Raw genomic sequence first — 72,089 nt, 5'->3', positions numbered from 1 at the left:
AAGCCCAGAAGTGAAACTTACGTTCAAATTAACATCTGTTTCCTTTGCCAAGATACCAACTTAGCCTATAGAAATGGCTAATTAATAAAGAACATGATTTTTAATATGTCAAAATAGAGGATGCATTCTGAAGTATTTCCACTGCTTACAGAAAGGAAGTCTCTTGGAAAGAGACACACCTAATTCAGTCTAAAAATAACACAGCTAAATTCCTGAGAAAGAACCTAAGAATTTGGAGGATAAACTATTCAGAAAAAATAATTGGTTTTCTTTTTCTATAGACATCACAGGCTTCCTGAATGCTTGTGTCAGCTTGTTTGTGATAAAGAAGGCTGAGGAAGATACTATTACGGTTTAAAAAGTACAGCAAGAGGTGGAATTGGTTTCTAAGGGGGAGAGTGGAAAAGCATAAAGAGAAGATTGTGGTAAGAAGGATGCCATCTCCCCGCTTCGATGCTGTGCCCTGGGGATGAGTCAGCTCTGGGCGATAGGGTTGATAGGGCTGCATCTCTCTGGCCAAATGTTAGGGTTCTCAGCATTGGGAAATCAAAGCAATGAAGAAGTGCTCTTGAACTGCAGGCCTGAAGCGAAATTGTGAGGCACAGACTGTGCAACTTGGTCGGCAGTGTGTGACAAGCAGTCAGAGGTAGTTATAGAGAGGATACCAGTATATGTCATGCATTATTTATTCATGCAATTCTGTTATAAAACATGTTATGAGCCATCCATGTGCTATAAAGTTTTCATTCATCCATCCATTCTGGGAAGATATTTATTGAGCCAGATACTGGACGTACAAAAATGGAAAAGCGTATGGTCCTTGTTTTCTAGGAATTTACAGGCTAAGACACAGAGATAGAAAATGGTATTGACTATACTGGAAACCATCATGAAGCGTGGCTTTTTCTCCATCAGGTTCTGAGTCCGTTTAGAGGCCCAGGGTGGAGACACTTGGACAGCAACATGGCAGCACTGTTTGTGATGAAAACTAGGTTGAAAGATGCTGTGCCAGATCTCTCACCCAGAGGCCTCACTGACAATCCTTCAGACTAGAATTGAACTTACTCCCCACCCCCTAATTTTTGCTGTAATGAGACAGCAAAGCCTCCACCATAGAAAGAAGCTCTTACAGACCATCTGGTGGAGAGCAGAGCAGAATGCACATGTTCTGCAGACAGCAAAGCCTCACGAGGAAGAGGAACAGAGAGGGAGACAACAAATGGAGGTCAAGATAAATCTCCTCAGCCCCTTCTCCCAAACCCAGGAATCAGATACTTCACTCTTCCTTCTGTCTTCCTTCCTTCACTCTTCACTCTGTGAGATGGAATAAGTGAGGAATGGAGAGAGAGAAACCAGCTGTCTTTCTCTCCTGGTGGCATCTTCTTGGGAAGAAAGGAGCCAGAAATAGATGAAGGTTCTTCCCTAAGACTGTGGGGTAACAGAAAAAAACTGCAGTAACCTCAGCTGGACCTGAGGATCAAAGAAAGTTGTTAGAGGAGCTGACCCATTTTTATGACTTAAGAAGAGTTGTGTAGGTGAGAAGACAGGGTGTTACTGGGTTTCAAGAAAGACAGCCATTAAGAACGATCCACAAAGACGTAGTATCTGAAATAAACCCTGGTGGACAGATTGAGAAGTTCAGGTTGGTAGGTACCAAACAGTCACGGGGATGTAAAGTACAGCATAAGGAATATAGACACTAGTATTGCAATAGCTATGTACCAGGAGGGTACCAGTGCCAGGCGGGCACTGGGAATACTGGAGAGAACACTCTGTAAAGTATGATTGTCTAACCACTATGCTATACAACTGAGACCAATACAAAACAATGGAAAGTAAACTGTATTTGGAAAAAAATGAAAATAAAAATGCAAAATAATAAAAATTTAAAAAATGGACCTCAGTTAGTCAGTATATTGCAATAAGTAGAGTGATTTTCTTAAATTAGATTTTATTTAATTTTAGAGAAAGGGAGGGAGAAAGAGGGAGAGAAACATCCACGTGTGTTTGCCTCTCATGTGCCCTCAACTGGGGCCCTGGCCTGCAACCCAGGCATGTGCCCTGACTGGGAATTGAAGTGGCGACCCTTTGGTTTGCAGGCTGGCCCTCAGTCCACTGAGCCACACCAGCCAGGGCTAAGTAGATTTTTAAGACAGAAGAAAAGTTAGCTGCCATACTGTGATAGGAAGACCCATGTTCAAGGAGGATGAGCTGCCAACTTCAGCAGGTCTACGGCAAATGTGTAGGAGTGCAGAGGATAAAACTAGAGCTGTGGGGCCAAGTACGGAAGCATCTAGGATACAAGCGTCCTAAGATGGGACATGAGCCCATTTCCTTCACACTCTCTTACACACTTACCTGACCTCATAGCAGGACTCCAGAGAGCTAACGAGGTCCTGCAACTCTATGTCTAGGAAATAGGAACTATTTAGTAAATATTATGAAAAATGAATTTTCCCTTCTGCCATTTAGCGTATCCACATAGTAATCAAGGGTCCTTGCAAAGAATGAAAGGATTGACATTTGGTTTGTGGTCATCTCCTCGCTGTGTCTCCATTCCCATCTGTCAGAATCTTTTTCTGGGTCTTTTCCAGCCAACTTTAAATTGGAAGAAAGAATCCCCATCTCATTTAGGCTAATAAGTGGCAGATAAAGATGTAATATGTCATGTTTCTTGCAGACAATGTTTCCTTAAATGATTCCAATCCTTGGCCTGGGAATAGCATTCCTGACCCATGGGAACAGTTGGAAGAAAGATCTTAGGTTGACTCTTCAAATTATACACCAATGGCATTGGGTTATTCTGTTCAGGTGAGTGTCCCCACTTCATTAGTAAGCATTGCCTGTTACGCAGAGATTTTCATGGGGGGGGGCACAGAAAACACTTTGTAATCACCAAAGAGAAAAAGAAAATCTAGTCTGAGGGTTTTAAATTTCCACTCTAAATGAGTGTCTTAGTTTTTCCCTTTCTTTAAGTCCAGTTCCTTTGCTTCTTCTTTGTGAATGAAATATCTTACAGGGTTTCTGAAGGTTATCTATAGCTTTGTCTAAAATGGTTATAATTGGAGAAATGAGATAGTGCTAACTGCAAAGCCTGAATAACATTATAACATTATGCAAAATGAAGGCACTTTAGAAGAAGAAAGGAATGATGACAATGCAAATCAGAGCCAGTGAAGGTCAGAAGTTTTGCATAAAGTGCCTTGCAATCTAATTCATGGGAACTTAGCCTGAGGAGAGAACAGTGACTTATGAAAGCACAATGCTTTTTCAAAGAGTATTACTGCGGAGCTCTGGATCTGCGTACAAGTCCCACAGGCAGCTGCAAGGATTGGGTGAGGAGCTGGGGACAGGCACAGCTGAGCTGAAATGATAGAACCTTTATTGAGAAATAAAATATCTCAACCCCTGATTACACTCCAGCTGGCTTTCTTAACCCTTTGATGGCTGAACTGGATGGGTTTTGCTTGGGGAGCAAGACCAGGTAGTTGTTCACTGGTATTGTATTTACAGGCTACCATTTTTATTATGTCCTTTTATTCTCCACCATTTGAAGCAGAATGTTTTCCTTTATTCTTCTTATAACTGAGGCTAGTGAGGCTCAGAGAGTTAAAGGCATTAGCTTATGGGACTCCTACTTACAAGTGGTGGGGCTGACATGTCAATGCTGTTAGACTCTGAGGCCCAAGATTAATCCGCTGTATCACATTGCCTAAAAAACAAGTGTTGACTGTGCCTTGAGAAGATCAAGTCCTTGCCCTAAGAGTGAGGTCTTACACACCGTATGATGAGTCTTTAGCTTGACTTCATAACACCACATGTCCCCTGACACCTAATGGCTGCCTTTGTTTCTTCTTCTGTATCAGATTACCTTGCTCTAAGACCCAGGTACCGACCAATCCTGGCCTCTAACAGTCCATCCTCTTTCCTGGCTCAGTCGAGAGGGTAATACTTACCTCAGGATGTCATTGAGAGCATATAATGTGATCTGAGTAGGAAGCACTGTGTACAGCTGGAGACCAGGTCTCAGACTCCCTGGATTGGACCTCCGGTTCCACCATTCACTAATTGTGTGACCTTAGGGAATTTTCCTATAAAACGGCATAATACAAATACCTAGCTAGGTCAAAGGGTAGTGCACAGAAGATAATCAGCCATTTCAGGTTCCTAGCATAGTGACTTGTATTGTAGTAGAGGGTCTAAATGTTAGCTTTGTTATGTTTTACTAAAGCACTTGACCCCAGGCTGCACACTCAAGCCTAGGACTAGAGTAAAGTCTCCATCATAACCAGAGCCAAGAAGGAGTTTCCATTTTACCTCAAAAAGGTCATATATGTGGCCAGTGTTGCATAGATGAACCTGATCATCAGAACCTGTTGAAACAAGCTAGGTGAGTGTATAGTCTTAGGCCCATCTTTGAGCTGTAATCTGGGCTGCACATTTAAACTGAAGGAGATTTTAAAAATACTAATGTCTAGGCTCTACCTAGGTCCCATTTCATGCCAGCTAAACCAGCCGGGATTGAGAACCAGTGCACCATAATTTTAACAAACATACCTTCTTCCTCGATGAGGTGTGGACACCCCAGTGAAGTCTTCACTGAGAAGCTTTCCTTTAGGCCCTGCACATAAAACCATACAAAGAAACCTCACTTGGTTAGTTAGACATGGTTGGGGATGAATGACTAGGGCAACTAGAAGACCTTCCAGACCCTAGGAAGTAGAACTCATTTTGTATAGTTTACACAAGTAGATAATTCATGGAATAACACAGCAGAGAACAGGGGCTTTGGCAGAACTCTATGAGTTCCATAGGAATTCAGTAGTGAGAAAGAGCGCATGTCAAAGGGGAAAGAGAGAAAGTCTTTGGCTCCAGACAGAGTTGGAAACAGATCAACACCCCCCTGAATACCGGTCACGGTGACTCGGGAAAAGTTGCTATATGGTGAGGGATGGCAACTATTGGACAGGCTTGCTGTGAGAATTATCCGTTGTGTTTCAAATATACATGTATCTTATGTATAGGAAACATTCAGTCAAGGGTAGCTATGATTTCTGTGGGATAAAGTCTTCCAGGATGGCTGCTTGGAGGAGACCATTCAGGGAGGCTTGAGCCAAACCTTAGAGAATGAGAAGATTTATCTTCTGTTGGGGTTAAAGGCAGAGGAGGCAAGGAGACTAAGTACAAGGCACTGAAGATGAAGAGTGGTCATCTGATGGGACAGAGGAGTTAATTCTGTGCTTAATATCCACTTCCATGTTCCCCCGTGATAACAACCACCTCTGTGGAGTGCATAGTTCTAGGCAGCACCGTGCCTGGTTGGATTCAGTCAGGAGCACTTTCTTCCCTTGGCAAAGGCAATTTTGCCTCCCTCTGATAAGCAACGTGATGTAATCTGGCTTGGATCAAAGGGAAGTCTGCTGGTAGGCCGAGGCATCTTCTTTCCAGATAAAAGGGAAAGATACCTTTTCCCTCTTTCTTCCTGACTGTATCGCAGTAGTGTTTGTTGGAGCTGTGGGTTCCATTTTGTAACCATTAGGCAATAGCAATGAGGATCAATGACCAATTTACTAAGGGTAGTAAAGTTAAAAGATAGAAGGAACGGGTGTTCCTTAAAGGTATACTTGAGCTGCCACATTACTTTAGGACTCTATCTACAAATTTCTTGATATATGATGGAGAAAAAAGCCCAATATTTTTTAAGCCACTGTTAGAGCATTTTTTTCTTATTTGTACCTCAAAGCATTCCTAACTTTTATATATATATAAATATATATGTAAATATATAAATATACACACACACATATACAAATAGTCCTTAGCACTTAGGAATACAGCACTTAGAAATAGCCCTTATTTTTTTCTTCTCTAAAAAAATGACCTAGTTGATCTTCTTCATATAAGTATACTCACATGTCTAAGGGAAGAAAGACCCAGAAGGAGCCCTGTTTGGTGGAGAGATAGATAAGAAGGATACCTAGGTCACCTAGGGGTTTTTTTCTTCCAGGAACTATTCTTCAAATGTTCCTATTTGTAGCCCACATTTTTTTCTGCATCTTCTAGGAAAGGCCACCCAGAGCCCAGCCAAGTTGGAATGGCTATTACCTGCTTGAGACAAATGATTCATCTTGTTTCTGGAAATCACAACCACACCACCCAAAAGAAGGGAGCCAGTCCACTGTTTCCACACGGTGTGGCGCATTCCCAACAGTTTGCTCAGTGTCCTCCAGCAGAGCCCAGGAGTCCAATTCCTCCTGCTTAAACCCAGGTGAGCCTGAGCCCTCCGAGCACATGGAGGGTCATGCGTTCTAGAAGCAGATGGTTCCTTTGTCCCTTCGGGGATAAGCTGCTGTACGTGAGCACTGCTGTGCATGGCTATTAGTGAAAAACTGGCCTCTGTCGTGTTTCGGAGAAGAGGAGGGTGTGAACCATACCAAAATTGCATATTTTTATGAGACCACCATGTGTTTGGTGTGACACACTGCCCACTGTTGCTGAATAGGAAAAACACATGACACCAAGCCATTTATCACAAGTCCCTGCTTCATTTAACCAAGGATATGCAGCAAAAGAGAGGCAAGCAGGACAGGACCCCCATGCAGCTGACCTTGTCACAGATGTCATCTGGAGCCTCGGATATTTGCTGGGGCTAAACTCCTGGTGGCACTCTCTTCCCAGAATGGGCTCTTCCATGTCGAGAAACCAGTGTCCGGAATGCAGGCTGTAGGGGAAAGGACTCTACAACATTACAACCATGGGGGAAGCAGGCAGTAGGTTGAAACCTGGGCAGTAGGTTGAAAGGAGTGTTTGTAAACTTCAGGTTCCACTGGATGATGAACTGAATTCAGCACTGAGAAGGCCATACTCTCCTCATGTGGAGAAGGCAAAGTGAGCATCTAGGTGTCTTTCCAAAAATAATATACCTGCACCCAGCTTTCCAGTGATTCAGAAAGCGTCTTTTCTCTCATTCTTCCTCTGTCCCCTACTCCACCTCACTACTCTGCTTTCATTAATTTTTTACTGGATGATTTCAGCTTTGAGTTTGGCCCAAGAACACAAATCTGTTTTTCTACTCTTACACTGAATTGTTAACGGTAGAGGGAGAATGGGGGCAGGGGGTATTGGGGGTAGGTGACAGTGGGATGTTACTGCAGTGAGTAAAAAAAGATATTCATGTATTAGTTTCCTATGTACACTTTTATGTAAATAAAATAAATTTTTGTTTTCTTTATCATAGTATCTATCTATGGGGTTTGAGCTTTGGCTGGTCAAACAGAGTAACAAGAGGCGATGTTTCATAGCTTGTATTCTAATTCTAACAGTAAATTTATCTCTTTTTAAAAGTGTTCAGTATGTAACTTTTTACCTACAGGAAAGTAGACAGAATATTCTAATGGATACTCACAACACTTGCTAACATTTGCTGCATTTGCTTTATCCTTTTTTTAAAAAAATTGCTTAGTATTTCAAAGTAGTTTATATTTTAAAGCAAATTACAGATGCCTTGGCATTTTACTCCCAAATATTTTAGAATGCATTTCTAAAAAGTGAGACTATTGTCTTACATAACAATAATACAATTATCTTACCCATCCAAATTAATCACAATTTTCTAGGGCCATGTATGCCCAGTCCAAATTCAGATGTCCTCAACTGCCCCAGACGTTTCTTTCTTAGCTCATCTGCTCAGACCACACACAGCACCACTGCACTGGGGCATCTTCTGTGGCTTTTTGGAAAGCATCTGAAGAGCATCAGAATTGGAGAGAGGCAGAGATAGAGAAGGGCCTCGCTTTCCTTGGGTGATGGCTTTGCCTGACAGAGGCCAAGTCATGCAGCATTCTTGCTTAATGACCGAGAACCAGAGCAGCAACAATCCTGTGCTTACTCATTGACAGGAGTTCAAGACTGGTGACCAGTATGGAAATCACATGCAAATCTAAGCAAACTTGCTTACTTCCCACAATGGGGTCAATGAGAAGTGACAAGCACGAGGATTAGTACATCTATTAGGAAAGAGAATATGTTCTTGAGTTTGTTGAATTGAGGCCTTGTTGGTTTATAACAGTTTTAACTCTATTTTCCCTCTCCAAAGAAGGGATTTTAGCCACTTATCCACATCTTTCTGCTTAAATGTTAAAACTGAAATTACTTGTTTTGAGCAGCCAGTCTCCTTAGCTAATCAGTGTATATGCTGCCCTGCAATTGTCCCAGAAGTCTTAAGTTCAAATCCTAATTTTGCCAATAAGACCTTCAAAAAAAATCATGCATGTATACTGGAAGATGGCGGGGCTTGATCCACTATTCCTTACAGTGATTTCTCGTTCAGAGGTCCCAGGTGGCCATGAAAAACTCTGACATTGTTAATCCCCAACTTCTTTCTCTGGCATTTGGTGGGAATTGAGGTCATACATGTTCCTTTAGTGTGCACTGCTAAGGAAAAAAATCCCACTAATTTCATTAGCTGTCTTTTTATATTGTGAGTTTATTGCTCATTTTTATTTTTTACCATATTTTATCATTTTTTCATATTTTTCATTTATTTATAAGAGAGATTATCAGTAGGGTATCTTCATCCAAATTGTAATTTTGCTTCCTCTGAATAATCATAAACAAATTTACACATTTTTACAAAGTCTTATGGGTGCCCTGTGATAGACTTTGATTGCTTGATATTGGTTAAGATACCAGAAAAATTAAATGCCTTCAAAGATGGAGGGGACCTGGGTGTTTGGAGACTGGGTTCGGTTTCCCTGCATGGATGCCATTTTCTAACTTTGATCACTGAAACAGGAAGGAAGAGAACATCCCTTGAACCCCTCCCCTGGGCCAGGCACTATACATGAGTGGCTTTATTTAATCTTCACCAAAACTATAAGAAGCATTACTATTCCCATTTTCCAGATAAGAAAACCAAGGTTTAGAAAACAGGGTTAGCCCTGGCAGGTGTGGCTTAGTGGATTGAGTACCAGCCTGTGAACTAAAGGGTCGCCGGTTCAATTCCCAGTCAGGACACATGCCTAGGTTACAGGTCAGGTTCCCACTAGGGGACGCACAAGAGACAACCACATATTGATGTTTCTCTCCTTTTCTTTCTCCCTCCTTTCCTCTCTCTCTAAAAATAAATAAATACAATCTTAAAAATATATAAATAAACAAACTTATTTTTTAAAACACGAAAAGAAAACAGGTTTAGCCCTGGCTGGTGTGGCCCAATGGATTGAACGCTGGCCTGTGAACCAACAGATTACAGGTTTGATTCCCAGTCAGGGCACATGTCTGGGTTGTGGGCCAGGTCCCCAGTTGGGCACATGCAAGAGGCAACTGATCAATGTATCTCTTGAACATTGCTGTTTCTTCTCACTCTCTTTCTTCCTCCCTTCCCCTCTCTCTAAAAGTAAATAAATAAAATATTAAAAAAAAAAAGAAAACAGGTTTAAATAATCTTCTCAAGGTCACACCAAAAGGAGAACTCAGCGAATCACCACAGCCAGACTTGATGCCAAAACCTTCACTTACCTCCTTCTCATTGCCAGCTCACTTGCCCTTCATTGTTAGCTTTTAAAATACAGATGTTAACACTGGCCACGACTGAAAACTTGGAATGTGGATATGGCAGAAGTAACAGTCAAGAGACTTGATTTGTGAGTATCTGTGTTGGTTTGTTTATTTCTGAGCTGCAGTCTTCTTCAGGAAGCAAGCACTACCCTGTCACCTACTATTAAATTTTCCACCCAAGCTCTTGGTGAATTCCAGGTCTTCACTTCTCTCCTTGCCCTGCTGGGATGACTCTCCCCTTTCTTTACCTGGGTTCTCATCTCCTCCTCAGAGAGCCTTCTCTGCCTCCTCAGACCAGTTCAGGGCTTCCTGGGATATACTCTCCTAGCTTTTTGGCCATCTCCTTTATGAGCATGTATTTATATGTACTTAGTTGCTGCAATTGGTGAGACAGGTTAGCCTAGCATTTAAGTAAATGGACTCTGGACCCAACCTGTCTGGGTTCATAACCTAAGTTCTCTAACTTACTAGCAGTATAGCTCTTGGCCAGGTCACATAACCTCTACATGCCTCAGTTTCCTTATTTGTAAAATGGGCTAATGATAGTAGCTAGTATCCATTGGATAGCGGTAATGATTAAATCAATTAATCCATGGACAGTCCTTAGAACAGAATGTAGCAAGCACTCAGTCATTGCTAGCTGTCATTACTTTGTCTTAATTTCTCAATGGACAGTATTTCTACTGGTGCAGACACTGTATCTGTCCCATTTACTCTGTATTCCCAGCGTCAACCCACACTGTCGATACTCAAGGAGTGTTTGTTGTTTGCTCTAATTACTCCCGTTCTAAATGACACAGCCCTGCAATCTATTGAATACCTGCTGTGTGCTGGGAATTGTCATTATATAATGTCTCATGGCTCTTGTAAGTTAGTTATTATTGACATAATTGTTTTACCGATGAGTAGAGTAGAGTTTGGAGAGGTAAACTGCTTTGCGTTGGGCCACACAGCTATTACATACATAGTTGAGGAAGTGATGGAACCCAGCGCTTGCAGACTCTGGGCCCACTTCTGCTCTTTTCTCTTCCCTAGGCTGCCTCTTGGTGCCACAAAAGAACAATGAACCTCATATAAATCCTGTGTAAATAGGAGCTTCTGGTTTCATGAAACCGAAGCCAAAGCAAAATAAGCAGGAATTAACAAAAGAGTCACAGTCATCTGATATTTTTTTGAAAGACATCTCCTCCTTCTTTCCTAGATACGAAATGAATGTTAATTCCTGAGTGGAGATGGGAAATCATTAAGGCCTTTCCCATGGAGGTCACAGATATCTGTAGAGAGAACTGAAGAACCCCTGGCTAATGCTGATTTATAACTGACCATTATGGTCCTCCTGGGCCAGTGTGAACTGTAGTAACTCCCAGAGTGGGACTACTGAGCTGGGAGACTTCAGGGGAACGGTGGCTATTTGTACTAAATTAAGGACAGTGTGTGCTGGGGCTTCTCAAACTTTAATGCAGACATACATCACCTGGGGGCCTTATCAAAGGCAGATGTGTAGGTCTGGGGAGGGGCCTGAGATTCTGTATCCCTAACCAGCTTCCAGTGGACACTGGTGGGTCACGGACCACCATTTTCAAGCAAGGTTTATGGGACTCCCTTGGGCTATATTCTAGCCAAGCACAGTGACCCTATTAAAGGATGGCTTTTGCGATCATAAGCGCAGGCATCTGATTGGGAGCCACCTGTATTCAACTCCAGCTCTGCTCCTTAGTGGGAATGGACCCATAGGCCAAAATTCTCTTAAGATGAGGGTATCCTCACATATACATGGGTGTGCTGAGGATTGGGAAGAAACAGTGGGTTGATGCAAATTCTCTCTAGGGCCCTGTTCAGATTGCATGACTACCTGACTCTTTGTAATACCAGCAGTGAAGTTGAAACTTTTTAAAGAAGGGAGTCAGGGGTGGGGCTTGGAATCTTGCAAAAGAGACTTCCAAGCAGTAGCCTTGGGAGCCAGCCAATGCCACAGAGGCCCCCGTCCATGTTGCCCCTCGGTCGCCTCTTTCTGCTCGTCTGTGGTCAGTGACCACTTCAGCAGGTGGCTATTTTATCACCGTGATTCACTGACTGGTATTTGGTCTTAACATTTCCTGACCGTGAAGGCAACCTTGGAAAAATGACAGTGACCTTTAGCTAGAGCAGTGTGGTTAAGGGCCTTTAGAGCAGGAATGAAGCTTGGATGCCACAGAGCCAAAAGTCCGTATTTCAGAGAAAGCAGGAGACTTATCCAGGGACAAACCATCAGCTGGAAAGAGATCTGGGCCCAGGGTTGGCCTGCTGCCAGCCCTGTGTTTTCCCAGCAGTTAAACGAATGCCACGTGCAGGTTTTAATAATGCACCCGGGATGTCCTGAGGCAACTGTCATAAAATAAAATAATACTCCAATGGGAGAAACACTATCTGTATTTTCCAGTTGCTCTTAAAGTTTTTATTTTATTTATTTATTCAGGCCGTCCAGTTTAAAAATAAACTTCCTAATACCTATCTCAGGGTAGCAGGGTTGGCGTAATTGAAGACTCTGGCTCTGAGAGCTGCCTTCCTCCTCCAATCGTCTGTGGGGAGAACTGGGCCTGTTTTCCAGGGGCCAATGCTGCCTTTTGCTCCAAGAACGCTGAGCATGGAGATGTGCTGTTGTGTGAGAGAGCCAGGGGAGATCGAGAGAGATGGGAAAGAGGACAAAAACACAGAGAGAAAGCCTCTAACGCTGTCCATGACATCCTGGAAACTATAAAATACACTCACCATCTTTCATGCTTCCTATCTTCCTGGGCCCCATACTTTCCGTGGAATTTGCATTCTCTGGCAGATCCAGAGCTTTTAGAATGTTGTTATGAACAATAAGAAAGAGAAGAAAGGAGGGAGGGAGGAAGAAAGAAAAGCTTATTGTTCATCTGTGTTTGTTAACCTAAAACTTCATGAAACGTGCATTTTTATAGACCATTATTGGTATCGGCTTTCTTCCCATGAAATATTAGGACTTTTATGAAAAGAAAGATGTGCCTTCACATCTAGAGTCCACATCTCATGGTGAGATTATTGCCTTGACCACTGTCATTGGCTTCTTCGGATAGGTCATAGGTCAACATATATTCAGAGCTGATTTGGTATCAGGGGGCACAGAGGGTATCACAGGAGTTAGGGATACACATCCTATATGGAACCATGGCTCCTAGCATGGTCCCTTCCCATGACAGAACTGCCAGAACTAAAAAATATCAGGCATATCCCTACCTTGTCACGATGCATCAGGCCTTTCTTGCTCCCGTCCCTGCCACAATGCACAGTGCCAGCCTGGACCTCATACCCCTTGCTCCTTACACAGCATCCCGCCCTTCATCTGATCTTCCTAGCTCCTTACCCTGCTCTTTGCTGCCATTTGTCTTAGTGCTGAGGGTGAAGTTCAGGCTCTTCTCGTCTTTCTCCTTGACTTGTCAGGTCACTTTCTCCTTCTGCCTGCGCTACTCCAAGTCATCTGAATAAACTCTATAAATCAACACTGTCCCTAGAAGCTCTTGTATTATATAACCTCATGGGCCAGTGTATTCGTTTCCTACCACTGCTGGAACAAATTACCACAGGCTCTGTGGCTTAAAGCACAAATTAATTACCTTACAGCATGGAGATCCGAAGTCCAAAATGTATCTTACTGGGCTGCAATCAAGGTGTCAACAGGACGGCGTTGGTTTTGCAGGCTCTAGGGGAGATTTTGTTTTCTTGTGTTTTCCAGCTTCTCGAGGCTGCCTGGGTTCCTTGGCCCACTGCTCCCTTTTTCCACTTCCAAAGCCAGCAATAAAGAGCCAGTGAGTTTTTCTCATAAATCCATTTTTCTGGTTCTCATCCATCTGCCTCCCACTTCCCCACATAAAGATCCTGTGATTACATTGGGCCACCAGGTATTCCAGGATAACCTCTCCATCGTAAACACAGCCGATCAGCAACCTTTATTTGCTGCAGCCTTCAGGTCTGCACCCTTAACTTCCCCTTGCCATGTAATATACCATATTCTGGGTCCAATTTGTTCCTTGGACCTGTGGACCAGAGGTGGACAGGAAGCATCTTCTGCAGGAAATTGGTTAGAGACGATATGAGGTAAACGAGGCTTAAGAAACATTCTTGCCACAAAACTACACAGTTTGCTTTCACTGACATCACAATTTTGCCAAGAATCATTATATCTTGCTGAAAAACGTATTAATCACTCTGAGACCACAACTGAAATTTATATGTAGCTAGTGCTATCAAAAAGTCAAAACAAACATGCATTAAATATTTAAATTACAACATAAGGAACATGTTATTAAATGCAACATGTTATCAATACAATAAACAATAATAAATCATTTTGAATATTTTGAAGACAACTGTGTCGATTGATCACTGAGTGCTTCCTATGCCAACTATCTCTTCTATTTTCTACAACAGTTCTGGGAGGGAGGTGTTCCTGATAGTCACATTTCCAAGAAGGAAATATAAGGCTTAAAGAGGCTTGTATATTCCAAAAGATCACACTGATAGTATTCTGAGTGCAGGGGTTTGAACCTGGGCTGGATTCCATTGTCCAAACACAACTGCTAAGGTACTGTATTTTGCTGTTTTAATGCACACTTTTTTTTTTTGCCCAGATTTTTGAGGGAGAGACATAGATGCACATTATACACAGATATTATGAGTGTAATATTCCTGTGTACAATGCGCACAAAACGTGGTGCGCATTATATACGGCAAAATACGGTACATCTCCACTTCAGGAGTTCAGAGGAGGGGACTATTGGAGTGAGGCGTGAAGTAGCTAAGAGATGCTTCGTAAAAGTGATGATATGTGAACGCACACTGGAAAGACTGCTCAATGGAAATCCCTTAAAAATTAAGCTACCAAAACACATTTCACCCCCAGAGCTTGCCTGGGCGCTAACGCCAGTGTGCATTTGTGAACCATGCTCCCTTTATTTCAACTTCCCACTCCCACCTTGGCCAGGCAGTAAAAAGAGAAGTCGCTCCCCGTTGTTTTCTTTGGGTCTTAGATTGGCCTCTTCCCGGCAGCCCTTGGGGGAACATTTCCTGGTGTGGCAGACAGAGGGTGTGCTCCCACTGTGCTTTGGAGGCCTTTGTAGGGAGCATGAGCCGATACAGTAGTCCCCCTTATCCACTCTTTTGCTTTCTGGAGTTTCAGTTGCCCTACCTCAAACAAGTTCCAAAACTATAACATGAAAAAATTTGGAAGTAAACAGTTCACAAGTTTTAAATTGTGCTCCGTTCTGGGCAGCATGATGAAATCTCTGAGCTGTTTCACCTCCTCCCGCCGGGAGAGTGAACCAGCCCTTCACCCAGCGTCTCCGCGCTGAGGACGCTGCCTGCCCATCAGTCAGCAGCCGTCTGGGCTGTGGGATGGACTGTCTTGTGTTCAAGTCACCCTTATTTTACTTAATAATGACCCCGAAGTGCAGGGCAGTGATGCTGGTGATTCAGACACATCAAAGAGAAGCCGGGAGGTGCTCCCTTTGAGTGAGAAGGTGAGTACAGTACAATTAGATATTTTGAGAGAGACCATGTTCACATAATTTTTATAAGAGAATATTGTTATAATTGTTTATTAGTTATTATTATTATTCTCTTACTGTACCTAATTTAGAAGTTAAATTTTATCATAGGTATGTGTATATTGGAAAAAATAGTGTATATCTAGGTTTGGGTCCACCTGTGCTTTCAGGCATCTGCTGGGGGTCTTGGAACATACCCGCCGTGGATAAGAGGGGCAACTGTAAGGTGGAAACTACTTGTATCCCATTACAGACTTTGCAGGCCACATGAGTCAATTACGCATTCGTTTCTTACCAAATATTTATTTTTGTGGGAGATAGGTATGTAGAAATGAGCAAGGGGTGGCCCTTTCTTTTAAAAATCTAAGAATCCATAGGAGAAAATATATAAAAATCATTCTCCATGAACAAATAAGTTCAGACTCAGATGCAGTAAATAGATATAAAGCACAAAATGCCAGGAGTCTATATACAGTATATATAGCACTATGTTCTAATGTATTTGTGTACATATTGTAACTTCTACTAGGATGAGATCTCACTGAAGATAAAGATGGCTTGGGCCACCTTTGTTTGTTTGGAAAGCACCACGTAAATTCCTACCCGTAGCAAAGCCTAATGATGAGGCGGTGGGAGCAAATGTACCGAGGAGACCCTGTGGAGATGGCTTTGCTCTGATGTCATAATTCTGAGACAGAAAAGGCCATAGTGTTGCTCCTTGGAGTGGTTTTGGAAGGGCCCTAGGATTTCGGGGGGAGCTTGGTTCCTAGGCATCTCAGCTCCTGGGTGTGTGAAGCAGGACAGTGTGATGCTTGAGATCCTGAGCTCCTGCGGGAGAGAGAGATCTACCTGGCTCTTGAATTTGCTTCTGCCGCTTTTCCTTTCTGGGAGACCATGGTTCATAGATTAAAATATATCCATCCTAAGAATGATGATGTTTATGATGATAATGACAGAAATTTACATTCATGGAGTCCCTACTATGGCCAGATACTAGTTCTAGAACTTACATGTGTGAAATCATTCAATTCTCACACCAACTCTCAATGGTAGGTAATATTCTCATTTGTTAGATAAAAAGACCGAGGCACAGAGAGGTTGATTTTCTGAAGGTCAGCCAGCTAGGAAGTGGCAGAATGAGATTCAAATCAGATAAGCAGGCTGCAGAACCTGCACTTTACTGTTAAAATTTCTGTGATATTTGTGACTTCCCCAGGGGGTTTGTATGAAGAATTGTAATTTCAATGGAACGAGGATGGAAGTTGCTCAAAGATGAGTTGGAACCCATGGTGGCTTTTTCTTTTATGTTTCCCTCTAAAATTATGAACACTATAAAAGCAGAGACCACTTTATCTGTTTATGAATTTCTTTTTGATTTTTTTTTTAAATTGAGCAAGTGGCTGGTGTTGCTAGGAAGTGGAATTCCTCACCACACCTTCTCATTCCCCTGTGAGCAGATGAGTCTCCCGCTGTGTGATGTGAGATTGAGCTAGAGCCTGAGAGGGATTAAGGGGAACAGCTGTGCATTCAAGCAGTAGTAGCCATTGTGGTGAGAATGTTTGAGGCAGTGGTTAAACGCAGGTGGTTAGTCTGCAGAAGAGAAGACCAAGGCCCAGGGTTATGGCCCTCAACCACCTGACAGAAGGATGATCCATGAGGCCGCTGAGCATCACGGCTGTCATCCTGATGCGTGGTGTACTGTCGAGTGAGGATGTCCTGTGTCTCACACCCAGCGCCACACTGCTGAGCTGTGCATCAAGGAAGCTACTTAGAAAGCCTCACTTTCTTTATAGGCAAAGTGGAAATAGTGATACAAATCCAAAATGCCTCATCTGCGTTTCTAAAATAGAAAAAAAAAAACCACAGAAAACATTTATCAGCTAAACCTGACTTGAACTGGCATGAAGCTTGTTATGGTTGTCTTTACCCCACTCTGGGTGAATGTGCATGAGAGTCATCACAAAATATTAAAGTGTTTGATTAAACCACATTATCCCAGGCCCTGCTGATGCTATCGGATTAAATACAGGACATACACCATGTCACCTTTCTAAAATAATAAAAATAGTTATGAATTTTAAAACATATCTTGCCTCAAGAGTTTTGGATGAGAGGTAGTATAGCTGTACTAACTACCTCATTAGGTTTCTAGGTGGATTAAGTGGAATAAAATAGGAAAGGATTTAGCAAAGTTACTAGCGCATCATAAATCAACAACAGATATTTCATTTCCTAAATAGTTATTGCACTCGATGTATTAGGCAAAGTAGTTGTATTATGCCATCAATTTTATTCTGTTTATAGGAACATTGTAATACAACATTTTCTTAAGAGTATCCCCCTGTATCTCCAGGATTTTTTTCAAGATGCCTTCTGAACGTTTTTTATGCCAGGGCTTTTGTGATTTCCAGAAAGTTTTCACTGTTAAGATTTTTTAGGTTGTAAAAAGAATTTATGTTCCTCATTTCTAAGGCACCTAAAAGGTTCAATGACTGAAATGTTGAGAGGTTACCTTTTCCACCACACCACCAGGAGCAGCCAAATTCACACAAGCACAAGCAACAACTACATCTCATCCCCTGCAGGTAAAGTGCAGTCATGAGATGTCTTCAATGGTGAAGGGCCATGCCAAGTTCAGAGATAAAATGGTAACAAATAGGCATCTTAGAATTGAAGAATGGCACTATTATCTGACAAAGAATTTAGACGGAGTTTGGGGAGGCCACTTTTAGTGTGCTCCCAGACAGATTTGTTAAAGATGGGGTGGGCTGCCTTCGGTGTTAATAGACTTCAGTTCTCTGGCGGTGGGGGGAGCTGAGCCTGGACAGATACTTTCTGGGAATGGTGTAGCAGGACTTCAAAGTCCTCCAGGTGCTTTGCATTAAATGACCACGGAGAACCCCACCTTCCTGACTGTGAGATTCAGAGAGACTCTCTGAGGACAGAGGAGACAGCCTGGGCTCTGCTGGGAGAGAAGACCAGGAGATTCTCTCGACCTCCCAGGTTTTGCTTGACTCTTGGAATATTATTCCCTTTCAAATGGCTGGTTTTGACGGCCCAGTTAAGTTCTCATCACTCACATGTTCTGCTCTGCTTCTGTCCAAAGAGCAAAGTATAGGGGGGAAAATTGTTGAGTTTTGAGACAGCTTTCAGGTGTGATGAAGAAAAGCATTTACATTTCCCATGAAATTGTGGATCAACTTGACATTTGCAGAAACCACGAGGAAGCTACTCTCAGTCCCTGCATCAGCTGCTGCTAATGCATGTTGACGTTTTCTGAGGGAAAGGGTGCACGCAGCACGCCCCCTTTCCCAGTCAGAGCTCTGAATCAGCGAGAGACCCAAGGGACTGACGATGGAGGCCACCATGCAAGCCTTGTTGCTAACAGAATGCCGGGGATAGAGGCAACAATGAGCTTTCTAAAACTGTTCCCCGGAATTAGGCTGCCTTTTATACTCAGCCTCTGACAGTGCCAGGGGAAAAAAAAAAAAGTTTTTCTTTTTGGGCTAGGGCCTTATTCTACATGGCAGGAAAACACAACTTCCCTCTATCAGCAGGTGTGGGCTGGTTAAGGGAAGCAGAGAGATGCACTGTATTAGCCCCATGCTCTGTCCCAAACTGTCCCTTGTGATGACTTTGAGGCTCTCTGTGTGTGGGGGGTGGGGACAATAGGCAGAACAACAGGAGAGTTTAGGAAAATTTTTCTTCAGGGGGACCTGTGGAGTGAGAAATAAATATTCCTACCTCATTAGCCTTTCCTTGTTTGAAGCCTGTTTCTCGGGTGGGGGAAGGTGGGGGAGGGTGAACTTATATCATTTTGGAAGCATCACACACTCCTGCATTAAATATTATATTTGCAACCTTTCACATAATAAAAAAATGTAAATAATCCTGACCTTGTTGTTTGGGAAAAAAAAAGTGGTGTATCCCATCAAAAGGAGACCTCGATTTTATTGCATAATTGATGATGAAACAATCCTAGAAATGTTTTCTTTAGATACATCTGTGGAGAGTGAACTAGCCGTGTGCACTCGGCCCAGTCCTGTTGCCTCTCTGGGTCCCTTTGCCGTCAGGGGTTAACCCGGTTCTCTGTCCTGTTGGACGCCTGCCCAAATCCCTTCCTTCCCTCCCAGTCCCTCAGACTCTGCTCTCCCAGTTCCAAGAACAATAATTACCGCAGAAAGTATCATCTTTCCCTAGATTGTGATCTTCATAACTTCACCTGTGTGAACAGACAAACATCGGGAGCAGCTGAAGCAGAACACAGGATCTAAGGTGATGTCAAGGGGCGCTTCCTTGAAACCTGCACTTGAGATAAACTTTCAAACAAACAGCATTTGTGTGTCAGAAGGGAGGCGGGCGAGGGTGGCGCAGTATGAAGCAGAGTCTTTATTCAAGGTATAAGCTCCCATTTCCTGGGACGGGGAGAACTTTGTCTTTTTTGGAGAGCCTGCGTGAAGTGCTTGCCTGTGCTGTCACTTGAGGACCGGGAAGAAGAATGGGATGGGTGTGTACCAGCTGCTTCCTTCCTAAACCCCTCAATCCCTCTCTTCAACCCACTTCTGCAGCCCCCACGGCTTCTGGCTGGGCTCCTCTGCAGGAGGGTCGAGCCAGCTTGCACATATCTGTGCATATGCACACAAATGCATGCACACACAAGAGTAATCACACGTCTTTCTACCACTGAGCTGCGTGAGGACAAAGTGCCCCGTGAGGAAGGGACCATGGGCTCTATCACCCTCACACAGTGTCTACTTTGCCCGATGATCACATCCTTGCCTCACCGGGGGATGTACCTGATTGTCTCTTAAAGTAACCACAGCACAACACATGTGTCTCCACTACACTCTTTTTGCCCTAGTGGGGCACTTATTTTGTCTTCCCATATGCCTGCCCCTTCTAGAAGATGAGCTCTTGGAATGGGAGGACTGAAACTGGTTTATTTTTGATTCCCTAGTCCTCAGCCCTGGCTTATAAACAGCAATCAGCTCAAGCATTTGGGGTTAAGGAACATAGTAAACACCACGGGGTCTCTGCCCAACTCACAACCCCCAGCAATTCCTGAGAACAGCCACTGCTCACTAATAGGGCGGACCCCCGGCAGCATATGTATACATTTCTAAACTACCTGAGACCCGTCCCCTGGCAACTGTGGAAGAAACCTTGACTCCGTTTGAGTTGATCGGATTCCCTCCAGCAGGTTTACAGGTGGGCTCAGCCTTCCCTGAGGCAGGAGCTGAGATGTGAGGGGGTGCTCTTCCGCCAGGTGTCCAAACTTGCCGTTTTATTTCACTGGGGGAAGGACGAACTTGGTTTTCTTTTAATGGGGCAGAGACAATTGATTTCACATTTGGATGAAACTGAAGTTAGCCAACCTTATATGAAGTATAAAAATAAATTCATTTGGGCTAAATATAAACATAAAAATAAAATTATGAACTTATTATTAAAAATAATATTAAATATAGGTTCACAATTTAAGGTTGAGGAGGACTTCCTGAGTAAAATAGGAATCCCAGAAGCTATAAAGGAAAAACAAAGTTAGTGATCTTGGTTTTATAAAAATCAATATTACGCCTTGGCTGGTGTGGCTCAGTGGATTGAGCGCTGGCCTGCAAACCAAAATGGTTGCTGGTTCAATTCCCAGTCAGGGCACATGCCTGGGTTGCAGACCAGGTCCCCAGTGGGGGAACACAAGGGGCAAGCATACATTGATGTTTCTCTCTCTCCCTCCCTTCCCCTCTGTCTAAATAAGTAAATAAAATCTTTTTTAAAAATCAGTATTACCGATTTTTAAAAATTTAATCATTTTTTATTGTTATTCTATTACAGTTGTCCCAATTTTTTCCCCATTTGCCTTCCTCTGCCTGTGCCACACCCCACTCCGAGAGTCAATCCCCACACTAGGTTTCTGTCCATGGGTCTCATACATGTTCTTTGTCTGGTCCCTTGACCTTCTTTCCATTATTATCCCCTCCCCCTTCCCCTCTGGTCACTTTCAGTCTGCTCTATGTTTCCATGCCTCTGGTTCTACTTTGTATGTTAGTTAATTTTGTTCATTAGATTCCTCTTACAGGTGAGATCATGTAGCATTTGTCTTTCACCAACTGGCTTATTTTCACTTAGCGTATTTTCCAGTTCCATCCATGCTGTCACGAAGGGTAGGTGTCCCTTCTTTGTTTCTGCTGCTTCTTCCATTGTGTAAATGTACCACAGTTTTTTGATCCATTCATCTGCTAATGGGCACTTAGGCTGTTTCCAGCACTTAGCTATTGTAAATAGTGCCGATGGGAACATTGGGGTGCATAAGTTCTTTTGAATTGGTGACTTGGGATTCTTAGGGTATATTCCCAGCAGCAGAATCACTGGGTCAAAAGGCAGTTCCATTTTTAGTTTTTTAAGGAAATTTCATACTGTTTTCCACAGTGGCTGCACCAGTCTGCATTCCTACCAATAGTGCACTAGGGTTCCCTTTTCTCTGCATCCTTGACACCAGTTGTTTGTTAATTTATTGATGATGGCCATTATAACTGGTGTGAGGTGGTTTTAATTTGCATCTCTCTGATGGCTAGTGATGTTGAGCATCTTTTTATGTCTGTGGGCCCTCTGTATGTCCTCCTTGGAGAAGAGTCTGTTCAGATCCTTTGCCCATATTTTAATTGGATTGTTTGTTTCCCTGGCATTGAGTCGTATGAGTTCTTTATATATTTTGGTCAAACATGTCCGATGTATCATTGACAAATATGTTCTCCTATACAGTCAGTTTCCTTTTCATTTTGATGATGGTTTCTTTAGCATGCAGAGCTTTTTAGTTTGATGTAGTCCCATTTGTTTATTTTTTCCTTTATTCCCTTTGCCCTAAGAGATATATCAGCAAAAATATTGCTACACGGGATATATTAAATTTTCCTGCCTATAATTCCCTCTAGGGTTTTTATGGTGTCATAATTTATAGTTAAGTCTTTTATCCATTTTGAGTTTATTCTGGTGAATGGTGTAAGATGGTGATCTAGTTTTATTTTTTTTTGCATGTACCTGTCCAATTCTCCCAACACTATTTATTGAAGAGGCTGTCTTTACACCATTGTATGCTCATGCCCCCTTTGGCAAATATTTACTGACCCTAGAGACTGGGGTTTACATCTGGATTCTGTATTCTCTTCCATTCATCTCTGTGTCTGTTGTTATGCCAGTACCAGACTGTTTTGATTACAGTGTCCTTGTTGTATAGTTTGTTATCAGGTATTGTGATTCCTTCTACTTTGTTCTTTCTCAAGATTGCTGAGGCTATTTGGGGTCTTTTTTGGTTCCATATACATTTTTGAATATACATATTTTTTCTAGGTCTGTGAAATATGCCATTGGTATTTTAATAGGAATTGCACTGAATCTATAGATTGCTTTGGGAAGTATAGAAATTTTAATGATGTTAATTCTTCCAATCCATGAACATGGTATATGCTTCCATTTATTTGTATCTTTAATTTCTTTCTTCAGTGTTGTGTAGTTTCCCAAGTATAGGTCTTTTACCTCCTTGGTTAAATTTATTCCTAGGTATTTTATTTTTCTTGTTGCTATAATAAATGGAATTTTTTCCTAGTTTCTCTTTCTGATGTTTCATTGTTGGTATAAAAAATTCCATTGATTTCTGAATATTGAATTGTATCCCACTATTTTGCCAAATTCTTTTTTAGGTCAAGTAGATTTTTGGTGGAGACAATAAGGTTTTCTATGTATCATCGTCTGTGAATAATGACAGTTTTACTTCCTCCTTTTCAAATTGGATGCCTTTTCTTTCTGTCTTTCGTCTGATCGCTGTGGCTGGAACTGTTAGTATTATGTTGAATAAGAGTGGTGAAAGTAGACACTCTTGTCTTGTTCCTGATCTTAGTGGGGAAGATTTTAGTTTTCGCCCCCTGAGTATGATGTTAGCTGTAGGTCTCTCATATATGGCCTTTATTATGTTGAGGTATGCTCAGTCTTTTCCCACTTTGCTGAGTGTTTTTATCATAAATGGGTGCTGGATTTTATCAAGTGCTTTTTTTAGCATATATTGATATGATCACGTGATTTCTGTCCTTCATTTTGTATATGTTTATTGATTTGTGAATATTGTACCATCCTTGCATCACAGGGATGAATCCCACTTGATCATGGTTTATGATCTTTTTAATGTAATTCTGAATCCGGATTGCCAGTATTTTGTTGAGGATTTTAGCATCTATGTTCATCAAACATATTGCCATTCAGTTTTCTTTCTTTGGAAAGAAATCTTTACCTGGCTTTGGAATTAAGATGATACTGGCCTTGTAAAAAAGAGTTTGGGAGTCTTCCCTCTTCTTGAATTTTTTTGGAATAGTTTGAGAAGGATAGGAGTTAGTTCTTCTATAAATGTTGGGTAAAATTACACTGTGAAGACTCCAGGGCTTTTATGTGCCATTAGTTTTTTGATTCCTGCTTCAATTTCACTTGTTGTTATCAGTCTGTTCAGGCCTTCTGCTTCTACTTGATTCAATTTTGGCAGATTGTATGTTTCTAGAAATTTGTCCATTTCACCCAGATTGTCTAATTTCTTGACATATAGTCTGTAGTAATTTCTTAAAATCCTTTGTATTTCTGTGGTATTGGTTATAACTTCTCTTTTATTTCTGATTTTATTTATTTGTGTGTCCTGTCTCCTCTCTCTCTCTCTCCATGAGTCTGGTTAAAGGCTTATCAATTTTGTTTATCTTTTAAAAGAACCAATTCCTGGATTTATTGATTCTTTGAATTGTTTTTTTAGTCTCTATGTCATTTAATTCTGCCCTGATCTTGATTATTTCCTTCCTTCTACTCACTTTGGGCATTGTTTGTTGTTGTTCCTCCGGTTCTTTTAGATGTAGGGTTAGGTTGTTTATTTGAGAATTTTTCTGTCTTCTTTAGAACTTCCCTCTCAGTACTGCCTTCGCTGTGTCCCATAGGTTTTGGGTTGTTCTGTGTTCATTTTCATTTGTTTCCAGATACTTTTTGATTTCTTCCTGGATCTCATTGTTGACCCATTCATTATGTGATAACATGTTATTCAGTGTCCATGTATTTGAATGTTTTTGATTTTTTTTCCTTGATGTTGGTTTCTAGTTTCAATCCATTGTGATCTGAGCACATGCTTGATATGATTTCAATTTTCTTGAGTTTGTTGAGGCTTCTTTTGTGCCCTACCATGTGATCTAGTTTTGAAAATGTTCCAAATGCATTTGAAAAGAATGCATATTTTGCTTCTTTGGGGCGAAAGGTTCTGTATATAGCAATTAAGTTCATTTGATCTAGAGTGTCGTTCAGTGACACAATATCCTTGCTGATTCTTTGTTTGGAAGATCTATCCATTGTTGACCGTGGGTGTTAAAATCCCCTACGATGACTGTTTTGTTGTCAGTGTCTTTCTTGAAGTCCTCCAAGATTTTATTTGTATATTTATGTGCTCCTATGGTGTGTGCATATATGTTTACAAGGCTTATATCCTACTGTTGGATTATTCCCTTAAGTATTATGTAGTGATGTTCTTTGTCCCTTTTTATGGCTTTTGTTTTGAACTCTATTTTGTCTGATATAAATATTAGCCCAGCTTTCCTTTTGTGTATGTTTGTTTGGAATATTTTTTTCCAGCCCTTCACTTTCAACCTGTGTAGATATTTTGTTCTGATGTGGGTCTTTTATAGACAACATATATGCAGGTCATGTTTTCTTATCCATTCATCTACCCTATGTCTTTTGATTGGCACATTTAATCCATTTACATTTAAGGTTATTATTAACAGGTACTTATTCATTGCCAGTTTTTCCATACCTATGTTTCTCTCTCCTTCCCTTTTTATCTCTGTCTCTATTTCTCTCTGTTTCTCTCCTTCTCTCTCTCTGTCTCTCTCTCTCTGTCTGTCCTCTTCTTTTTTTTTTTTTTCAGTCCCTTTAGCATCTCTTACAGTGCTGGCTCCATGGAGATATACTCTTTTAGCCTTCTTTTGTCTGGGTAGCTTTTTATTTCACCTTCCATTTTAAATGAGAGCCTTGCTGGATAGAGTAGTCTTCGTTGTAGGTCCTTGCTTTTCATTACCTGGAATATTTCATGGCATTCCTTTCTGGCTTGTAGTATTCCTGTTGAGAGATCGGCTTATGGCCTTATTGAAGCTCCTTGTATGTTACTAGCTGTTTCTCCCTTTCTGCCTTTAAGATCTGTCTTTGTCTTTAAAATTTGCCATTTTAATTATGCTGTGTCTTGGAGTGGGCCTCTTTGGGTTCCTCTTGATTGTGATCCTCTGTGCTTCCTGAACTTCCATGACCTTTACCCTCACCAAGTTAGGGAAGTTTCCTGTCATTATGTTTTTAAACAGGTTTTCTATCCCTTGCTCCTTTCCTTCTCCTTCTGGTGTTCCTATGATGCAAATGTTGTTACATGTCATGTTGTCCTGAAGCTCCCTTAAACTATCCTCATTCTTTTTGAGTCTTTTTTCCTTTTGTTGCTCTGACTGGGTATTTCTTTCTACCTCATCTTCCAGCTCACTGATTCAGTCCTCTGCTTCATCTAGCCTGTTTTAACTCCTTCTAGTGTACTTTTCATTTCAGATGTTGTATTCTACATTTCTACCTGGTTCTTGCTCATAGTTTCTATGTCCTTTTTCATGCTGCTGTAGTTCCCACTCACCTCCTTGTAGTTCTGAGTTCCTTGAGCATCCTTAGAACCATTATTTTGAATTCTGTGTCTGACAGATTGCTTGCCTCAATTTCATTTAGCTCTTTTTCTGGGGATTCCTCCATTTCTTTCCATTGGGAGTTCTTTCTTTGTCTCCTCATTTTAGGTGACTCTTTTTGTTTAAAAAATATGGGGCACTTCATGAATTTCATGTCATCCTTGCACAGGGGCCATGCTAATCTCTGTATTGTTCCAATTTTAGTCTATGTGCTGCCAAAGCGAGCACTAATTTAAAAATTTTTCAATGTTAAACTCCATAAAGGAAGGAGGCCAATCACTGATGATGAGAAAGTATTGGCAACTAATACAACACATGAAAGGATAAGAACTCCAGGATACAAGCAGCACCTACAAATTAAGAATTAGAAGACAAATAATCTAACAAAAAAAAGGATAATGACATAGTCTGAAGGTCTTTTTGTTTGTTTGTTTGTTTGTTTTTTGAAAATACTGATTTTTATTCAAAGCAATCAGGAAGCACAAGTCCCAAATATGAAGCCTATGAAATTCTGTGGCGATCAGTTTTTCTTAAACAGAAGCTGCACAAGTTTGACATTGAATTCACCTAACCTATTTTAACAACAGAGTCATCAAGAACGTGTTGAATAACCATTCAAATTCATTCCTACCTACTTGTCAGTAACACGTCCTCCTACACAGGTGAAGGTGAGAACTGAAGGTGACAATACTATACAGGTAAAATCCCGAACCCAGGAAGGGAACACAAACAGTGGAACTTAATTATTTGCATCCCACTTTTCCTCTTTTTCACTAGACTACTTAAAAGCACGAATTGTCTCCAATGGATTTTTGTATCTCGGTGTTTGTCACAGTGTAAGAAAGGAGGAAGGAACGAAGGGAATAAGGAAGGGAGAGGAGGAAGAAAGAAGGAGGCAGGGAGGGAAGGAGAGTGGGCAGAAAAGACAAACGGGCAGATTCCGTTCCTGCTGCAGTTCCGCCTCCAGCCACATGATGGCGGCATGAGCATTGCTGCGCTCCAGCGCTAGCAAGTCTGTCACTTTAAATCCCAATTCTTTGAAGCCAGGGGCGCCTGGGTGTGTTGTGTTTGTGCCTGTGAGTCAAAGCTTCGCCCAGCGTCAGCACTGTCAGCTGAGTTGTAATGCAGGTGAACACGGGAATCTTCAAGGGTTTCGCGGTCTTTCTTTCTGGAAAAATCCCAGCACGAGTTTGATAGTAAAAAGGACTTTGCAGTTATTTTCAAATGGGGAGAATTTGCCTTAAATACATACCATCTGCTCCCCAGGGTCTGCAGTGTGTGGGTAGGTCTTGCTGCTAATGAGTCACGGGCTTGCTGCTCCCAGGGCCAGGCTGGAGCAGTCAGCTGGTGGAATGCTGGGAACTGCGATCAGCAGCTCTGCACCAACATGCCCCAAATGAAAGTGTGATTTGTGACACAGCAGCCTGGGAAGAGTAACGAAAACATAATTGCTGCAGGCAGGTTGTTCTCTTTCTTTCAATTGCAAAGCTGCCTCACCTCATGCACAGGAGAGGAACTGTGGTTCTTAGCCTTTGTTCCTCTAGGACAAGCAGAGGCACACCCTGCAACTGTCCTCCTGCCCCTAGTGGCTTAGATGTTTCTTTGAACCCCAGAGAAAGGCTGTCCCCAAACCAGGAAGAACCTTGTGGCAGCCTGTCTGTTCAAGCAGAACCGCCCCAGTCATGGATGTGGCTTTGAAACCTGTTCTTCCCATCCTCTGCTACTGCAGACGTGCTGTTAGTGGTTGTTTCGTTTAGTTTTTGCCTTTTGAAAGAAAATGAATTCCTTGCACATGCACTTTTCTTTATAGTCTATACACAGTTCTCATTTTGTCTTCATCACAGCTCAGAAAGGAGGCAGAGGCTATTGCTATGATGTTACAAACAAGGACACCAAACATCAGAAAGATAAAATGACATATCAGAATCTCCATGGCCCAGCTCAGTGGTAAAACAGCAGAGGACTCGGAGGTGGACAGTCCGGTCTGAATATTCAGCCACTGTAAGTCACCTGACATGCCCAAGGCCCAGCTTCCTTACCTATCAAATGAAGAGAAGGATGCCAGCCTCTTGGGGATTGGGGAGGACTGAATGAGATATGCCAGGACATCTGCTGTGCCAGGGACTCAGTGGGAAAGTTGTGTATCAAGCACCTTTTCACACAGTGTCTGATCCTCCTGCACACGGTTCCATGCAGTTTCAGCTGCTTTTGTGCACAGGTGATCTTCCTGCCTGGGGCTTCTCTAGCACACTATAGAACTCTGTTCAGCTTTTAAAGATGGATTATCTGAGAAGTTCATGCTGGACAGTCACTCCTGTTCAAAAGGGGACTGGGACTGCTGGGGAAAGGCTTCTCCTTTTCATTCCCGCACATGAGTTGTTCTGAGACGTGTTACAAATGGGGGAGAGACTGAGCCGTGATCACTCATGCCTAAATAGTTAGCATCTATTTACGTTCCTGTTCTTCCTCCTTGTTTCACTCATGGTCCTTGAGATCTCCCCTCAAGTATACTACCTGGGTACAAGCCCTAACTCAGGTGCTTCACAGGGAACCCAGGCAAGGACAAGATGGGAGAGAAGCCAGGACTCCGACTGCGAGGTCAGGATGCACACATGCACAATCACACACACACGTGCACCCACATGCGTGCACATGCACATGCTTTGGTCCATGTCTATATCAAGCAGGTGGAGCTCCAGAGTGTTTCCAGAGCATTTCATCAATTGCTGGGGGCCCCAAAAGAGCCGAAAGTGTGTATTTTCCCAGACCTCGAACGGGCATGGGTTCCTTTGAATTGATGGGCACTAGTATGCATCCCCAGATGCTGTGACAGCAGCAATCAACTTAGACCTGGGCTGGCATCAGGCGGAGGCATAAGCTGTCTCCGTGATGTGATTTAAGGGTGCCATTAGGCTCTGCAATGCAAGTATATTACATGGGTGGGGTGACCCGTTCACCTCAGGCTGTTTGCCACACCAGGGTGAGTTGGAGCTTGCAGAGGAGTAGGCAGTCCGAGGTGAGTGCCACATGCCCACTCCCACTTTAAGCTACCGTTCATTGATGACCTGTTGAGTCAGCATCATGTAAACACTTCAGTGCACATCAATCTTTTCTTAACCCAGGCTTCACAATAGAAGCACCTGGAGCAACTGGAAAATGCCAGTGCTAGTCCCCGCTCCCTATTTGTTTTAATTGGTCTGAGGGTGGGGCTTGGGCATCCAGAAAGTTCCTCATAGTTTTCATGTGCAGTCAGGTTTGAGAGCCATGGATACTAATTGTCTTTTTTCACTCTCACCCCGACCTTCCCAGGAAGATATTCTTACCCCCCACTCTGGAGAATGGGAAGCAGGGAATGCATTTGGAGAATTTAAGTCACACAGTCAGTTAGCAATGGACCAAAGAGGCAAGTGAGGTTGCCTGACTCTGAAACATCAGGCTCTAGCACAGAACACTTGCCAAATTCCTCTTTAAAAAGCCCTAACACAGAGGAGTGCAAGTGTGTTCTCAGGGAAAGGACATTGGAAGACCAACAGGAGACTGGGAGTATTTTTTTGCTTCATCCTTAAGCTTCATCTTAAATGAAGCATCCTTATGCTTCATCTTAAAAATACCTCATTTGTTTTTATAAAAACATAAGACTTTACATAATTTTCTATAAAATGACACTTCAGGAAGACAAAATGGGGTGGTGCATGCCTCACTGTGGTTGGATAATCCACACTCTGGGTGGAGCCGCTCAGCCCTGTGCTGCGCTCCACCTCCCTCAGTGGACAGCAGAGACTTGGGGGTCACTGTGAGGAGATGGACATGGATGGAGAAGGCAGAACGTGGGCAGGAAAAGTGTTGAAAGTCTGAGGCTCCTTCAAGGGCAATTCTGTTACTATTTCCCACCATATTGGAAAAGAACGTTCTTAGCTTTGGAAGATGCAGGCAGGAAAGCTTGGTGCAGAGACAGAAGCACGTACTGTGAATTTCATTTCTCTTCTCTTTCCAGGGTCAACAAGTGTTTTCTGTAGAGGGTCAAAGAGTAAACCTTGTAGGCTTGGGGACCATCTGGCGTCTGTCACAACTACTCAGCCCCGTGGGTGCAGCGTGAAAGCAGCCATAGACACTACAGAAAGGCTTGGGTGTGTCTGCCATCTAATAGAATGTCATTTACAAAAACGGGCAGGCAGACCGGATTTGGCCTGTGGTCGTTTGTAGAACGCAGCTCTGTTTTGCTTACTTACGGGCATGACTGAGATCATTAGCTAAATTCCTCCTTTCCTCATCTAATTCATCTGTACAGTATCAAAGCAAGGGCTGGGCTAGATACTTATAACAGCTACCATTTTTGCTCTCTGAACACACACATGCACACATATGCACTCATGTCACTAATCTTCTCACCCTGGATTTAGTTTCTGGGTGAGAACAATGGGGCTTAGGACAATTTGATCTTCTGCTTCACATGTACTAAGTAGGCTGGAATTTGCAGCTGGGCCAGATTCTTTTCTAGGCTATAGCCGTCCTTCTAAGCAATTGTTTGAAAATAGTTCTAGCCCAAACAGCTACGAGACTATGATTCCATTTACTTTCTCTATGTGGCTCTTTGCCCGACATGTAGACTGTGCACAAATGTACCAGCCAAGCCATTTTTTAAAAACTGAGATTGAACTCTATTCAGCTGAGCATATTGACTTGGCTTCCTGCAGTCGATGTCAGGAGACCAGTTTCCATCAGACCCCCGCCTCCCACCTCAAGGAAGTAGCTGGAAATGCATCTGAAGTGGCTGCTTATTTATGGCCCACCATCTGTGTCATTATCACAGGGTCTCCTAAGCACGTGGAGAGTCCAGGCCCAATGACACTAGTCTGCTAAACACCATACCTGCACCCTCTGTGTGTCATTGGCTTTCGGTGGCCTCTCTGCTCACCCCGTCACTGATCTCTCCTCTGCTTAAATCGGCCCACCATGCACTCATGTGTCCAACAGTTCTGGGTGTCCAAATGAAGACCAAGACTGTGGTCCCTGCACTTGCGCTCTAGAAGCTGTGGTTAGATACTTAAAGTTGTTACATGTATTGTGGCATATAATTCTTCCAGCAGCCTTATAAGGTAGAGATTATTACCTCAATTTAACAGGTAAAATGATGTGGGCTAGGGTGGTGCTTCTTCCCCTTGGAGAGCTGGGTAAACTTGGCTCAGATCCCTGCTCTCATGGGTGGGGAGAATCGTTACCCTTTCCCGGAGACTGCTGTGAGGGCATGCGTGCTGTAGCCTTCACGCTCACTTTGTAGTTCATTCTACAATATTTTTGAATGGACAAATAGAAAAGGGACAAGCCTTGAGTCAGATACCAGTAGCTCTTAACTCTTCAGGGTCCCAGATCCTTTAGGATGTCTGATTCAAGTTTAGCATCCTTTCCCCACAAATGTAAAATTATCCACAGTTTGTATAGCAATTCAGAGAGTTCATGAACAAAAGCCAGTACCTGCTAACTGTAGGTTACTATCCTGGACACTGGGCTATTGCTGGCATACAGTAGACAGTTGGAGAAGGAGCTTCTGGAAGCTACCCTCCCCGTACCCCTCCATATCCCATTGCCCTCACCACTGCAATGCAGACCAGCCCAACTTCCAGCTGTAGTCCTGGCATTTCTCCGCCTAGAGCTTTCTCTTAGAACTAGACTCACCACCCTCACCACAGCCTGAAGTGCCAGGAAGTTAGTGCCCCCCTAGGAACAGCCCTTGATCAAAGATTGACAGGAGCGTAAATACCCCAGCTCCCTTTCCCTTTGGTGGGATCAGCCCGAGGCACGTGTCTCTAAGCATGCTCACTGGGATTGAGCTCAGTGGTCCACTCCAGTGGCTGTCTTCATTATTCTACTCCTCACCAGTGCCCTTGCCATTGTCAAATAAATTGTGCTGGAATCTGTGTTTCAGAGACTGCTTCTGGGGGACTCAGACTAAGACAGCACATAATGATTATGTGTAAATGATCTATTCCTTATGATGCATCAGGTGAGTCTAATCTTAATGGATATTCATTTTGCAGATGGGGAAATTTGACACATAAATAGGCTTAGTGACAAGCTCAACAGTCCATGGTAAGGTTGATCTAAGCTCAACCTGGACCAAAGTCTCTTTAGGCAGTGACTTGCCCTTTTCCCCACCATTTATTTAGGCAATAAAAGTGTTATATGCCAGGCCTTGGGTGAGACATTACACAAAACAGCCAAGTCAGGTAAGGTCTCTCATATTCTAGGGAAAGGAGAGAGATGATAAGCACATATAACAATGAAATAATTACAGGTTATGATGAGGACTATCAAAGACATAACAAGGTATAATAAAATAATAATAAAACTGGAGGGAAGGTCAACCTTAGAAAGGGTTTAGGAGAAGTCCTCGTCTCCCTGCATTCTCCATCTTGGCGCCTTATACCTGCACTCTTTACCTCCAACAGATACGGAATGCGTACTGTGTACCAGCAAAGAAAATGAACATAGCTGCTGCTCTTAAGGAATCTACTATCTAGGAGAAGAGATCAAGAATAAACAAATAAGTCAATGAATGAGGAAAAACCCAGCTCATATAATAAGCACTTTTAGAGGAAGAGTGCAAAATATGCCCTTTTTTCAACAGGGGCTCCCTAGAAAATTAAGTCCAATGGTCCTAAAGCATACATTGGATATAATTAACTCGCTTTTCTTCTATGCATTTACAAGAATACTAGTAATATATGATCCTTAAGAAAATTTGGTGTGTGTGGGGGGGTACTGAAATCATTTGCTGTGCTTTGTAGTTCAGAGAAGAACCAGAGTTGAAAAAGACTCTCTAAAGAGGTATCATTTAAGCAAAACTCTGGATGTCTAGAAGAAGCTAGGCGTGGAGGATCAGAGATCGCCAGGTAGGAAGAGGGACGCTGCATAGCCCAGAGAATGCCAGTGAGACAGGACCAGAGTAGATGAGAAGGAGGGAGTGGGAGAGGAAGTGGAGGAGGGCCAACACATGCAGAATCTTGTACATCAAAGTTAGGAGCGTGTATTTCATTCAGAGTGTGGGGAATCATTTCTAGAGAGCCAATAATCAGGGAATACCAGGTAAGATGTATCTCAGTGCCCAGCAGCAAGGTGGTGGCGGCTTTATCCAAGGTGGTAGTGGGGTCAGTGGGACTTGCTGATGAATTGGATATGGAGAAAGAGGCAAGAGAAACCAAAGATAACACCTGGCGAATGAATGACGGAGCTGTTTCCTAGAATGGGGAAGATGAAAAAGGTTTGTAAGAATAAACTCAAGAATTCTGTTTTGCCTGTGTTATAATTGAGGTGCTTATTTGAATCCAAGTAGGAATGTCAAGATGACTGCTGAATATGTGAGACCAGAGTCTACAGAGAGTTTTAAGAACCTTTGCCATGTAGAGGACATGGTCACCCAGAAATACTTCTGTGGTCCTATAATATTTATTGTCTGGTTTTGCATCCTAACTCTCTCAAGATGGTCCTGTTTTAGATGATCAGTTGTATCAGCACCCCCCTTAGAGAGAAAATAAGTGGGAAAGTAAAGAGAGTTTAAGAAAGGCTCCAGGACATTTCAACATTTCTAGGTCAAAGAAAAGGGGAAGAGTCAACGCAAGAACCTGAGAAAGAATAATCACCAAGGTAGGAGGAACTCCAGGAAATTGTAGTACCAGGGAGACAAAAGAAAACACGTTTCATGAAAGTGGGTGGTCAGTTATGTCAAATGTTGCTAGAAGGTCAAGCAAACAAAGATCATCTGTGAGATCCCTATATTTCACCTCCTGGAAGTCATTGTTCCAGTGGGTGAGAGAATCCTCCCTAGGACACAAAGCCACCTGCCCCCGGAGAAATCCAGTCTAGGTTAAAATGATTTAACAGCAATTGGCAGTGTACTTGGAAAGACCACAGCAAGCTCAGAACAACTTGGACACATTGAAATTTCTTGAGGTGAAAGAACAATGCCTCGACTATGAAATCGACTGATATTAAAGCTCAGAAAACATGGAAATTTATTTCAGAAAAATAGAGGGTCTTCAAAGGCTTTGGCTTTCTCATAGCTGCTCTATTACTGTTATTGCTACAGTTGGTTGCTACCGCCACACAGTTTCTAACGCATCATCTCTTCCAACTCTCGGGCCAGCACTGTTTTCTAGCAGATCCTGCTGTCTCAGCAAAGCTCCTTGGCTGGTTATATAAAAAGCAATGTGGGAAAGAGTTAATTGGCAAACAGAGTGACTACATTTGCAACCCAAGAAGGCCTGCTGTGACTTGTTATCTGCAGAGCTAAGCAGCTTGCTGTACAAGTGATATTTGAAGCTCATTGCTCTTAATGCCAACGAGGGCACTTAACACCTTTGTAAATGGTCTCAAGATTAACATCTTGCCATTTATTTTATGTTATTTTTTTCCCCCTTTGGAGGGGAAGCCTTTTCTCATCTTTTGCCTTCAGGAGTCAAAGCTGAGAGAAGGTCAGATCTGGCAGAAAACTGGGCTTAGATGCTAACTTGACCATGCCTTCCAGACTTTTCCCCGTGTAGCATGAATTGTAGAGGCGGAGAATTACTCAGCAGAATGGAAATGTAATGGGTTTTGGGATCAAAAAACCTGTGTTCAAATCTTTTGTAACTAAATGAAAGAGGTGCTTAGCTCATCTTAGCATTATTTTCTTTCATCTGTTAAGATAATTAATGAAACCTATATTACAGGCATATTATGAAAAATCTACTTTTAATCTGATTTCTGCCTGCTCTCCATACAGAGACTAGTCTTGAAGTGCTATCATTTTAATTGTATATTCACCACAATTGACCTGCCCTCCTATTTGAAACATACTCTGTGACCTCATTCATTCCTGGTTTTCTTTCTACCACTCCAGCTACATCTGCTTCATCTTCTGAGCTGGTTTCTCCTCCCCTGCATGATGTCAGAACTTGAAAATAGGTCATCTTCTCTCTTCTCTTTACAATCTCTTTCTAGATACTAGCATTATCATCTCATTAAACAGCTGTGTGTGCTGACAACTCTTGAATTTCTCTCTCCGACCTAGATGTGTCTTTTGAGATACGGACTTGTTCATCCACCTGCCCAGTTGATGTTGCCACCTGGATGCTTCTTAGACATCTTACACTTCACATGCCTGTTAATTTTGAGCTTCTCCTTAAGAATCCATTCTACCCCAAGTCTACCACATCTTAGTACACAGCATCATAATCAACCCCATTACTCCAAGTAGAAGCCTAAGGTTCACAGTTATCACCTCTGTCTCCTCTGTGCCCCATATAAACTACATCTACACCTGATGGGAATTCTATCAAGAATCTATTATTTACCTTTATCTCCACTATCACCTGGGTGGCATATTTTTCATTTTACCTTCCAAACTTGTTCTCCTCCCTTCTATTCTATTCTGCTCTATTCCTTAGCAGGCTCATCTGTCCAAACTAAATCAATATGCCCCCTTGCCATTGGGATTGTGGTGGGATTCAGTCAATGAAAAGTACCAGCAGGAAATTGGATGGAGGAGAAGGGTGAGGTTGGGGTGTGTGTTCCGTGGGCCCCCTCCCTCCAGGATCGTCACAGGCTTGCTGGGGTCCCCACTGGAAAGCCTCTGTCTCCGTGTTCCAGGTAGCTCTCCTTTCACCAGCCCCTTTCTGTCAGGTACAGTAATGGCTACTGCTGTTCCTTGTCCAAGGGTCTGCACCGCCCTCCTGTGGCTTCCCTAGACCCCGCCTCCACCTCTTTCCCGTGTTGAACTCCCAACTTATCCTGTTTGAAAGTGCGGTCTATTTCCTGCTGGGGCCTGAATGACGAGTCACCAAAAAACACAAACAAACAAACAAAAAATAAGAACACAGGAAACATCCTCCCAAATGGTCTTCTACACTTACTGAAACCAGCTCACACAGTCTTCCTGCCACAGCATTGACAGAACATTTTAAAACTTATATTGTTTCACTCCTCTGCTGGGAAGCATTCAGAAGGTTCCCATTGTGTTTATAATAACCTCCTTGTTATGGATTAAGTCCTTCCATGGTCTGGCCCTGCCGGCCTCTCCAAGCTTGTCTTGCAGTCCTCTCTGGCTTGTCTCTTGCCTTTTAGCCAGCCATGCACATGTTATCAAAGTCTCTAAAACGCTCCCCGCTCTTTTCTGCCTCATGGCTTTTGTATATGTTCTTGTTTCTGCCTGGAACGTTCTCCTCATGGAGAACATGCATATTTATCTGCTTCTCATTGTTGAGGTCTTCTTAGCTTTGTTATCACCTCCTCAGAAACATCTTTTCTGTCCCTCATCCTAGGTAGTTCCTTCCTTATTATTTTCTGCCATGCTTTCTGTTCTTTTCTTTTACAGCAATGATGTTACGAATAGTTACTGATTATTTAATGTATGTATCCCTGCAGCAGATTATAAGCTTAAGGCCATGGTGGTGGTTGTTTTTAGCCCCATTATGCACATTGCCTGAAATATAGCAGGAACTCAATAATTACTTAAGAGAATTAAGGAGTTACGCAGGAGGAAATACCTGGCTCACAGTATGTATTTAATGAGAACATACTGTTCACTAAGTACTTTCTGATACCCGATGTTAGTTAATTATATAAGTATTATCATCAAGTACACTCTCTCTCCAGGTACGTCTGGTCATCATGAATTGATTTTTGAGACATACTCTAGGGGAATATGTAAGGTGACTAAATGAATGGATTTTTATAATTAGGGGATGTGGAGATACCCATTCTCTAAAGGTACAATTTTGTAAACACTGATACTGTCTTGATGAATCAGAATAAAGAGAATGAAGCACATTTCCCCTTCTAGAAGCTCAGAAGATGGAAATTGTTGGTGCGGCCTAGAACTGACCTATCCTAATACATAGATGTTGTTACTTTTATATTAGTGTTAAAGTGGATTCCAACATAGAGAACTAGAGAAACTCTTGGATCTAAGACATCTCTACCTAGTGGTGTTTACCTGAATTACAGGCATAGTGCTAGGAAGAGACTAACCAGTCTCCCAGGTGTTACTTTTCTAGGTAGTATATTTGAACAAACATAGATAATAAATATAAATAGATATAATAGCTAAATAGTATCATAAACATTTTGACCCACTTGGGTGATGAGAAATAATTATAAATACCTGCTGTAGGACTTAGATTAAAATAAGTACTTTTTACCATAGAGGGGGGAAACAAAAGAACCATACATTTCAAATGTAGAAGGAAATCTCAAGTGGTCTCTTCAGTAGAGCCCACAGCGCACGGAGGGACAGATGAAACACCAGTCTCTTCATTTTATAAATGAGGCAGCTGAGGGTTATGGGAATTATACCCTGTTGAAGATCAAAACAACGCTTTTGAGTTGCACTTGGGTACTCGCCTCCTGATATGATGATGGTCTGATGCCTGTGATGCAGAAATCCTTTCCAGGCCCATATTTCAACCTTTTAAATTTATTCAGCATCCACTTTGCATCATGCGGGGCCACTTTAACACAGCGACAGTTAAAGCAGGAGCCCTGTCACTTTGCAGTTTCCTAGTTCAGCCCCACCACCTCTTTCTGACGTTGGCGTTTGATTGAAACGAGACTCAGGGAAGGAAGATGACTGCTTTCCTGTGGTCGCACAACTGGGGGGTGACAAAATAAAGGCTCCACATGTGGCTGTGCTGACTCCAGGTCTTAGCACCTTTCTACTTTGTGGTGCCAAACCCATGGAAATGGTACAGGGTCTCTTTTACTCTTTCTGGATTTGTATTTAGGCACCAATTTTCTTTTAATACCTGTAACAAACATGTGACACCCTTACTTAGTTCTCCCCAGAGGCTCGAGGGTGGCGCCCACCTCTGAGGGTTGCTGGGGCAGGCATCTGTTACCACCTGCTTCTGTGTGGCGCCACCTACAGGATCATAAAAGAATATTTATCCCACGGGCCTTGCTCAGTAAAGGTGCCAAGGAAGCGGAAGTAGAAGGGAATGGGGCCTTCTCAACTGTCTTTGTAATCACTTTTTATGGGCCATGTTATAGCAATGTATAATTACAGGCCAATAGTAATAGCTCTGGTTCTCAGGCCCAGCACTCAGGCTAGAGGTTTTGCATAAGTAGAATGTATCTTCCAGTGCTGCGAGGTATGGAGGAGTGAGAGTCGGTCAGGGAGGACACAGATTGGCCTTGAAAGCACAGCTTCCTCACCTGCTAGCTTTGTGTCCTTGGACAAGAGGATTAACATCTTTGGTCCTCACTTCTCTATACCTCAAAGAAGGGTACCGCCATTTACCTCAATAAGCTTTTGGAAGTTTAGTGGATTAAATACATAGAAATGCACAATATACCGCCTGAAATCAAATAGGAACTTTAAAAACATTGATTTCCTTCCACTTCTCCATCTGACAGTACGTAAATAGACTTCACTATAGTGTCCGTCAATGGCAATGCATGAGTCCAGTTTTCACCTTGAGAGCAGGTGTGGAAGTAGGGGATTGCTAAATGTAGTGATGCTGTCAGCTTGTCCAGGGAAACATTGGCCAACGAGGGGACATTTAACATGAAATTTAAAGGATGAGGAAGAGCCAGGAGAAGGGAGAAGAAAGTTTGGAGCAAATGCCTTGGAGGCCATGCCAGGGATTGTGGATTTTATTTTGATAGCAAAGAGTGCTTTCTGCAGATTTTAAGCAAGGGAATGACGTACAATTTTCTGAGAGCTTGGTGGATACTGTATATTATAATCCTTACAACAACTTCATGAGTTGGATACAGTTCGGTAGATTGAGATTCGGTAGATTTAGGAATCCGTAAGTAGTAACGGCCATGGCAGGACTTACCCTGAGTCTAACCTGCCCCAAGGCCTTAACCTTAACCGTAACCATGGCACGGTCCTGTTCAGGGGACACCACACATCTGTGTGATTCATCTCTCTAATCTCTCATCTGTCCTGATTTGTCCAAACCCGTTGCTCCCAGTCCTCCCCCCACCACTGACTTCCCCATTTATGTGTCCAGTTCTGATCTTTCCTGAGAATGCCAAACTCACCTGTCCACCTGGCATCTCCACTTGGATGCTTGTATGATCTCAAATTTAGCATGTGAAAATGTGAACTTTTGATTTCCCCTCGAAGTTCTTCCTCCTACAAGTCTTTCACAGCCCAGGAAAGGGCAGCTTCATTCTGCCATTGCCCAGGCTATAATGTCAACACTCACGCCCGACTCCTCTCTCCCGTACTTCAAATCCAGCGTATCCTCACCCCTTTCTACCCTGGTCTAGCTACACTGTCTTCCATGCAATTTCAGGAACTTTCTAAGCGTGTCCCCACCTCAGGGAATCTGGCTTGCTATCCCCATTGCCCAGACCACCCTTCACTCATCTGTTCATGTGCAGGGCTCTCTGCCTGCTCTTCGGGTCACTGTTCAAATGTCTTCTGATTTAAAAAGTCTTCCCAGGGTACCCTTGATAAAAGGGCACCCTCCCATCACTCATGTTCCCTCTTCCTTTGCTTCTTTATCTTTCTTCTCAAATTTATCTCCACTGTCAGTGTGTAGTTATTTGTCTATTCTCTGTCCCCCTATTAGACTGTAAGCACCACGAAAGCAGAGATTGTATTTTATTTACTGTCTTATCACCTATGACTTGTGAAGAACCAGGCACATAATAAATGCTCAATTGCAAATTTTGAGTTAATCTGCAAATGCCTGGAATGTAATAGACATTTTTAGTATACGTTCTAGAAAGTTCTGCCTGCTGTGGGCTGGGTGCTGAGCACTTTCACACACATTGATTTTGTATTTACCCTTTCCACAACCTCGGGAGGAAGGGGCCCTTGTTTCTCTCCTACGCTTTCCATAAAAAGATAAGGATATCCCCGAAACAATGTGCTGTTGCGTAGAGTGGCCGGAAGGGGCCGCGTCTCCTGTGTGCTCACAAGTGACCATTCCTGAGGTCTGAGCCACTTCTTCCCTCCAGGTGGCAGCTGAGAAAAGCACTGTCTCTTTAAAATAACTCACATTAAGATGCTAATAATAAATCAGAGTTGTGCGATTTTTCCTAAAAAGATTAAATCCAGGATCTTTCTCCAGAAATCCAGTTCCGGCCACATTGGGCATCCTGTTTACTGTACTCCTGATAATACCGTCCTAATCGGAAGATGTCAGAGTGGAGTGAACGGCCCCAGCACACAGAGGGAACCACCTTGAATTTTCCTTCTTTGTTAAATACAATACGCAAACACGCATCTAGAAAACACTGCCTACCATTACTCTTTTTTCATTGTGGTAAAATATGCTCAACATAAAATTGATCACTTTAACCATCTGGGAGCGTTTTAACATTTTGTACAGTTCGGTGGCATTAAGTGCATTCCCAATATCGTGTAACCATCCCCACCGTCCATCTGCAGCTGAAACTCTGTCCCCATGAAACCCCCACAATTCATCCCTGCCTCCCCACTGAGCCCCTGGCAACTGTCATTCTACTTTCTGCCTCTGGATTTAACGACTATAGATGTCTCTCCTACAAGTGAAATCAAACAGCACTTGTTCTTCCGTGTTCAGCTTGTTTCACTTTGCATCACGTCTTCGAGGTTCGTCCCTGCTGTGTCAGAATGCCGCTGCTTTCCAAGGCGGAATGGTACTCTGTAGTATGGGTCTACCACAACCTGTGCCACATCCATGGATGGCTTTCACCTTTCGGACATTATGAATAATGCTCTCATGAATATGGGCGTGCAAATATCTGTTCCAGATGCTGCTTTTGATTATTTTAAGCATATACCTGGAAGTGGAATTCTTAATGGTAATTATATATTTGATTTTTTGAGGTATTGTTTTCCACTCAATCTTTTATTAAAATTTCCTTAAGTTTACATTTTAAAATCTTGTTTAAAAGACTGGTTTTCAGAAATGTTATGAAACAATAAAACGCGCTGGTCTTTTATTGTCGCGTCTCAAAACTTCGTCACTGACTTCCTAGGCTGCCCTAAAGACCACTTTATCATTCTAATAAGGCTCCGGAGTTCTGTATTTTTTTTTCCTGTGTGTTGTTTCCCAAATGAGTCAGCTGAGGAAGTGAAGAGGCTAAGGGAACAATGCCAAGCTTTTTGTACTTCCTCCTTCCCTGCTCCCCTAAGTCCACCAAGTCAATATCATTGGACCTGAGCCTATGAGACAGGCATCCAGGCTATTTCCTTACAACCCATCTGCGACCTCCTGAACTTCCACAGGGGCATTCACAGACCCTGCCAGACCAAGTTAAAGAGCCAGAACCACACAATAACATGAACTCAGCGCTGGATGGGAGCAGCCAACATGCCAATGCCTGTCCATGGGGGCCAGGACTATAGCCCCGGAAACAGGAGTTGGAGAGGGTGCTGGCTCCTGCTCTGCACAGTGTGATCTCAGTCAAGCTACTTAACTCACTCCGGGGGTGAATTAGTCCTTCTCTCAATCCTATTTTTTTAATCAATAGGTTCCCCCAGACAACTAAAATATTACACAGGATCTTAATGTAGGAAACAAACAATAATTAAGGCGCTAAAGGAAATTTTTATTTTTTACTCCTGACACCAAATATGTGGGTCTTTTTCTCATACCAGCAATGAATTCTCCATCTCTGTACACCACCTGGGTGTCCTACAATTTATTCATTTTGACACTGCCTACCCAGAGTCAGTGCAGACCCCACAGGCTGAGGGCTCAGTCCCATAATACTGCCCTCTCCTCATCTGCCAGTCACAAGTCTACGTCTTTACCCGAAATCTGACCAACTGGCTGTACATCGGGGGTTCCCACAACCCCCTCCTCAGGGTTTATAATTTTCCAAAATAGCTCAGAGACCCCAAAGTGGAATCTCCTCTGATTATGAACCAAATTTCGAAATGCATATTAAAAATACACTAGTTCATCATAAGTATATAGATGCAGTGATACATCAGCAATGGTTCTTGCCTTCTATTGGTGGTAAGCAAAGCTGATGCAATTTTACTCTCGTTCATTGTTTTGTTAGTGTTGATAGAAGTTGGTCAGTATTTTGGAGCTGGAAAAATTGAGGCTTAGAGAGCCTATCTGACTTTCTCAATGCTACATGGTTAGTAGGCAGAGGAGCCGCAATTTGAAACTAGGAAGTTTGGCTCTCAGGGCCTGTACTTTAAAAAGGTTCTGCATGGAAGCTTGCTTTTAAAGCCAGAAGTAGATACATAGAGAAGCTTCTGTATACAGCAAATGTGAGGGGCAAGAGCTGTATCCTTTGGATGGCTCACAACTGTGGTTTTAATACCACTGTGACAGGTTCCTATCTCTGACCAAAGTCATCAACCTCCTTCCCTTTAGAGACTCAAGTCCCCTGGGCCAGCCCTGTGCCCATACGAATCATCCATAGAGCGTGTCCGCAAGTTCCAGCAATTAAAGTGACTCCGTTAAATGTTCAGAGCGACAAAACAATTCATTTGATTCGAGATTGGATCTTTGGGATTGAATTTTCCATCAATTTCTATGTCTTGTTCTCTCTTTCTTTTCACCTTGTAAGGGGGGCTTGTCCTTTTTAATTATGCAAGTGCTTCCTCTAGTCTGATTGTCTTCCTCAGGGCTCCCTGCAGAGAATTTACTATAGTTGATTGCTAAGGAGATTATTGATCCCAAGGGCAGATTTCAGAAATATTCTTATAAATGGATCATGCTGTTAATAAAGGTCCACCCTGAAAGGGCTTTGGGGTAGAGATGTTGTTGAAATCAGAGCTCCCAGTAATGGCAGCAAGAGAGAAAACCACCTGATGGCCCATTCTCAAGGAGGGAAATTAAGAGAAGAAAGAGATGGGATCAAAATGAACATTTATCCAATGCCTCTGGGGTGCTAGAATCCTGGCTCTGCAAATTCTAACCTTGTGACCTTGGACAAGCTTCTTAGCATCTCAAATCTCAGCTTCCTCAACTAGAAAGTAATAGAAATAACATTTTCAAAGGGTGTTGTCAGGATTAAATAAAATCATATCTCTAAAGTGCACAAATGCTGCCATGTAACAGGGAATATGCTCTCCTTGCCGTTATTATTTGTGCTTTTGTTAAACCTTCACAGGCTGCCCAACTGATAGGTACTGGCTGGAATTCTGGGTTTCAAAATCATAAAGCAAAGATGTCACACAACTCATGCTCTTTGGGTGACGGGCTAGAGCTTCTGTCCATGACATATTGTACATGTGAAAATCAGACAAAATTATGTCAGCTGGGCGCGGGGAAGATGCAGAGAAACGAAGTCAACAGAGGAGGCAGAACCCGTCAGTTCTGCAGCTGTCCTCAGCTTAGCGTTGGGCATTCAGTCCTTGTTACTGACTGTGTGTGGCTTCACAATCGAGTGGAAATTTACTGTGTGGGAAAATGGAGATTTATACAAAGCCACATTGAACAAACGGTGAATAATTGATTTAGCTGACCTGACAACTCCCACTTATAAATAACAGAATATTTTACACTGGCATAATTTAGTTTTCTGGGCATCCTGACTCCTTCTAGCATTTCACTGTAAAGACCCAGCACTTTCTGACTTTCCCATACGGCAATACAATTTCAGTCCTGAGCTCTGTTCTCAGGTCATCCTGGCATAATTTGTAGGAAGTACGGTTATTATGAGATAAATTCTCAAGAATATAAGGATTTTTTATTTAGTCCTTTGATATAGGAATACAGTTTGGTCTCTACTTAGCAAAACTTGAGATGTATTTGGTTGGGCTCAAGAATGACAAGGTTTACCAGTCTTACAGTCTTTAGGAATAAAGTAAAAATAAAATAAATAAAATGAAATAAATATAAAATAGGAAATGTTGCAAATCCCCTCGTTGGTATCCGGGTATAGTACATGCCACTCCTGAATACATTAGCAAAGGAAGCATTCATTTCCAAGCACGGTATCCCAAGGAACGGTGCAGATGAGTAAGAATGAATTTTCCTGGGGCATTCTCTCACCAACGGCTACGTGAATTCCGATGGCTTATGAAACAAGATCCAGGACCAAACGAAGACGTTTTAGCAGACACCTTCATAAGCACTCTGGAATCATGATTACTGGGATTGAAAGTCTCCTTGAGAGATAGATCATCCTGGCCAATCCCTTGATTATAGATTCATTTTCATTCAATAAACATGTAATGAGCTCCTTCAATGTGACAGGAATTACAGGCATTAGCCTAAGATTATTGGGGGGGGCATAAGTGTTCTGAGGGAAACTAAGAAAAAAAAGAAGCAAAGCGTCTGCCATCAGGGAGTTTATACGCTGGCTGAAGACCTATTGGGGCACACGGGGACGGAGGCCAGTGTTGTGAGGACGATGTGAATAAAGGACTCCAGGGGCATTTAGGAGGAGAAATCAAATGCATGTTCTTAACCTGGCTAACAGATAACCATTCTTAAATATGAGCTCCTCTTCATTTCACTCTTTCATTGAAAATCTATTAACCATTTTGTATTTACCAACCCCTGAACTGGCTACATGGGGATGCTGAATTCAGTAACCATGATGCCTTCAAGGGCCCAAAGTCTAGCAAGAACGGCTGGAAAGTGAACAGAGAGTCGCCATGCTATAAATATTCCTAAATGTCATCGCGTTCCGCTGTGTCAGATAGTCCTACAGGTAGCCGCCCTGGAATGCCTGTGGGAAGAGATGACCCAGTACAGGAGAGAGAACTGCCCAGTTTTGATCCCTTTTTCTCAAGTTGGAGAGATGAGGTATAAGAGTGAGATGACTAGCTCATCTTTACTAAAAATACAGACCTTAAGTAAACATGACTTGTGCTAAGTTTGTTAGGCGAACCACACGGCTCCTGGACTGAAGAGTCCTGTTGATCTCTCACTGTGATATTGTGCAGTTGGACGCTTTCCGGGTGGTGAATCAGAGGTTCTAAGTTCAAGTTTCTGCTCTGCCATCAAATTAAGTGTGTGTCCAAAATGGTAGGATCTTGTTCAATTATGTTACTCCTGAGTTTTCTTTGGTGAGAGGAAGTTATGTCTGCTGATCTCTCGGTCTGATTGTTCTTTTTTTTTTTTTTTTTTTTTTTTTACAGTCAGTGTACAACGCTATCTACTGACTGAGAGTCACTTATGACATAAGAAGGCTCTTAGGCTGAGTGGTACAATTAAGCTGAAACACATTTCAAAGCTGACAATACAAACCATGTGGATCTCTGTCCCTATGATTTGAACACAAGAGCAGTTGTATTCCCTGCAAGTGCCGCATCGCTGAGATTCTGTTCAAGTCTGTTATATAGCAACCCTCAGTTTGGGGGGGGATATGTATATACACACATACATGTAGTCTGGCAGAAGTAAGGCTTGCTTTAATGTGGTTGATGGGGTCCGTGAATGTCTCTCACGAGACGGACAGCAATGTGAACATTTCACCTAAAATGCCATCTGGTGTGCTTGAGTGTGATCTTGTTATGTTACAGAACGACATGCTTATGATTTTGGAATAAAAAAGGGGCATTATTTGTGCCAGACCCTGTGCACATACACACATACATATATAAGACAAATGTTTCCAACATACCATATGTCATATTATGCTGGAGGTATTTTTAATGACCAGTGAGGAAATGGTTGTGGCAATGTGCACAGGCTTTGCGTATGGGTTTGCCGTTTAGGGCTGTGTGAGGATATTTAGATTGGGTCTTGAAGGATATGCAGGAGTTCACAGGAAATGCATGAGAAATACTGAATTCAGATGGAGGGAAATAGCATATGAAATAACATCGAGCCATGAAAAGTCAGGATGTTTTAAAAAAACAAATGGTGAGCAATCCAATGTGTCTGGAGCATAGATTATGAAATGCAAATGTTGGTAGATAACACTGAACAAAACTTTAGAACTTGATTGTGACGAGCCTAGTTTGCTCTGGTAAATAGCGTAGACTGCATGGTTTAACCAGGGAGAAGTCATTGAATATTTTCAAGAAAGAGTGTGACGTGACCAGATGTAGGAGTGTTTCATTGGCAGCAATGCGAAGAATGCACGGGTGGGACTGAAAGCACAAAGTCAAGTTAAAAGGCCGATGTAGCAACACTGGCAGGAGGTGTGAACCCCCAGGGCAGAGGCTGTGGAATGGAAAATATGCCCCCAAAGAAAGAGAAACCTACTTTTCTGGGAACAGTTTCCAATAGCTGGTGTGGTCTAGATTTTTAACTTTTACCCTATACCCTCTGTGCCTTACTCAGGAGAAGAGCTGTGGTCGAGATTCTTGGTATTTTTGTTTTCGTTTTTTAATTCATTTACTTAATTTCCCTTTAAAAAATTACAAAAGAAACTTGTCTTCACTACAGCCAGTGAAGCAGTTTGAAGATATGAAAAGAATAGCTAATACTATTCCTTCACCCCATCCCTTGTCTCTGGGAAACCAGTATTAGCAGCACGATATGAATCTTTTCACCCATATCCATGTTCATGTAAAAGATAATAGACATATACTTTTGGTGCTTTATGTTAAAGGCATCAAATTCATACATACACGTTTCTTTGACTTGCTTAAACTCTCTATAAACTGCTCACTTTTCCAACTTACCATGGGCAATCTTTGGCAATATATAGAGATCAAACTCAACTTTTTGAATGACTGAATAATCTTTCTCACATGGATGTGCTATAATATGTAGATATTTCCTTATTTTTATATAATTCTTACATATTCGGTTTGTGCCTTGTTTGTTACTAGAAACTATTAAGTAATGATATTTATATACCTTTTTATTAGGTCATCTAAACAATGGTCACAGAAGTTTTAAAAAGTTTTTCATTCTTTCACAGCTGGAAAGGACCTTGTCCATATCAGCCAACCTTCTAACTCTCACCCAGGTGAGGCTTGGGAGGCACAGTAAGGTGCAGGGAAGATCTCAAGGTTACATAAGTATTTTGTCAGCTCCTCTGGAGCCAGAATCCAGGTTCCAGGCAGAGACCTCGCCTCCTTTTCATAGGAGAGGTGCTTGTAGAGGGTGGTGATGTGGATTCCTAAGTGGTGAGAGATGTGCAATTAGCACAGGGAGTCCACATGCAGACCTGATCTTCAGGCCTAATGTCAATCATAAGGCAGCCCTCCTAACAAAGCACCCTCTGCCACAGGCCAGGGCAGGGGTGACAGGGTGACTGATGGGAAGCACTGAGCTCACCTCAGCCTGTTCCTGCCTGGAGGCAACTGGGTATTCACCCTTCCTTCTGCTGTAGGGAAGTGTGTGGAGCTTCCTGGTTGGGAGACAGAGGACACCTTCGCTTCCCTTCCTGCAGCAGACAGACTCCTTTGACCTCTTCAGCATCCTTGGAGGCCCCATCTCACTTGCTCTTCCATGCACAGCCTCCAGGCTCCTGGGAATACATAGGAGAAAAAAACAGTGTCCCACTGTGGCCCGCTAACCAGGAGGATAGTGGGGCCTCTTTCTGTCGTGATGTCCAGATCCCTGTTTAATCTTCCGAGTCATCCAGAGAGTTTATTTACACTGCAGGTGACTGATCTCAAACACACAAACACATCTATTGTCTGTATCTGCACCTCTTTCTATTTCTGTGCATAGTTATAGAGCAAATATATGAATATTGTAACACACATATACACAAAATATTGCATATTATACATTGCTTTAAGTCTGTTATTTAAACATTTACATATATGCCAGTTCCAAAGAAAACATATCATTTATTAAGCCTATTATTTAAAATTATATGTGGCAATTCCAAAGAAGAAAATATTTTATATATTATTTCAAGTTTATCATTCAAAATTGTATATATATATACACACACACATATATATATAGGCAATTCCAAAGAAGAAAGCATTTATAATATATTGTTTCAAGTCTATTATTTAAAAGTTTTATGTGTCTATATAAAGCGTAGTGTTTTTTCTTTGGGGCCCCCAGGTATTGCAGGGATTGGCACCATTTTGACTGTGGACCGTGTCCAACACTGTTACTTTCTCAGTGAGAAAGCTGAGGTCTAGAAATGTCCTACAACTTGCCAGGAACCGTTCAGCATGTCTGTGCGTCTGAACCGGGACCACTCCCCGTCTCCCAGGTCCCAGGTCAGAATTCTTTCACCAGATTTATAAATATAGAATCCTTTCAGAATCGGGGAGAGATTTGTCTTTGTCAAAGTACCCCTGGGAGAGGAGGTAAGAGAAGAAAAATACACACCAGACAAGTGCTCAGGTTTTCGTGGCGCTGAACAGAAGCAGCTTTTCTGAATTGTGCGGGGGGTGCAGGAAGGTGGGTAACCAGAGTCCCTGCAATGTGTGGGGGCCATGAGGTCTCCCCGCTTGTGATAGTTCAAAGGCTGGTGAATGGAGACAGATTTTGGCGGAGACCAGTTGCATTCATCTCTTAAGCATGTGAAAGACATTTAGAGACTGAACGATTTTCAGTCCCCCGGGTTTGGGAATTAAAGGTAAATATGGTGCGGAAAATGCTTTGGCCTGGCTTTAAAGGCTTGTGTGAAATGCTTCCCGAGGGGGGAATCGTGGGTCACTAAAAGGTTGCTTCTCACTAATGCCCTTGATTGGCTGTTGGTGCGGCTGCTCTCTGTGAAGTGACAATCAGTCAGAGTGACCACTGCCCTTTAACTGCAATTATCAATGGTCCGGCAATTTCCCTCAATTTTAATCAATTTGGTTTCTGAATAGCTCTTTTCTTTGTCTTAGACAAAAGAGGCAAGTGTTCTGATGGATGCCTCCCTCCTCACCGTAGCCCTTGTTTTCTTTAGGAAGCTCTTGGAGACCTTGACCACTTTGAGGTGGGGCAGAAGGTCCAAATGTCCTTTCATTCAGGCAAGAGCCATCCTGGCTGAGCTTCCAGCCCAGCCTAGCGAGAGGAGCATTGAGACTGCCAGGGCCGCAGTGGCATGGAAACAGGCTTCAGTGACTGGGGCTGGGGGCCTGTGTTAGGGTTGCCAGGTAAAATGGCAACAGGACTCAGAGTTACATTCGCATTGCAGATGAACAATGAATTCTCACGGGACATTCTTACACTACTGTGTTTTCTATTTTAACTAGTGACCTCTGTTTGTCTTGGCTATATTTGGCACCCCTTGTGTGAATGGATGGAGGTAAGGAAGGGTGCAATAAACGTTCAAGGCCAGGAGTGAGAAGAACAATGACAACAATGGGGACAGAGCTCTTGCACTCATTTGTTCGTACATTTGTGTATTTGGAGAGTTATTGAACCCTGCTGTGCAGCCAGCGTTGTGACGGGATATTAAGATGAATGAGACAGATTAGTGCGATTTAAGATGCACAGATCCAAGCTATGATGGAGTACACTGAGAACAGTGGAAGCACAGTATGGTTCTTGGTGCTTTTTCCCGTTCACCGCTTTGGAGAGGTAGGACCAGTAACAGCTGAGAACTCAAGCCAACAAGGCTTTGGGATAGTCCAAACTTTCCTCGTCAGGAATCTTTCTCATTTTCTTCTCTTCTGCCTCTGACCACATTTAAGGTAATTCTTCAAGAAGCAGGCTGAGAGAAGGAAGCATGAATACTATAAACACCTATATGTTTTATTTGTAAAATAAATGGGCTCCGACTGCATATCATTTTAAGTATGGAAACTGGGCCATAGTCATCAGTATATTTCACAGCTGTGTAAGAAAAAATTAAGTGAAGATGTGTCTGCTTCAAGTTTTCTCTAGATGAGTGGCCCTAAGGCATCTTATTAAAATTTATTTTTAAATGGCATCAGACCCTGTGCTTGCCATTTTATTTTCTGTAGAGGTTGTGATGCCTTTCTAATGTGTTTCCTACTGTCTGTGGCACTCGCACACGCACACACATCACATGCACAAGTACACCCTTATTAAAGCAGAGTCGGAATTAATGAGAAGCTTAAAACCAATCTAGTGAGAAATCAGTAAAATTGGATTTTAAAGGTGTTCCTGCAGCACCTATTAGCTGCTGTTGGGGATGCAGCCCTGTACAAGAGATAGCTTATCTCGTAAAAGGAATTCCAAGGTAATGGAGATAAGATAGTTCAGTGGAGAGTGCTGGCTTCAGACACAATACCTGCCCTGCCAGGACCCACTCACGTAAGAAGTCTCCCCAGTGCCTAGTGTGAGCCCAGCACCTTGGCCAAGGTTGGTGTGTTGGAGTAGACGCCTAACTCAGAGACAGTCGATTGGCCAGCAGACTACAGGTAGCTTGGAAGGGCTGGCCTGGGGGTACACTGGTGATGACCTTGACAGATTTTCCTGTATTAGAGATGAGCAGTCAGCAGGGAAGGAGACACAGGGCAGGGAAAGTGGGAGAGTCAGTGGAGGGAGCTTGGGCTCAGAGGCTCCACAGCCAACCCCGTTTCAGGAGCAGCATAGGTGCCTGCTGGGCTACATGTGGCTGCCCACATGTGTGCACTGTCTGTGTGAAAGGTGCTTGCTGGGACCCAGGTGGCCTTCCTGGTCTTGAAGGTGTTCCACCATTCAGAGTCCTAGATGTGTGTGACCATCTCTGTTCTTCCTGGAGAACAGATTGCGAGGTGGCCTCTGGTTCCTGAGAAACTGGGCTGAGATCCCCGTGTTTCCGATAGCTGCGCGTTTTCTTACAACTTTTTGTAACCTGAGGTATTTCGAGGTGGCCTGTGTTCCTTCCAGGCAAAAAAATCAAGCCCAGGCCCAGCAGGAGAACTATGCTGCAAGGCAGCATTTTGCTTAGAGCAGGGAGAAAAAGAGCTGAAAACAGTGGAGGGGAACTGGTTTCTGCTGGAGAATTAGACAAAGCCTCATTAAAGACTCAGCATCTGAAACCAGCTCTCAAGGCGGAGTCAGGAGTTTCCTAGGCTAGCCTGGTACCTTCTAAGAAGTTAAATAAAACCATGTGGCCATAAAGGAAGCACCCCTCTGCCTACCGAGTTGAACTCAGATGTCCATGTTGCAACTCACTAACCCAGATATACACACACAGAGTTTGCCGGTCTCACTACATCCATTATGAAACACTTTCATGTCTTTCCATGTGCTCCTTACAGAGGAAAATTGTGAATAAGAAATCTAGGAAACAAGCAAAGGGTCATTGAGCCAATACCTCTCTTTGCCCCAGATGCGGATGTTACCTCGTTGGAAACTCACAAAAATTTGCTGATACCATGCTCACTTTTTATAGGTGACTTCAGAATCAGAATGGGTAAATGATTTGCCTAATATCACACAAATAGTAAGAGTACAGGCTTATTTATTTTTAAATAAAACATTTTAGAAACATAAAACTCAGGGTGTCATGTAGGATCTGTTCTCAAATTCCCCCTTACGCACTTCACCAAGGTCTTCTCGTTACCTCCTGGTGGCTCAGGACCCACCACGACCACATTTCACTCAGGCCAAGATTCCTTCCAGTGACCTCGCATCTATGACAGCTTGTGCCCTTCATACCTCTTCTTAAAACTTACCTGCCTTATTCCTCTTTCCCTCAGATTTTTGCTAAAGAGTTAGTTGTAAAATAAGCAAATCAAACACTGAGGTATTAATGGATGATAATGGTCAAAATACAATCTTCTACTAAGACTGCATTTGCATTTTATCCTGGAGAAACTGCTTAAGAACTCAGAATATTCTTAGAGTGGAATTCACTCTAGCAGCTCGGAAGGAGTTTAAAAATAGGTCTGCAGATCATTAGTTAGACTCTGCAAAGGGGGCCTGCTTATGAGGTCAGCCTGACTCTTCCTCCGAGTCTCCAGCTTTTCCTTGTAAATCCTGGAACCCCAGATACCAGACCCAAAGAGTAAAATAAACAGATACAGGTTTTTAAAGCTCTTCTCATATCACAGCTTCAAGTACAGCAGCATTTTTAAAAAGGTGGTAATTAATATTTGTGAACTTAATTTGAATTGAAACTATATTTTGAATCCATCAACTCACAGGCTGACTGACGAGTGTTTACTTTCTCAACGAATGTGGCCTTTGTAGCTATTCTTCGGGGGTGGGCAGGTGCTGCCCTGTATAGCTTTAAGAGTTAGAACATTTTTCAGAAATTTTGTGAGCTGGTTGACCTCACATTGAAAGCTTGTAATTGGCCATGGTGGAAATATTTATACCATGGAAATTGGCCAACACTACAAATCTAGGACTGACTGATTAATTGATACTTACCACAGAACCAGTTTTTAAATTGTTAAACATTTAGTAGCTTATCACTGCCTGTATTTCCTTCCTTCCTTCCTCCCTCCCTCCCTCCCTCCCTCCCTCCTTCCCCCTCCCCCCTCCCCCCTTCCATTTCCCTCCCTTACTTCTTCTTATTTTTTACTTTCTGTCTTATAATATTTCTAATATGTGCTAGATATTTTGACAGACCCTTTACAAATGGAACTAATTTTATCATCATAACAACTCTATACTATTTAAACTCAATTTTTAAATATAAAAAAAACCAACAGAAAATTTATGTAATGCCCAAAGGGGACACTACCAGTAAATCAGTAAATAATAGAAATAGAGTTGAAACACACATCTGTCTTATTTGAAAGCTCAATTCATTCCTCAAGCCTATAACTAAAACACACACACATGCCCCAAAGCAAAACCAAACAAACAAAAACTGAGTGGGTAGTTTCTAAATAGACTTGCTCTGTTTCTAGATCTGGCCTTGAAAGATCTGTTACTGGACCACAACTGCGTCTTAACATCCCCACCAGACTTCTGCCCCCAAAGCAATGCATCAAACAGAGTTAATAATGAGGATGGGAGGTGGCAACTACCTAGTAGAGGCAGGTTTCACTATCTATTGGAGAACATGAGGTTTCTCAGTGGGACAAGCTTCAGGAGATTGCTGTCTTGGCAGAGAAAACTAAGGGCAGAGGTTGCTAGATACCTCCTCCACTCCCACCAATTCCTGTCAAAATTCCAACTAGAGATACAAGTTAGAAACGCTAACGCTCCCTTTTTCCTCTCTTTAATCCTTTATCTCTGGGGGTTGCTTGTTTCCCTCTTCACCACTGGTTTACTAAAGGAAAGCACCACAACCCAGCTCTTACAACACCAGGGTGGGTGATTCAGACACATCTGGATTTAATTTCCTTGTTAACAGACATGGGATTAGAAATTAAGGGAAAAAGTTGTTGGCAAATAGTATTTGGGGAGATTGTCAAGCCCCAAACTAAACTCACAACCTAAAATAGAAAGGGATGAATTCATTGACTCATTCATTCAACACGCATTTATTCAGCAGGCGCCTGCAGTGTGGCTGGCAGGGTGCACGCCCCGGAAAACAGTAGTGAGCGAGGCAGGGCGAGACAGAAAATGAATTTGTCAACTTGGAAATAAACAAGGCACTTTTAGATGGGCTTACGTACCGTGGAGGAAGCAAAACAGGGTCTTTAATAGTGCCCTCACCAAGGAGGCTATGGGTGATGGTGTCACTTTGTGTATCGATGTTTAGGGAGCCTCTCCCTCCAACCCCGCCACCCCGCATTCCACCCTAGAAGGAAGGAGGGGAGCTGAGACTTCAGCCACTCACTGAAGCTTTGCGAGGTGCTTGAAAGTCAGTTAGTTTGTTTTCAGGGCTCTCATCGTCTCTTCCTCGCTTCTGCTACACGTCTGTGAGTCAGCCTACCCTGGTTTTATTCCTTCCCCGTCTTGCTCCTTTTCCACTACTTCATTCTCCCTCCTGCGTGCTGGATCTTCACTCAGACTTCAGGGGCTGGTTCAAATGAGTGTAAATAAGAAAGAAAGAAGACATGAAAACCCATGGATTTTGGAGTCAGCCTTGGTTAAAATCTTGGCTTTATCACTTAATATTGTTAGTTTATATATACATGTAATTGTGCATGGTTAATTAGAGAATTTCGTAAGTCCTAATGTTAATATACACCTCTAAAACCATCACAGAAATCAGGATAATGAACATATCCATCGCCTTGAGGGTTTGCTCATGACCCTTGGAATGCCTGCTTCCCAGCGCCCTCCCCACCCCATCCCCAAGCGACAAACATGCGTTCATTCACTATAAATTGATTTGCATTTTCTAGAATTTTATATAGATTGACTCTTATACACTTTGGGGGCCTGGTTTCTTTCACTTAACGATTTTGAGATTCAGCTAGGTAACATGCACCGTATATGTGTCAGTCGCTACATTAGGATTGTGAAAGCTATGATGATTTCATTCTCACATCAACTCACTGAGGTTGGTTAGAGAATTTCAGAGACAAGGAAATGGAGGCGGGTAGAGCTCAGCAGCTTACCAACCATCCCACAGCTGGCAACTGGCGGGGTCTGAATTCGAATCCAGGTCTGTCTGGTTCTCAACTTCTGTTTGTTTTGATAGTTAATTGCACCAGGAATGGTGGAAGTGTGCAGGAGAAGTTTCATGAGAGAGCTCATGTTTAGGCTGGATCCCAAGAGAAATGTAGGCATCTTTCACCAGATCCAAAAAGAAATATTTTGGGAGGAGGGCAATTCAAGGCTGAGAAGGCTGCTGGGAAAGTGGGGTAAGAACACCATTTTCCCAGCTAACTGGGCTCAAAGGTTTAATTCTCAGAGAAACTGGAAAGGCAGCCAGTCCCTGGGGACTCAGACACCAGGTTCAGCCACTAGATGGGCATTTCGACCTAGTGCATCATTGAGGAAGCTGCCCCGAGGTACCCTCACAGAATGCCAAGTGGTTTCTCTACATGCCATCAGAGGGAGGCATACCTGAGTACTTTCAGGCTCTTGTTGGTCCAATAAAGGGCGATCCTACCTCTCCTTGCTTTGCATGGCAGTCGTGTTTTCAAACTCTGGATTTAAACCAATATTGTTTCTAAGTCTGCGTTAACCCCTTAATAGCTATGTGACCTTGGATGAATTATTTCAGGTCCCTGACCCTTAGTTTCCCATCTGGAAAATGGGGATAACATGAACAATTACCTCATCTTTGCAGATCACTTGGAAGGAGACTGAGACAAGATACAACCTTTACAGTAGATGCTATTTAGTGACTGTTTCAATTCTAACCTTTTCTAATACGAAATTTGTCAAGTATTGACAAATTTCTCAAAGTATTGAGTCTTTAATTACGGAGATGTGGGGTTAAAGATACTGTTACTAAGTATATTGCCCCACACCTCTCAAAAAAACTTCCTATCCAGGCAGCTGTGTTTAAGATCCATTTTTTTGCTCTCCTAGAAAAAAGAAAAAAAAATCTTAAGTTTACTGAATATTTATAACAAGGCAATGTACTTTCCACTTTATATTCATTATGGTATTTAAGTTTGCAAAAACACATTTGGCAAATATTCATTACTTCATTTTGCATATGAGAGAATGAACATGTACTCTATAAGAAATAAAAAAACTTTCCCCGAACTGGAGTGCTGGCTGACAGCTGGAGGATCCAGGATTCTGACTCACATCTGTCTAACTTAACGTGTGTGCTCATTCCCCTGCTGCCCTCCACGCTGGTCGTGAGAGGCTAGACAACAAAAGAACTGTTCTGAAAATAGGCTGACTTCCCTCCCACAGCCCCGGCTTGAACAGACCCTTCGTCTGAACTTGGACAAGCCCAAAGAAGACTGGCCTTCCAGGAGAGCTGGGTATTGTTTCTTAGCATCCCATAAACTATTTCTAACCTGCCCATATCCTGCCACTCCAACTTCCTTCCCCTTGCTGATAACCAAGCAGACCAGAAGCTGCAGGCCTAAGGGGGAAACATCACTTACCTCTTCGCCCCATTGATACCACAATCCTTGATAGAGAAGATTTATGGCACTCCTACACTTCCGAGGAAGCACACTCCAGATGCAGGGTGAAGTTTATTGCCCTGTAAAAATAAATAACTAAATAAAAATAACCAAATAAGAAACGAGGGCCGCCGAAGAGCTCTGTCCACACCCTCTGGAGCAGACACTTCATGTCCCTCCTGCCCTTCTATGAGTGACTTCCCTTTTCCTTTCCTCTTATCGCTTTCCTTTAAAGTGCGTCTGGAAGCACTGCCAAGGGGAAAGTATAAACAATGTCACGGGTGGTGCTCATTGAAGGGAAATATAGGCCTTGCATCCTGTCCCCTTAAAAAAAAAAATAAATAAACTCACAAGAAAGCCCTGTATGTGTTGTAACCTTGCCTTGGTTGCTGGCTAATTTAAATAGTTAGGTAACCAGTTTAGCTTTTAAACACTCTTAGAGCTGACTCTCTGGCTTTCATGTTGAAATGAAAGGCACCAGATTCTAGCCCTCTGGACTCTTACCATTCTAACAAACGTTCTTTGTAATTTCAGGAATCTTCTCTTTAACACCGCCCCCCCCCCAAAAAAAAAAGTAACATAATAGAGTTCAAGTTAGAATGACCTTCTGAGAGGGAAGCAGAGGTAGTGGGAACAACTAGGAGATCCACAAGTGAAATCTTCTGATGTGTATGTTTTGTTTGACTTTAATGATATTTTTAGCCAATATGAACCAATGTTTACTAATTTCTAGATTTCGTGTTTTAAAAATCTGACTTTTTGGATTATGTTGAAAAAGTGAATGGTATGGCCATGCTGGGCTTACAATGCCCTCTGGTAACTCTTAGATGAAGTTCAACAGCCACTGCCTCCTGTAGGAGACTTGAGCCTCTCTCCTTGTCTGGCCTCAGTCCTTCTGTGTCTCCAGCATTGAAGCCAAGGGTCAGTTGCCCCTTGTGCCATTATATTGCCTTATTTTTCTCTCCCCATGCATCTGTCAAAAATAGGGTCATGAATGTATGCACCAGGCTGATGTTTTTTTATCTGACTCACCCTCCAATTTACCTTGCTCACCTTTCCCTTTGGCTTTTAACTTGACCAACCTTGATCTAGGCCAGGACCTTCCATTAAAAAGACTGGGAAACTGTTGGAGGGTTTTGAGCAAGTAGTTGATAAGAACCATTGCAAAATACTTGGACTGGAAAAAGAATGAATTTAACTATATTGAACATCATTGATCTAGTGCCTTCTACACATGACCCGACTTCCTAGGACTTTCAGGGAGCCATTTTGATCCTAGGACTTTATTTTTATTATTATTTTTTTTATTTTAGAGAGGGGGGAGGGAGGGAGAAAGAGAGGGAAAGAATCATCAGTATGAAAGAGAAACATTGATTGGTTGCCTTCTGTACCCACCCCGACCAGGGACTGAGCTTACAGCCCAGGCATGTACCCTGACTGGGAATTAAACCAGCGACTTTTCAGTTTGTGGGAAGGTGCCCAACCAACTGAGCCACACCATCCAGGGTTGAAGATGGTCAGTTTTAAACACAATGGGAATCTCATTATTGGCTCTGAGTGACTGAGTCACAGCTTTCTGGAAGGTAACACCTACTAACTGGCAACCTCTCAAAAGGGAAAGAAGCATGTCCCAAGACAAAGGGAAAGCTTCTGAGACACTTGGCTTTCCGCTGCCTGTTACCTTGTAGCTTGAGGTTGAATAAAGAGTCATCTAATATTTCATTTAAACCCCAAGGTATCTGTTAAAATGAGTCCAATGTATTCCAAGTGGATGGGAAACAATCAAAGTAGTTACTGTAGTTGCTGTAGGTGCTCTGAGGAACAACAGACCAAGAGTGGCAGCAGAAGCATCAGCTAGGAGATATCTCAGGTGAGAAATTAAATTATAAGTGGTAGCAGTGGAGGTGATAAGGTTTGGCCCAGTTAAAGATATATTTTGAAGGAGATATATATTCTAAATGAGTATGCTGATGGATTAGATATGGGGTGTGAGCGAGAAGCACCAAAGCAAATTTTTTTGGAATCAAACAACAACATGCCATGTGGTGCTATTGACCGACATGGAGAACACTGGCTGAGAGGCATGTGTGGAGTTCAGGGTTCCATTTCAATGTGGAAAATTTTAAGAGCCCATCATTATCAAAGTGGAAATGCCAATGGGCAGTTGGATTTGTGAATCAAGACTTCTGGAGTAGATCAGGACTAGACCTATGATTCTAAGGTCATCAGTGTGTTGATGCATGTAGAGCCCTGAGCTTGGATGAAATCACAGGGGCCTGTTGATGTGGAGAAGTTGAAGAATATGAGGGGGATCTAGCAAAAGAGAAAATGGAGGAAGAGACAAAGAGAGGAAATAAATGGGAACACATGGAAATCAACTGACAAACATGTTTTAAGAGGAGGAAATAATTGTATCAAAAGCAACTGGTAGGTCAAGCAAGATGATAATTGGGAATTGTACATTGGATTTGGCAAAATGGCTGTTCAGTTCTTTCTTCCAGGTGTTTTAAAATTTTCATTATCAGCCCTGGCTGATGTGGTTCAGTGGCTTGAGTGCCGGCCTGTGAACCAAAAGGTTGCATGCTCGACTCCCAGTCAGGGCACTTGCCTGGGTTGTGGGCCAGGTTCCCAATTAGGGGCATGTGAGTGGCAACCAATTGATATTTCTCTCCCTCTTTCCTCCCCCCGCCCCCGTCTAAAAAATAAATAAAATCTTAAAAAATGTTTTTTCATTATTACATATCTTAGAGTGGGTCTTTAAACATTTTTGTACTGAGCCTGAGGTTTTTTAACCTGAGGACCTATTTCCTTCTGTGCTGGAAAAATTTCATTATTTTTTCTTCCCTTCTACTTTCTCAGATTATTCTTTCTGGAATTCTTATTAAGATGTTGAACTTCCTGGATTCATTGTTTCTTTTTGTTTCTTCGCCCACTCTCCACCTCAGTGTGTTTGGTTCAATTTCTGAGAGATTTGCTCAATTTATCTTTTTAAATAATAAGAGAAGGTAGGGTCAGCTCAGGTAGTTGGCAAGAAAAGGAACCTGCCTGGTTCATCGACTTCATATACAGACTTTAAAACAATCTCTTTCAACCTCATACCTCAGATCTGGGGTATCTTACAAGAGGATGTGCATATCCTTTGTCAATCTCCAGTAGGAATTTGAAAGTTACAGGGCGTCCAACCTTTTGGCGTCTCTGGGCCACACTGGACGAAGGAGCGTTGTCTTGGTCCACACATTAAAAACACTGTGACACATGATCACAAAAAAAATCTCATAATGTTTTAAGTAAATTTATGATTTTGTGTTGGGCCACATTCATAGACATCCTGAGCCACACGTGGCCCATGGGCCACAGGTTGGACACCCCTGGCGGGAAGAAAAGAAAGCATGCCGTATGCTTTCTTGAGGGGAATGAAAGGACCCCAGAAATTTGCTTGTCTTACGGTCCCAAGTTGAAGAAAACGTGCACCGGTACAGCACTAAATGCCAGAGGTTCCTCTCGGTCTCAGAGGAGGCTGAAAGGCTTTAAGGGCTTGGTTCATTGTGCTCTGGATTACTCACTTGCTGATAAGACAGACTTGAAGCAATTGTATTCCCAAATTCCTTAAGGCTTTGGTACTTAGAGGGCCCCGAACCGTAGCTTGTTGCTGCCCTGCATGTTTTCTGTACATTCAGCTCTTTGACTCGCATTCTGTCAGGGTTTTTGGTTTTTTTTTTTTAATCTAGATTTAAGGTTTGGTGTTCTCTGTCCTTGTCTATTGAACTACTGAAATGTCGTGATTTGAATCCACAGTTTTACGTAGCGTTTTTATCATGTGTTAATACTCTGAGAAATGTAAGAACAAGAAACATGGTCTATATTTAGCAACTTTATGAACAAAATGAAAGGACGGGGAAGGAGAAATGCAACACAGACAAAACGGAACTCTAAATTTGATATGGCAACTCTACATTTTTTTCTTGTGCGTCAGTGCAATGTGGTTCAGGCTACTTTAAGAATGATGAATTTGTGTTAGGAAATGATGTTGAATCATACCCATGCTCAACATGAAGAGGTGCCCTATTTTATTAGAGATAACAGGCTTCAGCACAAAATCAGGGAATGGCATTATTTTTCCTTTTGTGTGTTCTAAGTGCTGAGAGAAAGAGGAAGAGAGAGAGAGAGAGAATTAGTGGTCAGTTTCAGAGAATATTTCCTTGGTAGGTGATAAGATTTTGCTATGAAGAGCGCCTCATTAACGACATCCCAGAGTAAGAGAACAGGAAACAGGAGCAAAGACGTGTGGCTGTTTCATGCCAAGGCTTCATTAACATAACCATTAGCATCCAGGAGCTCTGACCTCTGGCCCCACTCCATCAGTCATTAGCTGTGAGTGCTAGCAGGAATCATTTCTTTCTTCTCAGTGAGTCTTGTCACTCATGAATGACAATTTCATTTCTTAGCCCATATTGTCATTCATAAAATGAGGGGAAGAGAAGATAATGGGATAATGTGTATTCCCCCGAGCGTTTCATGGAATTCTGTGTTCAGGAGACATTAATGGATGTTATCTGAAAAAAGTGTTCTGTGATCAAATTAGCTTAGAAAATGTGGGCCAAATTAAACTAGATTATTTAGGACACTTTACGCCCTTTAATATGCCAATGGTACTATGAATTTTCTGGGAGAAATATTATACGCAGAAATATCCAACTTTTTTGATCACAGAGCCTTTTTTATATAGATGATCAGGAGAGGCTGATATTGATGCATTGTTGGTCCTAACAACCATTTTCCTAATACTGTGCAAGGCCCTGGGAAGAGATGTGAAAGGAGTGGACAACGTACGGATGGAACCTGGATGGTGAGCCATATAGACTGGCTTTGAATCCCAGTTCTGAGCTATGTGATCTGAAAAAAGTGGACTCACTTTTTGAGGCTTAATTTCCTTGTCTATCTAACAAGAATAGTAAGATCTACTTTGTGGTGGTTGTGAGAATATATGCAGACAGAAAATATATTACCTAATAGCACAGTTCCCGGTACTAAGTAGGTGCTTAATAAATGTGAGGTCTCTCTTTTCCTTTCTACCATACAAGGTTGTGCTTCAGTGAGGGGGAAATGGCAATGGGGCTGACTGCAAATGGGGTGTGGAACTTGGTAAACATTATGCTTTCAAATGTTTTGCGTAAGGAATAGGGGAGGGGAGAAGAAACATTTTTACACCAAAATGGTATCCACCTGGAAGGGCAAAAGGAACATTTCTGCATCACAGCGTGACCAGATGTTTACAAACATATTGCTTTCACAGGATCACAAACATTTGTGCAAACATTCGCTTTCATCTTTTCGAAGTGACCACAGGAAGGAAGTACTGGAAATGGGTTTTGGCTCGTGGCTGAAGAAAAGCGGGTGTACCAGACCAAGCTGTCATGAAGTCTTATCTTTCTCCCATCTCCTTCCATTCGGACTTTCCCGCCCATCATATTCTTCTTTAGAAAGAACCTCTAATGTGCATGTGGTGCAGGGATGGCCAACACTGGATTGGGTGGGAAGGTCTCGGCAGCAGCCTGTATCTAATAATACATGGAGGTTTGATTGCAAGAGTGATTCACAATTGCCAAGTACCAGTCAAACTGGCTTCCTTTGTGATTGGAGTTAATATAACAAGAAATGGGCCAACCAAGGGCCAATAGCATAGATAGGAAAAGACAACACATAAGGCCTTTGTCTTGTGGCTCCAGTGAGTTCCTGCTTCTTAAATAACAAGAGTCTAAGCATGCAGAGTTCACTAATATTCCTGCTTCGATATTCCCATCCTACACTTTACAGAAGTCCTCCAGCCAAAGGCTGGGATGAGACAAATATCCTGTTGCTTATTTTTGTTTAAAGCTTACAGCAATAGAAGTATTCTATTCCCAAGTCCAAGATGAGAGGTGGTCCCTGCGTTGATTACCTGGGAAGGTTTACTTCAAAGTGACAGACTCACAGAGCGACACGAGTTTGTACAGATCCAGACGCTCTAAGCTCAGGTGGACTTTCTCTCACTGGCTTGTCATCGGCTTTGATGCTGTGCCAAGTGAAGCTGTCTGTGCCACTAGCTACTTTGATGCCATCAGACAAGTATTACCTGGCAATATCTGCCTTGCATTCCTGTGGAAACTCAGGCTAATCTTGGAGGATCCTCTGAAAAATTATTTTTGTATGTTTTGGGGCTTTATTAAAAATTGTTGGTGTAATATTTATCTTCCAGATGAGGTCAATACCTATCTCATAATCCTTTCCTCTTTTGCAAAGCCACAGATCCTCCAAGCTAGGGACCGATGCCAGCAATTATACATTTTTGCAGTTTTTTGAGGGTTCTCCACCTTACGGTGGCTATGAAACAGAAAGGAATGGGCACTGGGCTGGGAGCGAGGAATCTCAGGCATGCACCCATGTTCCACCACATACTTTCTCTGCCTTTTGAGCAAATGCCTTCTCATCTCTCAGTTGTCATTTCCTAAACTGTTAAAAATTTAGATACAAGAAATGGCTTCTCTAGAGATCATGGTGTTCCACACCCCTACACTGCAACTGAAAAATAAACCGAGGCTTTGTACAGCAAGCTCTTGTGCGATGCAGAGTTGTTTCTGAGCAAACTTTGTCCCTCAGCATTCAGTTCCATTCTTCCAGCAACAGCACTCTGGCCGCCTTTGGAGAAGCCCCTGCTTCTCTCATCCTCCGTCTATTTAGGAGGAGCTGACCACAGTCCCAGCTCTGGGAGTGAACATTGATTTCACACACTTACACTTTTTGTTGAGGGAAGGGTCATAACTCAATTCAGGCTAATCAGAGACAATCAAAATCAATCAGAAACCTTTGCATTGAGAATTGTTGGGAAAAGAGACATAGTTTCTACTGGGGTGATTGACAGTTAAAGTTAGTGTAAATGAAAGCCATGCTTCAGTCATGAGAAAAAGCTCTCTTGAAAACAGAGCCAAAGAATAAGTGGGAGAGGATGGAATAAGAGGAAGACTGGGTCTCGTAGATAGAATTTGAGTCCACAGACCCAGCCATGTCTTAAGCAAGGTGTTGGAACCAGACTGGCCACTAACAAGCTATGTGACCTCCTTGAGCAAGTCTCTCGACCTGTGTATGTTTCAATCATCTCATCTGTAAAATGCAGGTAATGAATGGAAACCTACCTAGTAAGATTGTTGTGTGAAGTGAATGATTCCGTGTGCGTGTGTGTGTGTGTGTGTATTTAGAGCAGGGCTTGGCATATGGTAAGTGCTACAGTGCTGTTTGTAAATATTATTATTCTTGTTGTAACTGGACTTTTCAGTTATGTGAGCCAGTAAATTCCATCCTTTACTTAAGCCTCCGATCTCTGACCAAACTGATTAGTCATCATGTTGGTGGCAGATCTTAAACCCAGGCCTTTAGACTCCCATTTCTGACAAATTCTCCGTCACCACATCCATGCCGCAAGTTACAGGACGTAAAACTAGAGTGTTGGGCTGGAGAGAGGACCAGACTATACATTCTCTGAGTGTATCGAATTGCATGTCAATTGCTATTAAACACTGGGTGTTCATTGATTTGGTTTTGTTAGGTGTGATACTGTTATGTATTTTGTTATACAGGGAAATGTTCTCTTTTGTTTTAGAGAGATGCACACTAAAGTACACAGAGGTCAATGTAACAATGTCTGTAATTTACATTAAAATAATTTAGCAAAAGCCACAAATCAAGATGAAGTAAAAATGACAAAATGCTAGTGATTGCTATCCAACTGAATGATGGGTAATTGGATGTTCATTATAAACTTCTCTCAACTTCTCTGTATGTTTGAAAACTTTTATCATACAAATTTTGGTTACAATTGCTGGCTTAATTATATGTCTTCTCTGCCTGAATGTAGGAAACATAAGGGTACGGAACATGTTCACCTTGTTCAGTGTTATATCCCAGGGGCTGTAATATGGTACGTGCTTAATAAATACGTAATGAGAGAGGAACAGGTTAGGCCTAGTCCGGTGAGGAGGGCCTTTGGGCCAGGTATAACCGCAGCTGTGCGTGCTCTGCCATAACCTCTCATCACCAGCTGTTCCCATGCTTGCTGATAGCTTCCCTCTGCCAGCATGTGGCACTCCCTCCTATGGGTTGTCCCCCTGGGAACTCGCTCTTTGCAAGGGACTGTCCAGAAGAACTGGGAAGTTGACATCTTCCAAGAGTAACAGATGATTAACAGAAACTTAAAAAAAAATATTTTATTGTTGTTAATTACAGTTGTCTGTACTTACTCCCCTCCACTTCCCCACCCCCACCCCCAGCCATCCCCACCTCCCTCCCTTGCTTCCACCCTGTCTTGGTTTTGTCCATGTGTCCCTTATAATTGTTCCTGAAAACCCTTCCTGAAACTTAAGAGGATAAATACTTCTGCTTCCTTGCCCCTCACGTGGAATAATACTGAAGCTTATTCCACATTATCTCCCAGAGGTCCTCAGTGTTGTTGAGCCCCGATAGCCTACCACAGTAACCAGCTCATAATTACACCCTTATTGGGTTACTTTCCCTTTCTTACATCCACATCCCTTACCAATGCTTGTTGGGATCACGTCTGAAATAAACTGCTTGCCTTTCAATCCTAAGGTTCAACTTCTGGGGAAAACCTAAGGCAGAAAGGGAGACAAGTTGAACTGAAATAAAGTCAAGTAGATACAGAGAAGAGAGATGAGGCAGTAAAACCTTCTTGACAGATTGAACAAAATTTGTCCCTTATTGATGTGGGACTGTCAAGAGGCAGGTATTTCCCCCTGTGGTCATTCCATGGTCTACACACAGCTGACCAGGTCACCACGTTGCCTGAACACTGGACACTGAGAAATCTGTGTACTTGGTACCAGCTCCATTATTTCTAAAATTAAGTTACTCATTCCACTCTTACCCCGCCCTTTGTGCTTTCTCCGTGGAGCTATTTCCTGGTGCCGGTTTTTGAATCACCAGCCAAATATTCTTTTCGTCTCTGCATGGTGACTTTGCAGTACAGTAAAGACATATGCTCTTTCCCGAGAGCCAGACCTAAATTCCACCCTGGCTTCTTCGAATGCCCTTGGATGAAAGTAGACATTCCTTTCTCCTGCAATCTTTGTGTCAATTCTTACTCATTAGACATGCTATGTTAAATCTGTTAATGGAGCCATCCTGCCCATGAGCTCCAAGTTCGTCACCAACTCAAAACAAAGCCCTCACAAAGTGAAACACAAAGATGAGGAAAAAAAACAAAACAAAACAAAGAAAACAATTGCCTTAGCTACTCCTTGTCTACAGGGTGTAATATAATCTGCTCAGTGTGACCATCAAGGACTTCAAAGATTCAAAGCTCCAAAAGCAGGGGAATGGATCGAGCAGACCTAAGTTTGAGTTCTGACTGTTTCATGACCCTCCCAGGTGGTTTAGAATCTGCCCTGTGTTTATTATCTCTCCAAACAAACAACAGCAGACACAATCCACTGTAACATTTCGACTCTATTTCCCCTGACAAAGAGGGGCTTGTTTCTCCTACGAGAACCTTGTTAAAGGGGTGAATGAATCAAATAATACATTCTTCACCTTACTTTATATTTCTAAATGCTCCCCTTATGTTGCTATAAATCTAGTCACCCAGGTGTAAAAGTTTGGAGTGTTTGGTGATTCAAAAATCCTAATCAAGAAATATCCTCAACTTTTCTTCTTTAAACTTTTCTCAAAGGTCTTCCTAACTCCTGTTGGTACCGTGTCCACAGTGACCCCTCAAACCTTCCCTGCCCTTTCCACTCCCACCTCCCCTGCCTGTGAAAATACCCCTTTACCTCCTGGCTGTACAATTTCAAAGGTCCTCTAGTTGGTCTCCCTGATTCAAGCATCACCCCCCTCCATTAGCACCTGAGGTACCCTTACTCCAATCCCTTGTTTACCTGCTACGTTTCGGATTGTCCTGAACGTGGGCTCTATTATATCAATGTCTGGTTCTCAAGTATTCAGCGGGCCCTCCACTCAGTTCTACAATACTTTGTCTCTAGTTAACTAGATTCAGCTTTATTTCTCTGTTCAGTACATTGGACCCGATACTGTATCCTCACAAGTCCTGGAATGTTCTCTTAATTTTCCTGCCATTGTGTCTTTGTTCAAGCTGACTCCACCCCTGTTGCCCTTCTCAAATACCCATTCGTCAAGTCCTTTATATTATTAAGGTGCAGCTCACCTTAAATTTTATTCCATTCCCAAATAGTCATGACTTTTTTCTTAACCCATAATACCATAGCACATGATTTCTCTATAATAAAATGTACTATTTTGTTTTCCTCATTTGCTACTGAGCTTTTAGGAGGTAGCTAATACCATGGCACATGATTTCTCTATAATAAAATTTACTATTTTGTTTTCCTCATTTGCTACTGAGCTTTCCTCATTTGCTACTGTTTCATCCATTTCAAAATTACCCCTTGGTCCTTAGAACTGTTTTGTGCACATAGTAGGGGCACAATAAATGGAATTCCTTAGAGCAATCATGGGGGGAGGATGGGGTTCTGTTCTTGGAAATGGAAATGAGAAAGAAGTAATACACTTCTGTTGACAATTTCTCCTTCGAGAGCCAGTAGGTACATTTTGATTTAAATAAGCAAAACTTCCAGGCATCCACTATGGTAGGCAGCTGCTGTTACGACTCTTAACGACCCCTACCCCCTGGTTCGTGTGTGTGGGGAGCCCTCCTGGTCTGAGTGTGGGCTGGGCCTCAAGGTTTACTTCTAATGAATAAAATCTGGCAGAAGTTATGGGATGTCACTTCTGTGAGTAGGTTTCCAAAAGGCCGTGATGTCCACTTTTCCAGTACTTTCTCATTCCCTGGCCCTCTCTTCTGCCCTCTTGCTTACTCACTGCCATGTTGTAAGATGTTCTATGGAGAGGCCCACATGGCAAGGAACCAAGGGAGGTTTTGAACCAACAAGGAACTGAGGCCTCGGTCCGACAGCCTTGAGGAGCTGGATCCTGCCAATAACCCTGAGAGTGAGCTAAGAGGCAGATCCTTTCCAGTGGAGCCTTGAGTTTGACTGCGGCCTGGTGAGACACCCAGAGCGAGAGGACCCAGCTAATCTGTCCCAGACTCTTGGCTGACGACTGAGTTAACGAACGCCGTCACTTCGAGCCATTTTTTGGGGGGGTAATTTATAACACAGCGGTAGATAACCAAGACATCTATCTTTGAAACTTCCGACCATGTCCAGGCTCTCATGATGTATTTTCTTACTGATAGATGGCTGGCGGCATCTGTTTACATTGTCTTTAATCTTCTCCAAGTCTTTCCATTTGGGGGCTTTGTGTAAAAATCACGAGCTCCCAAGAACATGCCTTATACGTTTATCTGCATAGAGCTAGTGTAGAATTCTGTAAAGCTAGGACTTTAGTAGATAAGAACTTAAATCTTAGTGAAAATATATCAATTATGAATCACCTACTTATTTAGGCATTTATGTGTTGTTAAATAAGGTTCAGTTGTACAAATAAGGAAAATGAGAATCAATTTAAGACATTTTATCAGGGGCATACCTCCTGCAAGTGCTGAAATCGGATGTCAAGCCTAGATGTGCATACTGTCAAGACCAAGGGTTTTGTTTTGTTTTTTTTTCCTTTTACCTTAACTAAGGTTTGCAACTGTAGGTGCACATTGTAATCACCTGAGGAGCAGTCAGTGAACTTGGAGAGATTCTGATGAATTATTCTGGGTCACAGCCTGGACATTGGGATTTTTACAGGCTTGCTAGATGATTTAAATATATAGCCAAATTTGAGAACTACTGGACTGTACCATAGACCCTCCCAAGCTGTGTTCATTCTCAGAGAAATTTAGCCACACTATGGTTGCTCCCAATTCCTTAACCTGAAACTAAGCCCCTTGAATCCTTGCAAGAAAGGATAAAAATTGACCAAAACAGAAGCATCTGTTGAGTGCAAGCTGTACAGAGAAATGTTCTTGGTGAGGAAGAAATGGAGGAGAGAGAAACTCTGACCTTGAGTTACTCTGACATTGAATGGAGGAGAAGATTTTATTACAGACCAGGAAACTGATCAGCAGTTTTCCCTACATTGTATATAGCTACACTATTTACTCATGTTTCACTTGACCTTGAGTAATGGTCATTTCCCTTGCTTGAATCATACTGTATCAGAGCGGGAAGGGAACCTATAATTTAATTATTTTATATACAAAAACAAAGCAAAACAAATGTTAGGGGAGGTTTTTTCAAAGGCCCCACGGTGAATTAGTGGCAGCACTTGTATTTAGTCCATATACAGTATTTAGAGCATCTTTGCCCAATGTCTTCTTATCAGAGAGTCCTGTGCTGACTACTGTGTTTAAAACAGCAGCTGCCCCCAGCATTCTCCATTCCTTTTTCTCTATTTTCCCCATAGCTTTTTGCCATCAACCAACATATATTTTGTTCCGTTATTTATACCTGTCTCTCCCCCTCACTCCACTAGAATGAAAACTGCATAAGGTCAGGATCTTTATCCAGTTTATTTACAGCTGCACCCTTAATGCCTGGTAGCTTAAAGGGGGAACATTAGCTAATTTAATACAGAATGAATAGTCAAATCATCAAAGATGAATCATCATGAGAGTTAGTAAATTCAGCATCAAGCAATACAATCTATTACGTGGGTTTCCACTTCCTGGGGATAGGGAAAGTGGTACCCTAACACAAATGAGAAATCAAATCTGATAACTTTTAAAACCCCTTTCAAAACCGAGATTCTTCAGTGTAAAAGATGGTCTCCAAACAGAAGACTCATAGTTAGAATTTTCATGGATTCTTTGAGTAAGTGCTTAATTGACTGAACTTTTTCATTCTTTGAAGACACACAGCGGGAGTCTGGCTTCTGCTTGTTGGGTACAGTTTTTGCGTGCAGGAGGCAGATCTAAAGTTATTGTTTTGAACGTATCCCCACTCCTAACTATCCATCTTCCTCTTTCTCCTTCCTTTCAAGTATTTCTTTATTTATTCTTTTTAGAAAGCCAGATTCATCCTAGTCAGTGTCCATTTGGAAACATAAGAGTACATTTGTGGCCTAATTTTATAGTGCATGAGGTTCTGACCTCCTTGCAGAATGACTCATGACAAAGGATACTGTGATCACACCGTTTTTAAAATAAGTGAAGGCCATGGCACACCTCCTAGTTTTTCATTTCTTTCCACTGGGTAATTTAGAGCTATGATATAACTTAAAAATTCACTAAGTTGCTGATAAGAAATTTAAAGCCCAGAAGAGGTTCTTGACACTTGTCCTGAAGTATTAAACTCTTTTTGGAATTATTTCAATTGCCAACCATTCTCCATTATACACTGCAAAAGAGGAACTAGAAATTGATATTTATATTTTAAACCACCCAACCCGATCTTCCCTAGGTGTTCTGACTCCCAGGCACTTAGCTTACACAACCTTCCAAAACTCTACAAAATTTGATCAACAGGAATCATTGATGTGCCACAAACACTGCATTGGACTTTGTGATTACTATGAATAACATTTAAAAAGCCAGTTTTACAAAGATGCAGTTCACACACTATAAAAGGTTCAGTCCCTTTTACCCCTGTAAAAGGTTAAATCAAGTGGTTTATAGTGTATCCATAGGATGTGCAACTCTTACCACTACCTAATTCCAAAAACTTCCATCATCTCAGAAAAAACCCTGCACCTTTTAGCAGTCGCTCCCCCATTGTTCCTTCCCACCAGTTTCTGACAAACACTAATCTGCTGTCTGTGTCTACAGATTTTTCTATTCTGGACATTTTATATAAACGGACTCATACACTGTGTGGTCCCTTTTGTCTGGCTTCCTTTACTTAACAGTGTTTCAAAGCTCACTGTTGTTGTAGCATGTACAGCTATTTCAGTCTTTTATAGCGAGGTGATGCTCCATTGTATACATACGATGTATTTTGTTTATCCATTCATCAGCCGATGGGTATTGGGGTTGCTTCCAGTGTTATGCTGTTATTCATAAGGCCGAGATGAACATCAGTGTGCGAGTGTTTATGTCAACATATGTTTTTAGTTCCCTCAGATATATATATATATATGAGGAATTGCCAAACTGTCTTATGAAAAAGCTGCACTATTTTACATTTTCAGTAGCAATGGATGAGGATTCCAAATTATTCACCTTTTACTAACATTTGTTACTATTGACCTTATTATAGGCATCCTAATGGATATGAAGTTGTTGGCCTCTCATTGTGGTTTTGATTTTTATTTCCCTAATAACTAATGATGTCGGACAACTTCCCATGTGCTCATTGGCCACCTGCATATATTCCTTGGGGAAATGTCTATTCAGACACCTTGCCCATTTTTAATTGGGTTGTCTTTCTATTCTTGCGCTGTAGTTGGGATATAAGTCACTTGTCAGATACATGATTTGCAAATATTTTTTCCTCAATCCTTGGGTTGTCTTTTCACTTCCTTGATGCTATCTTTTGAAGTACAAATACCATCTTTTGCTGTGTATAAGGCACTCCCATATATAATGCACACCATGATTTTTGGCCCAAACTTTAAGGAAAAAAATCTTTGTTTTAATTTTTTAGTTCAATTTTTGTTTATTTTTATTTAGAAACAAAACCAGTTATTGTATTCCAGGGAATTATTTTGCATATGGATATTGTTATTGCTTTCTAGAGTTACACTTTTAACATATAAGCATAAATAAAAGAATTAAAAACATTTATATAGATACAGAATTAGTATAACCCATGTATAATGAACATCCTTATTTTTCCCTCATAAATTTGGGCAAAAAGTGCACATTATACATAGTAAAATATGGCATTTTAAATTTTAATTATGTCCAATTTATTTCTTCTTTTGCTTATTGTGCTGTGGTGTTAATATCTGAGAGGCTATTGCCTAATCCATAGTAATAAACACTTGTTCCTATGTTTATTTTCAAGAGTTTTATAGTTTTAGCTGTTATACTTAGGTTGATAGCCCACTCTAAGAATTGTTTATGGGGTGAGGTAGGAGTCCAAGATCACTCCTTTGGATGTGGGTATTCAGTTTTCCCTTCATTGTTTTTGAAAATACTATTATTTCCTCATTGAATTGTCTTGACTCTTGTTGTACATTCATTGACCATAAATATATGGATCTGTTCCTAGATGCTCGATTTTATTCCACTAGTGTAAATGCTTATCTTTTCCCAATTTCACACTGTTTTAGATTACTGTAGTTTTGTAATAGGTCTGAAATTTTTGAAAAGCGTGTCCTCCAAATTTGTTTTTTTAAATATTATTTTTACTCCTCAGGGCTTCTGGAAATTTTATATGAATTGTAGGAATAGGAGTCAAATTTTTCAAATAACATAGCTGGGATTTGGATAAAGATTATGTTGAATCTGTAGATCAACTTGGCATATATTGCCATCACAGCCGTATTGTTTTCCATCCCATAAACATGGGAGGCTGTTTCATTTATGTCTTTTTAAATTTATTAATGATGTTTCTGGTGTTCAAGTATTTTACTTCTCTTGTGAAATTGATTCTCAAAGTATTTGTCTTTTGGATGCTCTTGTGAATTGAATTGTTCATTAGTTTAATTTTTGGGTTGTTTATTGCTAGTGTATAAAAATTGATTCTGTATATTAATCTTATATCCTATAACCTAGCTGAATTCACATATTAGTTTTAATAGTTTTTGTAGTTTCTTTAGGATTTTCAATATAAAATACCATGCCATCTGCAAATGGAGATTGTTTTACTTCTTCCTTTTCAATTTTGATTTATTTTATTATCTACTCTAATGTCCCTGGCTTGAACCTACAGTACAATGTTTAATAGAAGTGACAAGACTGAACAATCTTTTCTTTTTCCTTTTATCAGGGGAAAGCATTTAGTCTTTCACTATTAAGTATCATGATAGCTGTGTGGTTTTGATAGATGCACTTTATCAGATTAAGAAAGAAAGATCTATTCTTAGTTTATTGAATGCTTTGTCATGAAGAGTGTTGTTTCTGTCACATGATTTTTCTGTTTGTTAAAATGATCATTTATTTTTTGTTCTTTATCCTATGAATATTGTGAATTACATAGATTGATTTGCGTATGTCAAAGCAACTGCATTTTTGGAATAAATTCTACTTTGTCATGTTGCAAAATTCTTTTGTATGTGTTCTGGATTTGGTTTACTAGTATTTTGTTGAGGATTCTTGCATTTATACTCATAAAGGATATTGGCCTACAGTTTATTTCCTGGGGTGTCTTCATTTATGAATTAGAAACTGTTTCTCTTCTATTTTTTGAGGACTTTATGAAGAAATGTATTAATTCTTTTTTAAACATTTGATAAAATTCATCTATAAAGACATATGTAAGTGCTGGAAGTAACCTAAGTGCCCATCAGTAAATGAGTGGATAAAACGACTACGCTACATTTACACAATGGAATACGATGCAGCAGAATACGATGCTATCCTTCATGACAGCATGGATGGAACTGAAGAGCATTATGCTAAGGGAAATAAGCCAGGTGGTAGAAGAAAAATACCATGTCATCTTACCTATAAATGGAACCTAATCAACAAAACAAACAAGCAAGCAGTATATAACGAGAGACATTGAAATA

At 42.0% G+C, this 72,089-nt stretch overlaps 1 long non-coding RNA gene and 1 other non-coding gene across 2 annotated transcripts; both read right to left on the bottom strand.

Annotated features, from left to right (window-relative positions):
- Positions 1–25,947: 25,947 nt before the first annotated feature.
- Positions 25,948–26,050, bottom strand: LOC112315799 (U6 spliceosomal RNA). The gene has a single exon (XR_002975939.1). It is a non-coding gene; the product is annotated as a U6 spliceosomal RNA (small nuclear RNA).
- Positions 26,051–53,039: 26,989 nt separating this feature from the next.
- On the bottom strand, positions 53,040–55,637 carry LOC123480902 (uncharacterized). The gene is made up of 3 exons (XR_006657047.2): positions 55,443–55,637; positions 54,652–54,905; positions 53,040–53,443 (listed from the first exon to the last, which is right to left on the bottom strand). It is a non-coding gene; the product is annotated as an uncharacterized lncRNA (long non-coding RNA).
- Between the last annotated feature and the right edge of the window lie 16,452 nt (positions 55,638–72,089).

This window comes from Desmodus rotundus, chromosome 8 (genome assembly GCF_022682495.2).
Source record: "Desmodus rotundus isolate HL8 chromosome 8, HLdesRot8A.1, whole genome shotgun sequence".
Classification (NCBI taxonomy): Eukaryota; Metazoa; Chordata; class Mammalia; order Chiroptera; family Phyllostomidae; genus Desmodus; species Desmodus rotundus.
The sequence above is the reverse complement of the archived record's forward strand: the minus strand, read 5'-3'. Positions and strand labels throughout refer to the sequence as shown.